This window comes from Mustelus asterias, chromosome 12 (assembly GCF_964213995.1).
Source record: "Mustelus asterias chromosome 12, sMusAst1.hap1.1, whole genome shotgun sequence".
Lineage (NCBI taxonomy): Eukaryota > Metazoa > Chordata > Chondrichthyes > Carcharhiniformes > Triakidae > Mustelus > Mustelus asterias.
The window spans coordinates 65,433,370-65,505,251 of NC_135812.1; the positions used below are offsets into that span (position 1 = coordinate 65,433,370).

At 46.7% G+C, this 71,882-nt stretch overlaps 2 protein-coding genes across 3 annotated transcripts; one reads left to right on the top strand and one right to left on the bottom strand.

Moving 5' to 3' along the window:
• Window positions 1-2,964: 2,964 nt before the first annotated feature.
• LOC144501946 (recoverin-like) lies at window positions 2,965-11,094 on the bottom strand. Its single transcript, XM_078225977.1, has 3 exons — window positions 10,714-11,094; window positions 4,282-4,393; window positions 2,965-3,062 (listed from the first exon to the last, which is right to left on the bottom strand). The coding sequence occupies exons 1-3, from the start codon at window positions 11,092-11,094 to the stop codon at window positions 2,965-2,967; spliced, it is 591 nt and encodes a 196-aa protein (XP_078082103.1).
• A 7,243-nt stretch (window positions 11,095-18,337) lies between these two features.
• Window positions 18,338-40,663, top strand: pts (6-pyruvoyltetrahydropterin synthase). 2 transcript variants are annotated; one of them, XR_013499130.1, is made up of 7 exons: window positions 18,362-18,563; window positions 27,588-27,667; window positions 32,356-32,378; window positions 35,543-35,599; window positions 35,859-35,929; window positions 38,431-39,112; window positions 39,182-40,663. XR_013499130.1 is itself a non-coding variant. In XM_078225351.1 (6 exons), the coding sequence occupies exons 1-6, from the start codon at window positions 18,478-18,480 to the stop codon at window positions 38,552-38,554; spliced, it is 441 nt and encodes a 146-aa protein (XP_078081477.1). In that variant the 5' UTR covers window positions 18,338-18,477; the 3' UTR covers window positions 38,555-40,662. The 2 variants fall into 2 exon arrangements, 1 of the variants encoding a protein (XP_078081477.1); XM_078225351.1 differs by having other exon boundaries at window positions 18,338-18,563; window positions 38,431-40,662.
• The last annotated feature ends 31,219 nt before the right edge of the window (window positions 40,664-71,882 follow it).

Sequence of the window (71,882 nt, forward strand, 5' to 3'; positions counted from 1 at the left end):
CTTCCTGGGTGAATGGTCATGGCTGACAAGGGGCGGCATGGTGGCACAGTAGTTAGCACTGCTGCCTCACAGCACCAGGGACCATGGTTCAATTCCGACCTTGGGTCACTGTCTGTGCAGATTTGCACATTCGCCCCATGTCTGCGTAGGTTTCCTCCAGGTGCTCCGGTTTCCTCCCACAGTCCAAAGATGGGCAGGTCAGGTGGATTGGTCATGCTAATTTGCCCCTTAGTGTCCCAAGATGTGTACGTTAGATGAATCGCGCCCATTTTTTGGATCCAGTTCACGCCTTTGGGAAGGGGCCAGGAGACTTGCAAACTGTGTGGCTTTGGGGGCAAAATGGAGTTTTAGGCTGCAGGCTATTGTTCAGGGCTAGAGCGATTCATTAACAGCATGGCGAGGTCAGAGAATCACCCACTGCGAATGTGTGTGAGAGAATGTGCTTGTGAGAGAGAGAGTTAGTGTGTGTGAGAGAGAATGTGTGTGTGTGAGAGGGTGTGTGAGACAGAGTGTGAGAGAGAGTGTGTGAGAGAGTGTGAGAGAGAGTGTGTGTGAGAGAGTGTGTGAGAGAGAGAGCATGAGAGAGAACGAGTGTGTGTGAGAGAGAGTGTGAGAGAGAATGAGTGTGTATGAGAGTGTGAGAGAGTGTGAGAGAGAATGAGTGTGTATGAGAGTGTGTGAGAGAGTGTGAGAGAGAATGAGTGTGTGTGAGTGTGTGTGTGTATGAGCAACAGTGTGTATGAGAGAGGCATGATTGGTGGGATCTGACGGCCTCTCTCAAGTGAGACCAGAAATTCCCACTCGAGGTCAACGGCCATTTTGATTTTTTTTCTAACATTGGCCCTCTTCAGCTTTTCTCATTCCATGTGCATGGCCAATCGTTTACTGTGGTCCCACGGGTAACAGGCTGCCAGTGCCAGCGGCCCACTGTGCAAACTGATACACTCGGTGAGGGGACAGCACTGTTGTGGTGCTCTCCAGGTGACACACAATCTACCTTGAAAACTAGAATGCAAATATGCTGCAGACATATGCTCCCATTTTAACCTGCCTGCCCGATGGGGAATGGGGTGGGAGAGGAGTGAAAACAGCTGCCAGCCATTACCCACTGTGTTTTCGCCATGTTTGTGCTACCCACCAAGACTCCTGGGTTTGTGGAGATATTGAAGCTGCCCACTATACGCAGGCCAGGGCTGCTTGACTACTCAAATGTCAAGGTCTGATGGCGTAACTTGGATCCTAACCCGAAAGGAACAAAGACATTCAAATTTCGCAAAGCATTGGAGACAACCTTGAAACCTGGACAGGGACCAGAAGAGACCCAAATAAAGTTGATTTTTTTTCATGTTTCCAGATGACTGCAAGTTGACCCCAGATGCCCAGTGTCACTGCTCAGAACATTTTCATTGACAACTGGTCAAAGGAACCCCGCCAATTGAATAGCCTCAGCCCTTCCATCAAATAACTTCTGGAGCTAGATTATAGTGATAAAGGATGAGGATCCACAGATGAACACCGATGCAGAGTGCACAGCCCTTACACACTGCCTCCCCTTCATGCCCCATTCTTCCCCTTAGGCCCTTGGCACTGCCTGGTGGCAGTGCCAGTGTGCCCAGTGGGCACTGCCAGGGTTCTGGGCTGGCACTGCCCAAGGAGCACGGCCTATTCCTGCCCCCAACCACCCAGGGGCCTCAGGTCCCATCAGCGAGGCCATCACGTCAGGTCGCCATTGGTGAGGACTGTCTGTGACCCTCACTGGTGAGGACCTCCATAGTCAAGACCATTAAGACAAGTGAGCCCAGACGATTGCATCCCGGGCTCACTAATAGTATTTAATTTATTGGGGAGGTGATGGTCTAGTGGTATTATCACTAGACTATTAATTCAGAAACTCAGCTAATGTTCTGGGGACCTGGGCTCAAATCCCGCCACGGCAGATGGCGGAATTTGAATTCAATAAACAAAATCTGGAATTAAGAATCTAGTGATGACCATGAAACCATTGTCGATTGTCAGAAAAACTAATCTGGTTCACTAATGTCCTTTAGGGAAGGAAATCTGCCATCCTTACCTGGTCTGACCGACATGTGACTCCAGAGCCACAGCAATGTTGTTGACTCTCAGCTGCCCTCTGAACAAGGGCAACTAGAGATAGGCAATAAATGCTGGCCAGCAACGCCCATGTCCCACGAATGAATTAAAAAAATTAACTTATAAATATTTATGCCAATAGATCAGGCTCAGTAAGATTGCAGGAGGCAAGAAACCAGGCGCAAACCCAGTTTTTCGCCTCTCTCGCGATCTTACCGGCTTGCCACACTAAATCGACTGGTGTGGCAAGCCAGTAAGATCGCCCCGTACAGCTGAAACCAAATTTTGGGTTTGAAATTCAACAAAACATGCAGTGCCAGATCCAAATCTATGTTCAAGCCATACTTATCTCAATATTTCTCAACTACAAATGGGTATCACCGTATGCTAGAATACCTTACACATCTAATTCAAATTTCTAACCTAAAAATCTCAGACAATGCTTGACGCAAACACATCTATCTCATCCCGTTAGATTGAGATCACTCCAAATTCTCCAAATGGATGATTGAAAAGGAAAATGCATGTAACTTCACCGGAGTTAAGTACTATAAGCGACCTGTAGGTTACACAGAATTAAATGTAATTTATTTGGGACCCAGACCTCCATAAAAGTTATTGTACAGATTTCAGTCAATGACCTTGAGGATTAAGAGGCTTTAACCATCACTCCAGATTAGGAAAACCTCGGTCACATTCACTGTGTTTGCACTAAGCTGTGTGAAATACATGTGTATATTCAAGTGAACAGTGGAATATTTTTAATTTAAGTGTACAGCTCTGACAGTGTATTATGTTGAAATAAGTAACATGTAAACAATCTTGAGACAGTCTTTGGAAAAATTACTCCCTCTTTGGAAAGTTATTGCTTCTTTAGCTTTCCTGTATTTTCTGAGGTTCAAACTGTATCAGTCGGAGTATATCCCGGTTTTCGAGGCTGCCTTGAATAAACTCGCCTTCCGATAGTTTATCTGTGGAAAAGGACATTGAATTAGGAAGTACATACATTGAAAGTAAAGATTTACTTCAATGCTCTTGGTAGAATGTTTTAACATTGGTTCCTGAGGAATGTAAATAGTGAAGTGGCAGTGTTTGCCTGAAGCGGTGATACTTTTTGAAATAATTTGACCTTTTTCTGTAAGTAAACTGGAAAGTTTTTGAACTAAATGAATCCTCTTTGAGTAAACATATTTCATCACAAACTTCATCCAGTAACCAAGATCAGAAGAAAGTGTTGTAAATTACATCAATTCACTTAGCATCAGCAAAGGTAAGATATGTATCTTCTGTTGGTAGAAACCTCACATTTGCTGAACAGTTAAAGCCATCATGCTAACTTTTCTTTCTCTTCAGATGTTGGTGGATCTGTGGTGCATTTACAGCATGTTTGATTTTCATTTTAGATTTCCCAACAAACTTACTGAACCCTCATCAGTAAGTAAGTCTATCTTGATCACCATGTCCTAGCAACGTTGTTCGTAGGCTGGTGGCAATATAAAACTGAGTTGATTCAGTCAGTTGTGGATGATTAATACAGTAATCACTGTTATAAATAACACCATGTATTTAAGGATTATTGATTATAAATGGCAACAGCCAGATTATTGCTCCTTGTTCTGTATTTCTCTAACACTTCCTTAGTGCGGATATGCACTCTTAAATACTATCTACTTAGACTGCTATTATTGGACAAAGGTAAAGTCCCAGATGACCATAGGCTGCTCTCCCCTTTGAGAGGGGGAGCTGACTGGTGGTGGTTTAATCTAAGGGTCACCACACTCAGGCGAGGGGCAAGGTTGAGGATGTGGAGCCTTGATGAATAACCTCAGCCAGTAGGGGAATTGAATCCGTGCTTCTGGTATTGCTTAGCATCACGAACCGTCCAGCCAGCCAACTGTGCTAAACCGACAGGTGAACTTAAGGGGAAACAACACTGACTTCACAAATCCATTGTGACCATCAATTAAAGATTTTCATTGCAGTTCATTTATTCTGTCACCACCATTAGAATTATGATAAGGACAATATCTAACTTACAAGTGCATAACAATCAAAATCAAACTAGGTGAGCCTCTAATGTCAGCTTAGAGCAACGTGTTCAGGATGGACATCAGGGGCCAGTGCATTGAGCAGTTTTCTCCTGCACCTCTTCCATCCCTCCTGACCCCCTCCCAAACGTCCCACACTCACCATTTTCTTTCTTGCCAAAATACTCCCAGATTTTGTCAGCCCTCTTCTCCGGGGTGTTCTCATCCTCTGGCAGGTTCTTCTGATCATCCTCATTGATCATTTTAAATATCGCCTGTGTAGGGAGTGAGAAACCAATTTTGCTAAAAGTGGCAATGAGTCCGACAGATAACGACAATAATTTTACACAGAACACAGTCATCCGTGCGCACCTTTTCACAGGTGCAGACATCTATTGACACCGTGATCAAATTAAAGCAAACTGTATTCACTTTAAAACAACTTAGCGAACTATCAATAAATGAAGGATAATATAATCCCGTTTTTGTTTTCAAATCATCCTTTCCTTTCCTCTCTCCTAAAGATAGTTCCAAGCACCTTCCAATATCTCAGAACAAGTGCCATTGCCATTCATAAGCCTGAACTGTGTGTGCCAATGTTCAGCAAAGCCTATCACCGTTGAAATTTGCCTTTGTTCTTGTCTAATGTTCTTATGTATTTTCCAACAGAACTCGCTGACCAGGACTAAGAACTGCTCCTGTTTTTTCATTCTCTGCTACCAACTGCACAATGGGGAAACTAAGAATTTAGGTTCAAAGTTTGGTGACCTATCACCCATATTTCTGGTGCTCCAAGTGTGCTTTGTGTCCAAAATGTTGTGTACGGTGCATTCACACACCTCTGCTACTGGCCACACTGGTTGCCATTTTGGTGAGGGCATTAGCACAGGCACTACAGTGGAGTATGCAAAGTAGGCAGGGAAGGGCTCTCTGGAAACAGGAGGCCATGTCCATACAGGGTCTTCAGAGAACAATTCTCTTACCTCAACCTCGGGGAGGAATTGTGTGTCAGACATCTCCATTTCATGAAAGAGGTTCGCACTGAAGTCTGCCACCTGTCATAGAATACCCTACAGTACAGAAGGAGGCCGTTCGGCCCATCGAGTCTGTACCAACCACAATCCCACCCAGGCCCTATTCCCATACCCATTTACCCTGCTAATCCCCCTGACACTAGGGTCAATTTAGCATGGCCAATCAACCTAACCCGCACATCTTTGGACTGTGGGAGGAAACCGGAGCACCCGGAGGAATCCTACGCAGACACGAGGAGAACGTGCAAACTCCACATAAACAGTGACCCAAGCCGGGAATCAAACCCGGGTCCCTGGCGCTGTGAGGCAGCAGTGCTCACCACTGTGCCACCGTGCCACCCCTGAATTGCAGCCACAGAGCAGGGCATGGATGGCATTGCCAGTTACCACAAATATGGCCATGCCCATGAACCTTGCTTCTTCCAGGCTGCGGCAAGATGTTTCTTCCAACATCTCCCAATTTTCTGTCCCGTGTTGCATGAAGGAAGTCACTGAGGTTCTGTGTACAAGGAGAGCTGAATATATTTCATTCTCTCCTACCAGAGACAAACAGATAGTGTGAGAATGTGTTTCCATGAGGATTGCAGGGGCCCCCGTGGTGCAAGGTGCAATTCGGTGCCGGTCTATGTATGGCATTATGGCAACAGTCACAATGTCTTCATTCTGCAGTGGTTGGTCTACCATGTGTACTTAAGCCACCACAACAAATCAGACCCTGACTATTGGATGGGATGACAAGGGCTATCTGTCTGACAGTACTCACCAGAACATGTCTCAAGATTCATCATAGATACCTGCAAGCTGCCCAATTTCACCATCATGAGGACACAGCCCTTGCCAATGGGAGTATGGTGACAGTGGAGGAAGAGAAGAATGAAGAAAGGAAGGATGAAGAGGAAAGGAGGTGGCAGCTAACACATACCCTTTCTGTCTAGGCTGTTGATAATTGACTCATCAATTGTGGAGGCAAAATCGATTCCCATTTAACACCATAGAATAAAATCCCTACAGTGCCAAAGGAGGCCATTCAGCCCATTGAGTCTGCACTACCTCTCCGAAAGAGCATCTTAGTCCCACTCCATTCCCGTAACCCTGCACATTTACCATGGCCAATATACCTAACCTGCATATCTTTGGATATTAAGGGGCAATTTAGCATGGTCAACCCACCCAATCTGCACATCTTTGGACTGTGGGAGGAAACTGGAAAACCCGGAGGAAACCCACGCAGACACAGGTAGAATGTGCAAACTCCACATAGACTATCACTCAAGCCGGGAATCGAACCCGGATCCCTGGCACTGTGAGGCAGCAGTGCTAACCACTGTGCCACCGTGCTGCAACATATTTCCACCTCTCTGTCACTGATATACAGAGCATCCTCGTGACCTCGATGCTAATATAAAAGGCATCAAATAACAAATGTTTCGAACAGCTTTATAAATGATGTATTCCAAAATTCCATACAGAAGTCAACAAACCAACCTTGTGCATTCCCTTAGTGTCTTCCATGTGTGTTTCTCTGTCCTGGTGCTCCTATGCAGTGCTACCCCAGGGACAACAGTGTGGCTGGTGGAAGGTAGCTGACTTTCAATGGGAGAGACTGCAGATGGCCTTGCAGGATGGCCCCGAGCAGCTCGAGCCCCAGAAGGCCCGGGAGTAGTGTGCACCACTCGGCATGGGTGGCGCTGGTCTGAGCTGGCTGGCTAAAAGACAGCGGCACTGGCAATGGTGAGGGGATGTATGTCATCACCCTGATAAAGGTCAGCAGGCCTGTGCACGACAGAGCGACTGTCATTCCGGGGGTGGTGGGGAGCGTTGTTCCAGGGGTTGGATGGGATGCTGGGGGTTATACGCAAGAGGGCTTGGCATCCTGTCAATGCTTTGGAAGATAAATTATCTGGACGGTTTGACACCCAGTAAACCCTTTGTACATTGACAATGCAGCCATGCTGGCAACAGTCTCAGTCATGAAGGCTTCAGCCTGAGGTTCCACTGCAGCTCCTAGATATTGTGCGATGCCGGATCCTTCCATATTGCCTGCCATTAACCACAGGCTTTCTGGTGGGCCTGCCAATGCACCAAGCAGTTCATTGTGCATGCCCATTGGCTTTCCCTTGGACTCTGTTTCATCTGAATCCCCTGCAGTAGAACGTGAGTGTGACCTCTCCCTCCTGCAAGCTGGCACCTGTGCCACCCTTTTCCGCTGCCCTGGCTCCTGGCCACTTCCTCAGATCTGTTCTCTAAGACAGCCCCGAAACTTTGCACGGTATGGGTATCTGAGCTGGTGATAGAGTGTCAGAGTGATGACAGTGTCCCTACTCCTTCATTGGACAGGATTTTCCAGCCGCGCTCACCCCAAAACCGGAAAATCCTGCCCAAGGTCAACAGACCTTTGCATGCCCCTATCCCTCCACCGCTCCCCCACCCCACTATGATCCCTGTGGCAGGCGGGATGGGAAAATTCTCCCCTTGTCTTCCTGTTCTTACACCACTCAGTCTTTTAGCATTGGCAAGCTCGGTGCGGGGGACTTGGGGAAAGCAAGATGTTCACGCTTCTACCATCACATCTTGTTAATCAGAAGAGATTGCGAAGTGAGGGAGAAGTAAGGGGTGAGAAAAAGGATGGGGTATGGCCACACCATTGGATCCTCCACATGGTTAAGTACATGTAAGTACAGCGACTCTGCACATCCACTCCATCTGACGAAGGAGCAGTGCTCCGAAAGCTTATGGTATTTGCTACCAAATAAACCTGTTGGACTTTAACCTGGTGTTGTGAGACTTCTTACTGTAAGTACATGTAGGCATGCTTGTTCCCCACTATGGCTTCTGCCGCTTCCTCTTATAGGCCACCGTTCTCTGTCAGAGAGATGGAAGTGTGTCAGTGGGTGTGTTGCAATGAGCTTGTATGATTTGCCTGCCATAGTTCAATAACTGTCAGTCCGTGCAAACAATGAGATATGTGTGTGTGTGAGGCCTGCAACAGTACTAAGTATGCACAGGTGAGGTGACTCAGTAGTTATGAGGTATAAGTCGTGATTAGTAGAGGTTGTTGGTAGGTGAGTGCAGGGGGTTGGTAAATGGAGCAGTGTGTGAGATTATTGAATGAGTTCAAAGTGATCTCCCTGATCTGGACCACACATATGATGCGAATGAACTTGCCGCACTGCATGCCAGTCCTTTGAGCTACACTGGATGCATTACCCATGAGAGCTATCTTCTCCCATTGCATTCTCAGGGTTAATCTGGAGTGCCTCAATCCTGTGATGGAGGGCATCCCTCGCCCTCTCCGCCTCCTGCACCAAAGTCTCCGGTGTTGCATTTGAGAAATTTGTAACGTGTTGCCTGCCTTGGTCCGCCATTATTTATGTGTTCCTCCTGGTGAGATGTCTTCCACCAACTACTTCCAAAACCTGCTCCAGCCAGAATGTACCTTCCTTAGAAGAGGTTGACTTTATAAAGTGGATGTTAGCTTTGAGTACTAGTAGCCTCACAGGAGCTTGGGTCCCAGCTGAGGCAAACAGTCACCCAACAGTGTGTTTAGCACTGGGCTGCATACAACTACCATGCAAATCAGTAGTTTGAATGAAATTTGCATCCTGCCTGCATTGGAGAGCACATGTGCATCATGATATCCGTGCTTGCTTCCAAGTGCGATCAAATTTTGCCCCCAGGTATTTAATTGTATCATTTCTGATCTGACAACATCTCAAAGAATTTTACAGCCCAAGAAATCCTTCCTTTGAAAGGAAAGACCAATTGTCACACCCTAATTGCCAGCCCACTGTATTTCTGCTGATGAACAGTCCAATGCAGAATTCAATGAAGGACAGAGAGAAAATGCACTTTCCGCTTTAACCTGTTTACAAATTCCTGTCACAGCATCAAACACACGGAAGTCTTCAAAACTATTAAGACTGAAGATGTGTAGGTTAGGTGGATTAACCATGGTAAATGCCCAGAGTTAGGGGGATAGGCGGAGGGGAGGGCCTGGGTGGGATGCTCTTTTGGAGAGTTGGTGCAGGCTCAATGGGACAAATGGCCTCCTTCTGCACTGTGGGGATTTTATGTTTCTAATGTTGAAATACAACTGAATGAATGACAACTAAGAACGCTTAATATTTCCATTATTTTTGTCTAGGACTTCTGCTGTGAATTTAGTCAGTCTCCTTCAATCTAATAATTGCAATATGAACATATTTAATCAGATTCAAAGATGAATAGATAATTTGATTACTATTGGATGCTATGCATTTAGATAGATAGTGATGCGTGTGTTTTTATCAATGTATGAGCTCCCATGTCACTATTTGAATAAGATCAGGAAATTGTCCCAGGACAGCACAGTGTCTCAGTGGTTAGCACTGCTGTCTCACAGCTCCAGGGACCCGGGTTCAATTCTGGTCTTGGGTTACTGTCTGTGTGAAGTTTGCACATTCTCCCCGTGTTTACGTGCGTTTCCTTCGGGTGCTCCGGTTTTCTCCCACAGTCCAAAGATGTGCGGGTTAGGTTGATTGGCCATGCTGAATTGACCCTAGTGTCAGGGGGATTAGCAGGGTAAATATGTGGGGCTGGGGGCATAGGGTCTGGATGAGATTGTGGTCGGTGCAGACTCAATGGGCTGACTGGCCTCCTTCTGCACTGTCGGGATTCTATGATTCTAACTGAGCTAATGTTTCTCCGATAAGCAACAAATCATCGTTGATCATTCATTTGCTGTTAGTCGAGCCTTGCTGTAAGCACATTTACTGCTAGGTCCAGCTACATAATCATGGCTGCACTTCAAAAGCAAAGTCCCTAAAGACACCTTGGGCTTGTGTTACAGTGCTATAAGAAATAAAAACACCTTCAGGATTTTTGTCTGTCAATAATGCACGACTTAAAGTTACTTCTAAGTTTAAATTAGGTTACATAATGGTAGAATTTACACGATGCCATTATTTATATTGGGAAGCTTATATAGAATTATCCTGACAGGGCAGAAGGAGGCCATTCAGCCCATCGGGCCTGCACCAGCAGCATTCCCACCCAGGTCCTATGCCCTTAACCCCATGTATTTAACCAGCTAGTCCCCCTGACGCTAAAGGGCAATTGAGCATGCCCAATCCACCCAACCTGCACATCTTTGGACTGTGGGAGGAAACCAGAGCACCCAGAGGACACCCACGGAGACACAGGGAGGATGTGCAAATTCCACACCCAAGGCTGGAATTGAACACAGATCCCTGGCGCCGAGAGGCAGCTGAGCTTACCATTATGCCACCGCGCCGCTATATCTTTGGGAAAGATGAAGATCTTCTTCACCAGAGGAGAAAATAAATAGAGTTAGCCCCATTCATCCCAGGCTTATTTACTGCAGTTTATGGACACTGGCTACCGAGCTGCCCTAGACTGGAAGTGCTGCCTGGAAAATATTCTCTGCAGATCAATGGTAAACAGTGAGGCGAAGCAGAGAGAAGAAAATAGCATCAAAATGCAAATTGAGGAACACAATCTTGTGCTGATTGTTAAAACTGACATTGTGCAGTCTTGTGCATTGATTTGAAGATCAAACGTACCTTGACGATTTCCAATATTTCCTCCTTGTTGATTGTGCCATTGCCATCCACGTCATAGAGAGAGAATGCCCACTCAAGCTTCTGAGACGTCCTGCCAGCGGAGGTGAGGTGAAGCGCAATGATGTATTCCTTAAAATCCAGCGTCCCATCACTGTTGGTGTCAAAGCTCCTGAAGACATGTTGGGCGTACGCCTTTGGATCCGTATCTGGGAAAAAGCTGCCATAGATCTTCTCAAATTGTTCCATGGTGATCAGGCCACTTGGGCACTCCTTCAAGAATGTCTGATACCATACCGAGAGCTCTTCCTCTGAGTACTTGGTATTCATCTTGAGGTCATCCAAGATGTCTTTGGAGAGGGCACCACTTTTGGTGTTTCCCATTTCCACCCCACACTGGCAAAAAGAAACAAAGAACTGGAAGTGGTTTCTTCTGGCTCTCCTGGCACTGTACAGACTGAAACCAGATCTGTATTTATCTGAACAGATTAAGCTTTATGGATTAAAGGGATTAGTCTGCATCTCCTTGCCTGACATTCACAAAGACAGCAATACTCTTACATATAGAGCAGGCCAATTAGCTAATGGAAATACCTGTGACCTAAGGCATGAGTTTTTAAAGTATTTGCAAACCACCTGCCCTTGCAGACAGATAACTTTCTGTTCAATGTTGAGAAAACAATATTCACTGCTTGCTTATTGTCCATAAGATGTGTGAATTCACAGAGAATGAAATAATGTGTTATTTTTATTATTTAGGCTCAGGATGTGGATGACTGGCAAGATCTGACTTATTGATAATTTACATTGGATTATATAATATAAACATTTGCCAAATGGCCTGTTTCAGTGTTTATGCCTCCTCCCATCTTTCCTCATTCAATGTACCATCGTAACCCTCAATTCCCTTCTCCTTTGCTGGCCTGTGTGGGATTACATGGGATATATGGATATACAGGAGGTTAGTTAGCTGTGTTGGCTGGACAGCTGGTTAGTGATGCAGAGCGATACCAACAGCGCGGGTTCAATTCATGTAGCACGGTAGCACAGTGGTTAGCACTGCTGTTTCACAGCTCCAGGAACCTGGGTTTGATTTCCGGCTTGGGTCACTGTCTGTGTGGAGTTTGCACATTCTCCTCGTGTCTGCGTGGGTTTCCTCCGGGTGCTCCGGTTTCCTCCCACAGTCCAAAGATGTGCGGGTTAGGTTCATTGGCCATGCTACAAATTGCCCTTAGTGTCCTGAGATGCGTAGGTTGGAGGGATTAGTGGGTAGATATGGGGGTAGGGCCTGGGTGGGATTGTGGTCGGTGCAGACTCGATGGGCCGAATGGCCTCTTTCTGTACTGTAGGGTTTCTATGATGTACTGGCTAAGGTTATTCTTGAAAGCCCTGCCTTCTCAACCTTGCCCCTTGCCTGAGATGTGGTGATCCTCAGGTTAAATCACCACCAGTCAGCTCTCCCCCTCAAAGGTCATCTGGGACTATGATGACTTTCCAGTTATACAGGAAATATACTTGCCCTGAGAACATGTGGGCCTTCTCCTTGAATCACAGTAATTCTTGTGGTAGTAGTCCTGTATTGATCCCTCAGTGGATTTTCACTCAGTGACAACAGTGGTACAGATCCAAGTAAGGGGATGGTGTGTAATGTAGAGGGGAAACTGGGAGGTGACAATCTTTCAAGATGTTGCTGTGTTTGCCTGTTTTAGCTATTCAATAAAGGGGCGTGGAAATCATTGGCAAGACCAGTGTATGTTGTCCATCTTTAATTGCCCTTGGGGAGGTGTTGGTGAGCAGCCTTCTTGAACCATGAGGTGTAGGTACATCCACAGTGCTGTTAGGGAGGGTGTTTCAGTGAAGGACAGTGGAGGAATGGGGACATGGTTCTAAGCCTTGATGGTGTGTGACTTGGAGAAAAATTTGCATGGAGCAGTGTTCCCATATGTCTACTGCCCTTGTTCTTCCTGGCAGTAGCAGTCACATGTTTAGAAGGAGATGTCAAGGGAACCTTGATGAGCTCCTGCAGTCCATTTGTAGATGATACGCACACTGACAACAGTGTTTTACTGGTGGAGGGAGTGATTATTTAAAGTGTTGGATGAGGTGCCAAGTTAAGTGGGCTGCTTTGTCTTGGATGGTTTCAAGCTTCCTGACTGTTGTGGGAGCTGTATCATCCAGTTATTTGGGGAATATTCCATCATGAACAGTCCTATCATATATTAAATTGATCTTTCTCTTCACCCTATCTGTAGCTGCAACACTATATTCTGCATCCTCTCCTTTCCTTCTCCCCTATGTACTCTATGAGTGGTATGATTTGTCTGTATGGTGCGCAAGAAACAATAATTTTCACTATATTCCAATATATGTGACAATAAATCAAATCAAATCAAAAATGTAGGTCAGTATGTTCTAGTGAAACACCTTGGGGTAATTTATTATATTTGAGGCACCTCATGAATACAAATTGTTGCTGTTTTATATATATATATATATATATATGACAAGGATCTCAAATTGGAAGCGTGCCAAATTTGCAGATGATATAAAAATGGAGATCCATGCAGATAGAGGATATGTATAGTTGACGATATAGAGAATGTCTTCAGATCTAACTCATTGAGGTATTCTTCTTCGCTTCACTGACTGAAGGCAGGCCTGACCCTCCGTGCCATGACCTCCACCAGGAGTTGGGAAAGGAGGTGTTCCGAATCTGTCCCAGGCCGACTAAGGCTCAAGCATCATGCTGTGGACCAATGTGATTCCCACTAGCCCATCAACCAACTGAGTCAACTGGCCGAGTTGAGGTATGTTAAACATTTGGTAGAATACATAGATCGGGTAAAGAGAGTATATCATTTTCAAGTAAGTCAGGCCAGTGCGACCAGAGGATACAAATTCAGAAGTAAATTTAGAACTAGTATTAGGATAAGCTTCATTACTCAAAGGCTACCCAGAAGGAACAAACAGTTCAGATCAGTGTTCTCATTTCCCTGTTTGACTGTTTTTTCCCTGTGGATCTTTAGTATAATCTAAGAGAACAAGACAGCATCATTGGAGCCATTCAAATCACAGGTTGAAGGTAGGGTGAAAGAGTTAAGATTCTGAAGAATAAGATACAACTTGCCTTTTTTCAATTTTATATATTCCATTGACAATTCTTCAGTGAGATCAGAACACAATTGGTTCTGTGGGAGTTCAAGCCCAGGTTTCCAGATTGCCTCCAGCTCAAATTAGCAATATGCTTTGAACTTCTCCAACCTTTTAATGATTGCTTATTATTGACTGGCTGCTAACAGGAAACACTGGCATTATGTGTACCTTAAAGCAGCATAAGCCTTGACTAAATCCAGGGAACAGTACCTTTAGCTTTAATAAGATTTGTCAAGACTCGACTGTATGCAATACATTAAGAGGCACAGTGGCAGCCAGGACTTGGACAATATCCTGCTTTGCGTGAGTCTTAAACCTCATTTCTGGGTCAGAAAGCTGATCAAAGAAACACTCTTTTGGTAGTGGCCATGAAACCATTGTTGTAAAACTCATCTGGCCCACTAATGTTCTTTACAGAATCACTACAGTGCAGAAGGAGGCCATTCAGTCCATCAAGTCTGCACTGAATCTCCGACAGAGCATCCCACCCAGGCCCTATCCCCATAGGCCCACGTATTTACCCCACTAATCTCGCTAATCTACACACCTTCAGGCACTAAGGGGAAATTTATCATGGCCAATCCACCTGATCCGCACATCTTTGGAGTGTGGGAGGAAACTGGAGCACCCAGAGGAAACCCACGCAGACACGGAGAGAGCATGCAAACTCCACGCAGACCAAGGTTGGAATCAAACCCAAGGTCCCTGGCACTGTGAGGCAGCAGTGCTAACCACTGTGCCACCATGCTGCTTTAGGGAAAGAAATCTGCCATCCTTACCTGATCTGGCTTACCTGTGCCTCCAGAGCAATGTGGTTGACTCTTAACTGCCCTCTGAAATGGCTTAGCAAACTATTCAGTTCACGGGCAATTTGGGGATGAGAAAAGAATGTTGACCTTGCCAAAAATTCCCACCTCCCCCTGAAAAAAGTCCTCAAATTTAAAAATCTAATCCTTGCATTCTCATCTTGTTATCTCCATAACCTCTATCAGCCCTGCAACCCACCTACTGGCCCCACCATTCCCCCATCCCCTCGCCTCCCTCTCCCGGTGACTACACACTCCATCCTTCTTACTCTGACATCTTATGCTTCCAGCATGCTCCTCACCACACCATTGGCTGCAATGCCCCCAGCTCTCTCGGCTCCATGCCTGGGAATGCCTGACTTAAACTTCACCATCTCCCTCACATCCTTCCATGCTGTCTGTAAAACTCATCTTTTTCACCAAGTTTTTGGTCCTCCTCTTCTACCCTCTCCAACCCTGACCCAACGTTTATTTATTGCTTATGCCTCTGTTAACTGTCTTTGTCATATCTCTCCACATTAACTTGCTGTGTATATGCAAGGTGGTGCTGTCGCCTCTTAGATCCCAGTAGCTGCTTTAAGAAGTGACGTCAATATCCCAGGGCATTGTCGGTGCTGAGGCTAATCTGGTGCCTCCAATCTGTCAATGTAATTAGATTCTTAAGTAAAGTGTGCTGAACTATTTATCATCCCCATGGTAGCACACAGATCGAAATGGCTACTACTCAAGAGTTAGGTTGATGTGCACTTTGCAAAGGAATAACTTTATTAACAGCAATGCTGCAGGTGGCACAGTGGTTAGCACTGCTGTCTGACAGCTCCAGGGACCCGGGTTCGATTCCAGCCTCGGGCGACTGTCTGTGCACGTTCTCCCCATGTCTGCGTGGGTTTCCTCCGGGTGCTCCAGTTTCCTCCCACAGTCCAAAAGATGTGCGGGTTAGGTTGATTGGCCATGATAAATTGCCCCTTAGTGTCAGTAGGATTAGCAGGGTAAATACGAGGGGTAAAATACAGGGCTAGGGCTTGGGTGGGATTGGTGCCCCCAGGGATAGGCAATAAATACTGGCCCAGCCAGCAACACCCACATTCCAATAAAGAATTAAAAATAAATAAATATGAGATAAATAAATCCAATAGGAAAGACCACTGTTAGAGTAGAATAACAAATATCCTGGAATATCTGTGTTTGCCTTACAGCAGCGATCTGCAGAAAACATGGTAGCAGTGGAGTGTGGGTAAGCTATGAGAGGGATGATGAGAAAGGATGTTGGGAAGTGGAGATTCAGCTCAAAGCAGTTTCATTTCTTGTCAACCAGCAGCAGGTTTTGTCTGCCACTTCCTGACACACCACTGTTCAGACGTGTGGAGGAAGCTGATCTCTCCTTCTGTAGTCCCTGTTGGATGTGGACTCCTGTGTGTTGCATCTCGCTGCCTCTGCCTTTTCTGTTGCTCCTCTTTCTGCACCTTCCCTCTCTCTCCATTGGAGATACTGTTCTGTGGCCAATTCTCTGTTGCCAATATGATGGCTGTTGGTCATCTCGGTCCTTATCTGAAATCCAAGGTCAGCAGAAGCAACATATACACCCATATCTGATCGATCAGAACTACGATGTAGATTAGGCATCTAAAGTGTCAATGAAATGTCCAAAGTAGATTAAACCATCAAAGTAAACTCTCAGCAGAAGCAAACACTTATGCACCTACAGTGCAGAAGGAGGCTATTAAGCCCATCGAGTCTGCACCAAGTCTCCGTAAGAGTATCTTACCCAGGCCCACCACCCGCCCCATCCCCATAATACCGTGCATTTACCATGGTCAATCCACCTATCCTACACATTTTTGGACACTAAGGGGCAATTATGACTGTGGCCAAATTCCGCTGCAACTCCATTTTCAAGTTTGCTGATGACAACACCATAGTGATCTCAAACAATGACGAGATGCAGTATAGGGAAGAGAGTGAAATGGTGCGATGACAATAATCTCTCCCTCAATGTCAACAAAACGAATGAGATAGTCATCGAATTCAGGAAACATAGTGGGGGACATGCCCCTGTCTGCATCACGGGGATGAAGTGGAGATGATCGAGAGCTTCAAGTTTCTTAGATGTCCAGATCCCCAACAATCTGTCCTGGTCTCTCCACGCTGACTCTATAGTTAAGAAAGTCCACCAGCGCCTCTACTTTCTCAGAAGTCTTAACGGTGGCACAGTGGCACAGGGGCAGAACGGTGGCACAATGGTTAACACTGCTACCTCACAGCGCCAGGGATCGGGGTTCAATTCCAGCCTCGGGTGACTGTCTATGTGGAGTTTGCTCATTCTCCCTGTGTCTGCATGGGTTTCCTCCAGATGCTCCAGCTTCCTTCCACAGTCTAAAGATGTGCAGGTAAGGTATATTAGCCATGCTAAATTGCCCCTGAGGTTAGATGGATTAGCCATGGGAAATATGTGGGATAGCGCAGTGGAGTGGGACTGGGTAAGATACTCTGTCAGAGAGTCGGTGCAGACTTGATGGGCTGAATGGCCTCTTCACATATAGGAATTCTATGATTCTAAATTCGGCATGTCCACTATGACTCTCATCAATTTTTCTAGATGCTCCACAGAAAGCATCCTTCCCGGATGTATCACAACTTAATGTGGCACCTGCTCTGACCAAGACTGCAAGAAACTACAAAGGGTTGTAATTGAACTCAGGTCCCTGGCACTGTGAGGCATCAGTGTTAATCACTGTGCCACCTAGGAATATATCAAACCAGATGAAAGCAAAATGCTGCGGATGCTGGGATCTGAAACAAAAACAGAAAATGCTGGAAAATCTCAGCAGGTCTGACAGCATCTGTGGGGAGAGAATAGAGCCAATGTTTTGAGTCTCGATGACCCTTCGTCAGAGTGTGATGAGGAGATGCTGGTGTTGGACTGGGGTGGGCACAGTAAGAAGTCTCAGAACACCAAGTTAAAGTCCAACAGGTTTATTTGGAATCACGAGCTTTCGGAGTGCTGCTCCTTCATCAGGTGAGCGATGAAGGAGTTCCTTTATCTGATGAAGGAGCAGGGCTTCAAAACCTTATGATTCCAAATAAACCTGGTGGACTTTAACCCGGTGTTGTGAAACTTCTTACTGTGCCCTTCATCAGAGCACAGAGTACATATCAAACCAGATTTGACAATCGTCTGAATTTTTTTCTGTTTTTTATTTGAATATTGCTGTGTTTTCTGGGGGTGGCACGGTGGTACAGTGGTTAGCACTGCTGCCTCACAGCGCCAGGGTCTTTGGTTCGATTCCCAGCTTGGGTCACTGTTTGTGTGGAGTTTGCACATTCTCCCCGTGTCTGTGTGGGTTTCCTTCAGGTGCTCCTGTTTCCTCCCACAGTCTGAAAGACGTGCTGATTAGGTGCATTGACCCAAACAAGTGCTGGAGTGTGGCGACGCGGGGAATGTCACAGTAACCTCATTGTAGTGTTAATGTAAGCCTTGTGGTTAATGAATACACTTTACTTTAAAAGAAGCATCTGTGTGTGTACATCTTCCTTATTTTGCTGCTATTTCCAAACCCTCTTTGGCAAAACTGAATACCAGCAATAATAACAGTATGCAGCATTGTACAAAGTCCAATCCCCAAACCCCCGGTGGATGTGAATGGCCAGGGGTTGGGAGAGAAGTCAGTGTGACAATAGGATGTGAATGCAGAGGTGGGCGGGTTTCGCTGAGCGGGCGTGTTCTTTCTCCGGTGTCCAACCTCCTAAATCCTCGCAGCTTCGGACAGCAAGTTGGAGAAAGGGAAGCCTGGGGTTTTAGTTGGTGCTAATGGAGCTGCAGGGGCCAGCGAAGGCGAGCAGGACGGTGCTGGTTACCCGGGTGGAAAGTTTCAGCGCCGCTCACCTCCTACACAGGTACATTCACAGCACCGCTGCCGGGGACAGCGGGGCTCGCAACAGCTGGGGATACTGCAGCCTCTTTTACATGGAATGGGGAGGACAGTAGGTGAATAATGACAGTTTTCTGAAGCTTGGTGTCTGCCCATTTTCCGTAACTTGCTTCTATTTTCAAATCCCCTTTGACAAAACAAAATACAAGCAGTAGCATTATACAGTGTCAAATCCCCTGTAATTAAACCCTGTGAAGAGCAGAACCTAGTCTCCCCATTCCAAGCTGCGTGGATTTATAGGATCTGTAGTTCTTATTTACCCATCTCTCCGCTGTGTGGTTCAACAGAGAGGATCAGGAAAGACTACAAGTCCCAGAGACTCTTCTCTGGACAGGCCCTTGCGGGGAGGCGTCGTCTTTGGCTCTCTGCTGCTTTCTGTTTCGTTTTAGCTGTAAACAGCTGTGAAATTGTCTTTTAAATCGTCTCAGTTCAGCCTCAGATCTCCACCTGGGCGAATCCCTCGGCTGATTTTCTTAACAGCTGCTGTTCCCAGACAGGTCCATTTAGTTGTAGCTTCTCATCATTAGTAATGAGGCACTGAGCTGACTGTGTGTCTATGGGAAGCAGGGATTATTAAAGGTTTGGATTCCCCGTGTGGGAGTGTTGGGCTTCCCCAGCACTAATAACAGAGGCTTGTAACAAAGTAAAGCTTATTCACTAGCTTAGCAGCGACTGCATGCTACTCTGCCCTTGCTCCCGGGGAGAACGCCTACCCTCCCGACATGTGACCTCCTTTGTAACCGACTCATCGCGTTCTCACGTGAGCACTTGGTCTGCATTCTCCCCGTTTAGTTGGAACATTCAGTGGCTTGAGGTGGGGCAGCACGGTGGCACAGTGGTTAGCACTGCTGCCTTACAGCACCAGGGATTCGGGTTCAATTCCAGCCTCGGGTCACTGTCTGTGTGGAGTCTGCACATTCTCCCTGTGTCTGTATGGGTTTCCTCTGGGTGCTCTGGTTTCCTCCCTCAGTCCAAAGATATGCAGGTTAGGTTGATTGGCCATGCTAAATTGCCCCTTAGTGTCAGGGGGATTAGCAAGGTAAATATGGGGGGTTGGGGGAATAGAGCCTAGGTGGGAATGGTGTCAGTGCAGACTTGATGGGCTGAATGGCCTCCTTCTGCACTGTAGGGATTCTATGTAAGAGTTTTAACAACACCAGGTTAAAGTCCAACAGGTTTATTTGGTAGCAAATACCATAAGCTTTCGGAGCGCTGCACCTTCGTCAGATAGGACGAAGGAGCAGCGCTCCGAAAGCTAATGGTATTTGCTACCAAATAAACCTGTTGGACTTTAACCTGGTGTTGTTAAAACTCTTACTGTGTTCATCCCAGTCCAACGCCGGCATCTCCACATCGGGATTCTATGTAACAGTGTGCCCAATGGGAAACTAAGTACAGACCATTGTGTGACATACAATTAAACAGGCTCACAATGCGTAACTATTTACAGATATGGTGGGGCAGGGATTAAGCTCTTGCAGCTGGGCATATGATGTGGAGATGCCGGCGTAACCCCAGTCCAACGCCAGCATCTCCACATCATGACTATACTCCCTACTGCAGCTGGGCTCATCAGGGGGATCCCGGAGCCCTCCCACCCCCACCCTGCTGTAGAAAGACAAGATTCAGAAGGCCAGTTCACAGCCAGCTGGTAATAAAGTCCTGGGACCTCGTGTTTGGTTTGCTCAGGAGCCCTGAGCCCATGGTTATGCTGGTTGGTGGTGTTGTAGCCTCAGTCCGGTATCCTTAGTCTGGACGACCTGGAGCATTCCATCCATGAGTTTGTTGGTTGGTTGCAGGCCTCACTGTGTTGGCCTCTGCAAGAATCTGTATGTGTGTGGTGTATGGGGCTTGTGCCATAGGCTGGCTGACTGGAATGTTGTGTTATCTGTCGGTGCTAGTTTTGAAGTGCATACAAATGAGGCCCCTAACAGATCGCTTAGATCGACTAGTTAGGTGGACGCACTTAGGAGCATGCATATGGCAGAGAGCGTCATAGACAGACGTTTCAGGCAGGTGACTGCACCTGAGGTTGAGGAAGATAGATAGGACGCGCAGTGGCACAGTGGTTAGCACTGCTGCCTCACAGCGCCAGGGGCCGGGTTCGATTCCCGGCCAGGGTCACTGTCTGTGCGGAGTCTGTACGTTCTCCCATGTCTGCATGGGTTTTCTCCGGGTGCTCAGGTTTCCTCCCACAGTCGAAAAGCGTGCTGTTAGGCGCATTGGCCATGCTAAATTCTCCCTCAGTGTACCTGAACAGGCGCCGGAGTGTGGCAACTCGGGGATTTTCACAGTAACTTCATTGCAGTGTTAATGTAAGCCTACTTGTGACACTAATAAATAAATTTTAAACTTCAAAACTTTAGATGGGTGACAGTCACTTACAGTAGGCAGTCAGTGCAGGAGCCCCTGAGGCTGCCCCTCTCCCTCTCTCAAACAGATACATTGTGTTAAATGCTGTGTGGGAGGACAGCGCATCAGAGGACAATGACAGCAGTGGACAGGACAGTGGCACCACTGCTGGCTCTGCTATACAGCAGGGAGAGTCAAAGTGCAGACATGCAGTGGTATTCAGAGATTCAATAGTAAAGGGCACAGTCAGGCACTTCTGTGACTATGATCAAGACTCCAGGATAGGCTGTTGCCTCCCTGGTGCCAGGATCAGGGATATCTCTCAGTGGGGACAGGGCATTCTGAAGTGTGAGGGTGAACAGCCAGTGGTCGTGGTCCATGTTGGAACTAACGACACGGGTAGGAAGGAAAATGTGGTCCTGCAAAATGAACTCAGGGAGTTAGGAAAGCCGCTGAAATGCAGGACCTCCAGGGTTGTATTCTCAGGAATACTCCCTGTGGCATGTGGTAGTGAGGCAAGAAATAGGAAGATAGCGCAGCTTAATAAGCGGCTTGAGAGTTGGTGCAGGAGGGAGCGCTTCAGACTTTTAGACCACTGGGATCTCTTCCACTGCAGATGGGACCCGTACAAAAAGGACAGGTTGCATCTTAACTGGAAGGGCACCAACATCCTAACGGGGAGATTTGATTGTGCAGTTCAGGTGGATTTAAACTGATAAGGTGGGATCCACAGCAGTGGGTCAGAGAGTAGAGAGACTGGAGAACTCAGTGAATAGGTCCAATAAGGCAATGAGAAATCAAACACAAGGAGAGAGTGTCAAAACATGACAGGACAGATGGTCTGAGATGTGTTTGCTTTAACGCAAGAAGTATGACAGGTAAGGCGGATGAACTTAAAGCTTGGATTACTACATGGCACTGTGAAGTTGTGGCAATTACGGAGACTTGGATGAAAGAAGGGCAGGACTGGCATTTTTGCATCCCAGGATATAGCTGCTTCAGGCGAGGTAAAGAGGGTGACAAAAGAGGTGAGAGTGTTGCTTTACTGATTAGGAGAATGTCACAGCTATACAGAGGGAGGACACCTTGGTGGGATCATGCAGTGAGGCCACATGGGTAGAACTCAGGAACAGGAGCGGTGCAATCACACTGTTGGGGTTGTACTAGAGACCTCCAACAGCAGGCGTGAAGTGGAGGAACTGATATGTCAGCAGATTATGGGAAGATGTAAAAACAACAGGGTTGTTTCCCAATATAGACTGGGATTCCTTTAGTGCCAGGGGCTTGAACAGGGCAGAGTTTGTTCAGTATGTCCAAGACTGCTTCTTGAGGCAATATGTGTGTAGTCCAACTGAAGGGGCTATCTTAGACCTGGTTCTGGGAAACAAGCACAGACAGGTGATTGATGTCCCAATGGGGGACCAATTTGGGAACAGTGATCACAATTCTATAAGCTTCAAGATACTTGTAGCAAAGATAGAAGTAATCCCAGAGTGAAAGTACTAAACTGGGGGAAGGTTAACTACGAAATGAATTAGTCAAAGGTAGGGAATATAGACTGGGGGCAGCTGTTTGAGGGTAAATCCACATCTGATATGTGGGAGGGAGTCTTTTAAAAGTCAGTTGTTAGCCATTCAGGACAAGTATGTCCGTGTAAAAATGAAGGATAAAGATGACAAGATTCGGGAAACCTGGATGACAAGAGAGATTGTGAGTTTAGTGAAAAAGGAGGCACACATAAATTTCAGGAAATTGAAAATGGATAAGGCTCGTGAGGAATTCAAAGAAAGCAGGAAAGAGCTTAAACAGGGACTTAGGAGGGCAAAAAAGGCCATGAAATGTCCTTGGCATGCAGGATTAAGGAGAATCCCAAGGCTTTTTACGTGTATCTAAGGAGGGAGAGGGTAGCTAAGGAAAGGGTGAGTCCATTGAAGGACAGTGGAGGGAATTTGTGTGTGGAGCCAGATGAGGTGGGTGAGGTCCTTAACGAGTACTTTGCATCAGTATTCACAAAGGAGAAGGAAGTGGTGGATGGTGAGTGCAGAAAGGAGGATGTTGACACTCTAGGACATGTTAAGATAACAAGGGAGGAGGTATTGGAGGTTTTGAAAAACATTGAGGTGGACAAGTCCCCAGGGCCAGATAGGGTCTATCCCAGAATTGCTGAGGCCTTGGCCAAAATCTTTGTATCCTCTTTAGCCACAGGCAAGGTACCAGAGGATTGGAGAGTAGCTAACATTGTTCCTCTGTTTAAGAAGGGCAGAAGAGACAATCCGGGAAATTACAGGCCTGTGAGCCTTACATCAGTGGTGGGGAAGTTATTGGAGAAGATTCTTACGGACAGGGTATACTCACAGCTGGAAGAGAAATGGTTATTAGCAATAGGCAGCATTGTTTTGTGAAGGGGACGTCATGTATCACAAACTTGATTGAGTTCTTTGAGGAAGTGACCAGAAAAATTGACCAGGACAGGGCAGTGGATGTTGTATATATGGACTTTAGTAAAGCCTTCGATAAGGTTCCTCATGGCAGGCTGAAACAGAAGGTGAAGTCATATGGGATCCGAGGTGAGCTGGTAAGATGGATACAAAACTGGTTTGGGCACAGAAAGCAGAGAGTAGCAGTGGAAGGGTATTTTTCTAACTGGAGTCTGTCTCAAGTGGTGTTCCACAAGGATCAGTGCTGGGACCTCTGTTGTTTGTAATATATATAAATGATTTGGAGGAAAATGTAGGTGGTCTGATTCGTAAATTTGCAGATGATACAAAAATTGGGGGAGTAGCGGATAGTGAAGAGGATTATCAGAGGATAGAGCAGGATATAAATCAACTGGGGACCTGAGCCGAAAGATGGAAGATGGAATTTAACCTGGACAAATGTGAGGTGATGCGATTTGGAAGGTCTACTGCAGAAGGAAAGTATCCTGTAAATGGTAGAGCCCTTGGAAATATTAGCATACAGAGGGATCTAGGCATGCAGGTCCACAGTTCCCTGAAGGTGGCAACTCAGGGAAGGTGGTCAGGAAGGCGTATGGCATGCTGGCCTTCATCAGTTGGGGTGTTGAGTATAGGAATTAGAAAATCATGTTGCAGCTGTAGAAGGCTTTGGTTAGGCCATATTTGAAGTATTGTGTACAATTCTGTTCACCACACTGCCCGAAGGATGTTGATGCATTGGAAAGGGTGCAGAAGAGATTTACCAGGATGTTGCCTGGTTTGGGGGAAATGGACTGTGAAGAAAGATTGAACAAACTTGGATTATTTTCATTGGAGTGTCGGAGGATGAGGGGGGACCTGATAGAGGTTTACAAGATTATGACAGATTTGGATAGAATGGATAGTCAAGGTCTTTTTCCCAGGGTTGAAGGATCAATTACTCGGGGGCATAGGTTGAAAGTGAGAGGGGGAAAGTTTAAAAGAGATGTAAGGGCATGATTTTCACACAGAGGGTGGTAAATGCCTGGAATGTGCTGCCGGAAGAGGTGGTGGAAGCAGATTCTATAACAACATTCAAGAGGCATCTGGATAGATACATGAGTAGGCAGGGAATAGAGGGATTATGGATCACATAATGGCAAGAAAATATTAGATTAGAGAGCCATTTGTGTCGGCCAGACTTTATGGGCTGAAGGGCCTGTTCTTGTGCTGTATTGTCCTTTGTTCTGTGGTACTTGTAGGAGGTGACAGCGATTACATACACAGTGGCCACTGTCTGAGGCTACCACATAACTGTTCGGTTGTGGGGCATGGCTGTGTACCACCACCACTGGTCATGGCCATGTGTTATCTGAATCCGGACCATTTGACCAGGTGTTAGAGGACCGAGTCTGTGAGCACCTTGATCATACTGCATTTTGCTTCTCAATCTGCGGTGCATGAGGGCAACATTCATGCTGGCTTCATGTTTAGGCTGCAGCAGAATCTTAGCAGCAGGAATCATTGTCCTGGTGCGCCTGAAAAAGAGGCATTGTGCTGACGAGGGCAGGTCCTGCCATGGTAGATTTCACAGGCTGAGGAGTGCAGCATTGTAATCCGTATGATCCTGGGCCCATTTCTCTAGAAGATGCTTAGCTGAGAGTACTGCCTGTTCCACCAGGCCATTGCTTGTGGGTATAGGAGGCTGCTCGTGATAGGCTCAAAGTCCCATGTCTGTGCAAAGGTTTCTAAATTTGCTGGAAATTAATTGGCGAGTGTTGTCTGCCATGAGTCTCTGTGGGATGCCGTGTGTGGTGAAGTGTCTCTTGAGCTTGATGCTGACTGTGTTACTTGGCATGTTTGGCAGGTAGTTGAGTTTAAATCAACCAGAATATGAATCAACTAAGACTAAATGTTGTTTTCCATTCTATTTGAAGATATCAGCTGCTGTGAATGACCTCCTCTAACAGGACTAGACAGAGTAGATACAGGAAGGATGTTCCCGATGGTGGGGGTGCCCAGAACCAGGGGTCACAGACTGAGGATACAGGGTAGACCATTTAGGACAGAGATGAGGAGACATTTCTTCACCCTAAGAGTGGCGAGCCTGCGGAGTTCATTACCACAGGAAGTGGTTGATGCCAAAACATTGAATGTATTCAAGAGGTGGCTGGATATAGCACTTGGGGCGAATGGGATCAAAGGTTATGGGGAGAAAGCAGGATTAGGCCATTGAGTTGGACGATCAGCCATGATCGTGATGAATGGCGGAGCAGGCTCGAAGGGCCAAATGGCCTCTTCTTGCTCCTGTCTTCTATGTTTCTATATTTTACCTTCCATGGCCATCAAGTCCTGAAATGGGACTTGAACCCAGATCTTCTGGCCCAAAGGTGTGCCACTGGACCGCAATGTTTTTTCTTTCCTGAAATGAATGCATGGATTCAAGCAGGGAGGGCTACAGTTCAATCTGCCCTTCTGGGAGATTCATATCATTTCTAACAGGAGCCAGTAGACAACAGGTGGGAAAGGGGCATTGTCTGAAACTGAGACAATCTCTCCAATCTAAATTTGCATCCTGGTAAATCCAGTTCTTACATACAATTACATCTTAGTTACTTCCTAAGACACATTCTGACCTATTTGCATTTAAACTCTTCACACTGACTGTGCAGTATTTAGATAGCACCTTTAACACAGTAAAATATCCCAAGGCACTTCACAGGAGCATTACTAAACAAATATCTAACACCAAACCGTGTAAGAAGATGTGAGGACAGATAAAAAAAAGCTTGCACAAACAGGTTTATTTTAAGGAGTGAATTAAACCAGGAAACTGAGGTAGTGAAATTGAGAGGTTTGGGGAATTCCAGTGCTTGGGGCTTAGACCAGAAGTCATTGGCTTGAACAACAAGATAGGCCATTTACAAAACTAGTTAAAAACACAATGAGTGAAATCTCTTGCTTTCCTCATGGTGAGTTTGCCGATGGTGGGGGGAGCGGGGAGGGGGGACCCCACCACCTTCCCACTTCCAACTTGATTAAGTCCATGGCAAAGAAGACCGATGGACGGCCTTCCTTCCCCACCACCAATTAGTGGGATTAGTGGGTAAATATGTAGGGATATGGGGGTAGGGCCTGGGTGGGATTGTGGTCGGTGCAGACTCGATGGGCCGAATGGCGGCCTCCTGTACTGTAGGGTTTCTATTTCTATTTCTATTTCAATTGCGATCCTTGCCTGGCAATAATGTCCATATAAGGGTCTCATCTGGCCACCGCTGGTATTACCACAGCGATGGGAGTGGGGAGCATGAGAAGCAAATCCTGGCTGTGTAATTTTTCCGAAGGTAAATTGAGATTGAGCCAAGTCAGTGTAGTTTACTCTCATTGATGATCTGCAGGCTCAGTTACTGGCTGTGAAATAAAGCAACTTAATGATTTATAAACTCTTCGTCTCACTCAGTGTTTTTGTCCAGTTTCAAAAAGAAAAGGTTCACAGGAGGACAAATGGAAAAGACATCAATTCCTGCTTCAGGACAAAGGCGAAATACTGTGGATGCTGGAATCTGAAACAAAAACAGAAAATGCTGGAGAAACTCAGCAGGTCTGGCAGCATCTGTGGAGAGAGAATAGAGACAATATTTTGAGTCAGGTTGACCAGGTAGAGCGATGAAGGGTCATCCAGACTCAAAATGTTGGCTCTATTCTCTCTCTCCACAGATGCTGTCAGACCTGCTGAGTTTCTCCAGTATTTACTGTTCCTGTTTCAGGACACATTGTTACACCCGGGGTTAGACTTCCCTGCAGTTTGATATTGAGTAGTGTGCGTACAGTCCTGAACAGAAGAATCTCAGACCACTTAAAGGAGTTCCATAATTGTTATAGTAATGGACATCTCAAAGACAACCCCTGATCTTAAAGCATTGCGTTAATATATGAAGCCTTATTCTATAAATGAATGCAATGGTGATACAAAGGTCTCCAGACATTAATGTGGATTAACTTGGAGCCTTCTTGAACAAATGCATTTTTCCAACCTCGCCTGCGGCTGGGATTCTCCCGTCCCGCTGCTCTGAATGGAGTTTTGGCTGAGCGCCAAATTCTCCATTTATTGGCGGTGGTAGTGGGGCAAGCGAGGCCAGAGAATTTCAGCAAATGTGTACAATGTGATGTTTAGAATAAGTGCTTTTGAAAATCTGATTACCCGTTTGATTTTTGTTTTCTAGTAACTGCTTAAGTGCTGAAGAAAACAAGAGAACTTTTGGAAAATGCAACAACCCTAACGGCCATGGCCACAACTACAAAGGTCAGTAATGGACGTATTGTTTGTTGCTGTAAAAATGTGACCACAGGCAATGCGATGCAGAGTAACACCAGTGCCTCGCAAACTCTGATTAGTCAACTTGCTTACTGTGTCCAGGACAGCGGATTTTCCCCAAACTCAAGAGCTGCAAAGTCAGACAAACTCCATTTCTGCAGCTTAGTGTAGCTAAGCTTAGTTGCTCCTCCACTACACGTAATGAAGGACCTGGCTGGTGCATTACCTGCAAACCAGATTTGGGGTCTGTTTCATGTGCCGCCATTGCTTTGTTAATGGCACTTTCATCATTCCTACACTCAGAAGGGACAGAGTTGATAAATGTATGACTTCATAGTGCAGAAGGAGGCCATTCTGTGCAAAAAGGCCATTCGGCCCATCGAGTCTGCACCGACCACAATCCCACCCAGGCCCTACTCCCATAACCACACATATTTACCCTGTGAATACCCTGACACTAGGGTCAATTTAGCATGGCCAATCAATCTAACCCACACATTTTTGGACTCTGGGCAGAAACCGGAGCACCCGGAGGAAACTCACACAGACACAGGGAGAAAGTGCAAACTCCACATAGACAGTGACCCGAGGCTGGAATTGAACCCGGGTCCCTGGCACTGTGAGGCAGCAATGCTAACCACTGTGCCACCGTGCTGCTGGAAGTGCTGATGGCAGCACTTTTCCCACAAGGGGTGGGGTGGGTGTGGAAGGAGACAAGGAAACAAACAGCTGTTGAAACAGAGATTTAAATAGACCTTCAAGTCTATAGTTTTCAAAAGGCTCTTTAATTAGGTCTTTGGAGAGTGAGATTTTCTTTTTCCATTCTGTGGAATGAAAGCAGAAAGGAAACAATATTAAATTCTATTGATGGTGAAAGCCCGTAGCTTGGAAAGTCCATTATTAATTCTAAAGTAAAGTTTATTTATTAGTCACAAAGTAGGCTTACATTAACATTGCAATGAAGTTACTGTGAAAATCCCCTAGTTGCCACGCTCCGGTCCCCGTTCGGGTACACTGAGGGAGAATTTAGAACGGCCAATGCACCTAACCATCCCGTCTTTTGGACTGTGGGAGGAAACAGGAGCACCCGGGGGAAATCCACGCAGACAGGGGAGAACGTGAGACTCCACACAGACAGTGACCCAAGCCGGGAATCGAACCCTAATTCCCCGAGGTGGATGGTGCAGAAGTGTTACTATAAGCCTATGTGAGGGGAAAGATCGGCTGACTTCATACAGGCCTTCCTGAACCATATGATGAGTAAAGCTCAATGCTTTATCATCAGGTGGGTATCAGAAATGTCTACATCAGATGAGACAATTTGTTGTTTTGTTTTGGTTTTGTGGAGAAACTGTGTGAATAAAACCAACTGAATATGACAACGTGGACTGTACCCATGACATAGAGGCCCACGGTTAGTTTGTACAGCACTGCATCCACCACACCACCTGTTAAATGGACCAGCATCCCATTGTCCACCTGGATAATCTCCTACTTTTCCACTCTTATTAACCTTATTGGCCACTCGCCTGCGGGCTGCAGTGCTGAGGGTTCACTGTGAAAGCTGCTGAAGGAACCCGCAGGCTCCACACTCCCAGGCCCGTGTGGCAATTGACTCTGCCATGCACCAGGGGAATATTGACTTTGTGCCAGCGATTCCTGATGGTGGCAAGCTCCATTCTTGGCTGTGTCATCAGGAGAGATGCTGAGCAAACATTGAGCACTTCTCCAGAAAAGCAGGAGGGCAGAAAATCAGACACCAGCTAGTGATTGTCACAGAAGATATATCGGCTTACCAACCTCTGTCCCAAGGAACAGAGCGTGATTGTCACCAGCGGGAACTGGAATCTAACAACAACGATTAAAATTGCGCTTATTATTTACCTCACCTAATGTCCATCCACAATCTGAGCTCTGGAACCCCAGTCCCTGAAACACCATTAATTTCTATCCAGTGTGCCCATCGGTTTAACCTGCGTGAAGACGTTTTCGTGCCTGAAAGTTTGGAAAAGGCTACTCTTGCGAAGATCTCTCACTATGTAGAGTAGCACCTGTGGAAAAAATTAACAGTTAATGTTTGAAGCAATGGAACAGATTTTAAGCAAGAAGAGAGGCAGGGAACAAAAGGGAAGGTGTCTGACAGGATGGAAGGCAAAAAAACTAATCACAAAGGTATGATGATGCAAGATAAGAGCAGATGGCGACCGTTCAAGAAATAAAAATGGATTATAGGAGATGCAAAAGGGTATACCAGAACCATTACCAACAACTGCGACAGTTGTAAGGGGCAGCATGGTGGCACAGTGGTTACCACTGCTGCCTCACAGAACCAGGGACCCTGGTTCAATTCCAGCCTCGGGTCACTGTCTGTGTGGAGTCTGCGCATTCTCTCCATGTCTGCGTGGGTTTCCTCCGGGTGCTTCGGTTTCCTCCCACAGTCCAAATATGTGCGCGTTAGGTTGACTGGCCATGATAAATTGCCCCTGTCAGGGGATTAGGAAGGTAAATATGGGGTTATGGGAATAGGACAGGACCTGGGTGGGATTGTTGTTGGCACAGGCTTGATGAGCCAACTGGCCTCTTGCACTGTAGATTCTATGATTCTAGTTGGTGAATCCTAACTGTGACACCAAAGCCAGTTCATACTGTGTTTTTTTTTTACATGTATAATGGACATAGAGAGAACTTGATGTGTGCAGCTAAAGGCCCTGTGACACACTAAGATAAAGGAAAATTACTGTGGATGCTATAATCTGAAACAAAAACAGAAAATGCTGGAAAATCTCAGCAGGTCTGACAGCATCTGTGGAGAAAGTAGAGCCAACGTTTTGAGTCTGGGTGATCCTTGGTCAGTAGTTATTGGCCCTGCTACATATCTAGGTGACCTACGAAAACTAAAAACTTGAGATATGCTCGCCAGACTGTGTACAGGATGACGATTTCACACTTTTAAACTGCCCACATGATTTTGGACCAGAGCAATAGGTAGTATTTGATTTTCTGTCTCTGCTTTCCAATTGGCAGAGGTGAACGCTAAAGGATGGGGATTATTTTGCACTGCTGCTTAGCAATATTTAGGGCGCAGATAATATCTATGTGGAGCTGTCCCTCAGTCAGGGATTAACTGAGCAGAGTAAAGTCTATGGGGTTGTGTAGATTGGATAAAGTCTGAGGGAGGAACGTGATGGATGGAATATGTGAACCTTCTTTCTTCCCATTATTTCTTGCTGAAATGAGGGACTGGATTTTCCCTGCGGCCTTCTGAACCATCAAATTCCACTGTGTGACAGGAGACTGTCATTCAGCCTGATGTTCGCCAGAATCAGCAGTTAATTGCCAGAGGGCAGACTCTTTGTCCTTTCAAGGACAACTAGAGATGAGCAGCAAATGTTGGGCTTGCTTGCATCCCATGAGAAAAAGATATGGAAGGCAGGCTCTCCGGGGTAGAAGACAAATCAAAAGCCTTATAAATTGAAGGCAACATCAAGATGCCATGTCAGGTATGTGACGGAGAAGGTGGTTCTAAATGAAGGCTCTTTCTCTCTCTCCTATTTTCTGACATTTTGAAGTAGAAAATCGGGTTTTGTAGCTGTGCCAACAGTGTGTGGGAGCACACCCTCAACAGGTTTGCCTGCAGACCCTGCCACACCACTGCACGCATGTAAGGCCTTTAAGTCTACAAGGAGCACTATGTGGTCTTCAATCTGGGGCCACCTCCAGACAACTCAACTGGCCACCTCTGCTGGCAAGGACCCAGAGGCCAACTGGAAAATCCCAGTCAGCCTCCTTCAGTGGTCCTTAACAGAGCCAGGAGGCTCCCGCACACCTTGCCCTGGGAAGGGGCTGGATGAAGCCAGGAAACCAGCAAGCCACTCGACAGTGTGAAATTCTGCACCTATCCACTTCCTTACCCAGACCCGCCCCGGACTGAAAATCCGGCCCCCGGAATTTGACCGTCCAGCATTGTGGTGGACAATATCCATGCCACATGAGAATCACGTAGAGGTGAGGTGTATAAAGGTTATATATTAATAGAGGTGTATAAAATTATGAAAGGCATAGATAGGGTGAACGGTGGGAAGCTTTTCCCCAGGTCGGTGGTGACGTTCACGAGGGGTCAGAGGTTCAAGGTGAAGGGGGGGAGGTTTAACACAGATATCAGAAGGACATATTTTACACAGAGGGTGGTGGGGGCCTGGAATGCGCTGCCAGGCAAGGTGGTGGAGGCGGACACACTGGGAACGTTTAAGACTTATCTAGATAGCTATATGAACGGAGTGGGAATGGAGGGATACAAAAGAATGGTCTAGTTTGGACCAGGGAGCGGCACGGGCTTGGAGGGCCGATGGGCCTGTTCCTGTGCTGTATTGTTCTTTGTTCTTTGTTCACGTCAGGGCATGACCTCCTTCTGGAACTGAACTGTGTGGAGTTCCTCATTCTCTTTGTTTATTGCTGACTGATCTATTTTAAGGCGTTCCTCTCATAAAAGAGTTGTAGCTGCTTCTATGTTTGAAAAAAAAACAATACCGGTGTTTCAAAAACCTAAAAATATTGCTTTCCCTATGAAATAAACTTTGCCTCTTTGATTAATACAAACAGTTTTCTGTTTATGCCTCAGCAACACAGGACAAATTTTGTGTGCGATGCTTCTAACCAGGTGTGTTTGTGTTTTTCAGTGGAGGTGACGGTACGGGGAGAGGTGAGTGACAAGTTGGATTCCTTTTGGTGGCTGCCACTATGACATGAGAAACATTGCCATCTGCTTGTGTGACAACCTGTCATCAGGCCAGTAACTTGCATTGGCGAGGGTTTAGAGGAAGGCGACATGAGCAGGGATCACCCAACTATTTTTATTTTGAGCACAGAATTATTGGGATTGACTTGGTCACTCCAACAGACTGGATTTTCCATCGCCTTGGGTGGTGCGGCCTTTGAAATGCTCCCCCAAGATGTGTCCATCTTTTGACTCCTCCGGGGCAAGCTGCAATTTTCAAAGCCATAGCCTGAGGAAGGGGTGGGGAAAACTTGGCAACCCGCTTGCCCCCAGTTAGCTGACTGGGGGATGGGTTAGTTCAGTTGGCTAGATGGCTAGAGTGTAGGACTAACCGACACCAATAATGCAGGTTCAATTCCTGTACCTGCTGAGATAGTTCATGGAGAATTTCTCTGCATTTGATGTGGAGTGCTGCCATTTGTGCTATATATAATCAGTTACGGCGATGTGTGCATTGAGCACATGAACTAAAATTGACTCCGACGTTACTGCAATGACTTTGGTTTGGATTTTTCAATCTGGGTTGGGAAGCCGACCCCCAGATGTTGTCCCAAGCCAAGCGGCACTATTTTAATATGCAAAGCCCCTAATTGGGTGGGATTAGTGCCTAATTAGCCACCCCTCCCCCACCCCCTGTCCCATATCGCTGCCTAGTTTCAGGAACTGTCACCTGAAAGGCGGCGCGGTGGCACAATGGTTGGCACTGCTGCCTCACAGCGCCAGGGACCTGGGTTCAATTCCAGCCTCGGGTCACACCTCAGGTCACGGTCTGTGTGGAGTTTGCATGTCTGCATGGGTTTCCACCAGGTGCTCCGGTTTCCTCCCACAGTCCAAAAATGTGCAGTTTAGGGGGATTGCCTTGCGCTTGATCAGTTAGGTTACTGCACTGAGGTAACTGGTCTTCTGTTTCCTCACCTGCCCTATTCTGTAAGGCAACAGCAAGTCTAATGCCACCTGCCTTTCAGGTGTCAGTTCCCGAATCTAGGCAGAGGTGTGGGGCAGGGGGTGGGGGAGGGGTGGTTGATTGGGCACTAATCCCATCCAATTAGGGGCTTTGCATATTGAAATATCACCGCTTCAGAGATGTGGCCTGGGACAACATCTGGGTGTCAGCTTCCCAACCCAGATTGAAACATCCAGCCCAAAGTCACTGTTATAACATAGGAGTCAAATTTTAGTCCATGTGCTCAGTACACACATTGCCACAACTGGTTATATATAGCACGATTGTCAGCACTCCACATCAAACACAGAGAAATTCTCCATGAACTATCTCAGCCGGTACAGGAATTAAACCTGCACTGTTGGTGTCAGTCAACCCTACACTCCAGCCACCTACCCAACTGAGCTAACCCATCCCCCAGCCCAAAGCCTTCACACCTAGGAGATTTTCACAGTAACTTTATTGCAGTATTAATGTAAACCTACTTGTGACACTAATAAATAAATATAAACTCCTATCTTTCAATTAGGACAACAATCAGTCTGCATTCAGCTAATCAAAACCCATTTGTCTTAAGGTTTTCCCCGTTACAAAATTAACGCTTAAACCTTGGCATTAGCTGGGAAGAAGAAAAGATTTCAATGTGTCTTTTTAAAAAAAAGAAAATTATACTTAGAAAAGGTAATTACGTTTGAATAGATAGGAAACAGTAACAATTAAATAGAAGTAGAATTGTGAGAAAATGAGAATGAGGAAAGCCATGACGCAGTGCAAAAATATTTAAGTGATTAAACTAAATTATTTCAATATATGGTTTAGAATCACTTCAGCAATATAGCTATTCTGGATTTTTTGTAGATTTATTACTGTGGTATTATTTATATTAATCTCAGTGACTGACCATTATAAATGGTAGACCAAGGGAGAGTTATTTCCTGTTACCTTTTTGATTTGATTGAATTTATTATTGTCACATGTATTAGTATACAGTGAAAAGTATTGTTTCTTACGCGTTATACAGATAAAGCATACCGTTCATAGAGAAGGAAAGGAGACAGTGCAGAATGTTGTGTTATAGTCATAGCTAGGGTGTAGAGAAAGATCAACTTAGTGCGAGGTAAGTCCATTCAAAAATCTGATAGCAGCAGGGGAGAAACTGTTCTTGAGTCGGTTGTATGTGACCTCAGACTTTTGTATCTTTTTCCTGACAGAAGAAGGTGGAAGAGAGAATGTCCGGGGCGCGTGGGGTCCTTAATTATGCTGGCTGCTTTTCCAAGGCAATGGGAAGTGTAGACAGAGTCAATGAATGAGAGGCTGGTTTGCGTGATGGCTCGGCTTCGTTCATGGCCCTTTGTAGTGTCTTGTGGTCTTGGGCAGAGCAGGAGCCATACCAAGCTGTGATACAACCAGAAAGAATGCTTTCTATGGTGCATCTGGTTTCGTTCTAGGATCAATTTTTTCACTTTCATAGAATCCCTACAGTGCAGATCGAGGCCATTCAGCCTATTGAGTCCACACCAACTCTCCGATAGAGTGTCTTACCCAGGCCCTACCTCCCTACCTCCATAACCCCAAGTGTTTACCCCGCTAATCCCCCTAACCTATACATCTTGGGACATCAAGAGGCAATTTAGCATGGCCAATCCACCTAACTTGCATATCTTTGGACACCTTTGATACAAGTAAATTAATTTAAATGCAACTGTCCCCTTTCAAAACATCTCTGGATTGGGAATTAGCCTAACCAAGGTAAATAATAGTTAAAATGGCGAAGACTGTTGAGTCAAAGGAATGATGTGGAGATGCCGGCGTTGGACTGGGGTAAACACAGTAAGAAGTTTAACAACACCAGGTTAAAGTCCAACAGGTTTATTTGGTAGCAAAAGCCACACAAGCTTTCGAAGCTCTAAGCCCCTTCTTCAGGTGAGTGACTCACCTGAAGAAGGGGCTTAGAGCTTCGAAAGCTTGTGTGGCTTTTGCTACCAAATAAACCTGTTGGACTTTAACCTGGTGTTGTTAAACTTCTTACTGAGTCAAAGGAAACCATCATAGGATGAAAGTGATTCTGTCCAATCCTTTTACAGTTCTTTGTTGTTGAGAGGTGAATATAACTTCATCTCTGTTCTGCCATTTCACTGTATTTCAGGTCAATCCGCAGACTGGGATGGTGATCAACATCACAGACCTGAAGGAGCATATGCAGGTGATGACTGAATGAAGAATTCTCATTGCTACAACAAGTAGGCAGTTCACTTTGCCACATTACGAGTCATGGGAGAGGAGTGGGGGGGGGGGGGGTGGAATTGTATCTGACGCTGCCATCCCCTGCCCCGCCCTGCCCCAAGGTTATCAAAAGACCCCAACATAACTGCTGAGTATTTGCTCAATAACCCGTTCGGGAATCGAAGGACAGATATTTTGTAGATATTGACTGTGGCTACTGTCTAATTTTTCTTTAACAGGAAGCCATCATGCAGCCACTTGACCACAAGAATCTGGACAAAGATGTTCCATACTTTGCAGATGTGGTGAGGTGGGTCTTGTGTAAAGAATCTAGTGTGTCTTTAGCTTTATGTACAAATATGATAACAGCAGGGTGAGAGGAAGTGACTATGGGGTCTGTAAAGGGGATGTGGATTTTGGTTGGGGGAGGGGAACGGGCATGGAGTGGGGGTGGGGGGGATGTTAGAACTAGTGAATAGACCATTTTTCTGATTCCCATATTACATGTCTGAATCAAGGACTGCAGTTACACTCCGGATTTACACCTTCAAACTGGTAACCGTGCAGAGCCACCTTATTCTCAGGTCCGTGACAACGGATGTTTATATCTACCTGCTTGGATTCAGACCTCTGACCCCCGAAGCAGCTAATGTTTAATGTTCAGGGTGTGGAGGGCAGTACATGTGTTCAAACCAATGAGGAGTAAGTGTCCCCAAGGTCCAGCAAGCTGTTCAAAAAGGCCCTCTACACCAAGCTGGAGTTATACAGCAGACTATAAACTCAAGCCAGAGTGACTTAGTCCCATGCACAGTGCCCTCACACTATTTCATTTCATTTCAGTCTGCTTGAGGTTTGGGGGGGGGGGGGGGAGGGGGGGCTGTCAAAATGGATTCCATTTTCGTGTTGCATTGCCACCACATGTTGTTGCATATCTGCATCTGTTTGAAATACATATAAAAATGACTCCAACATATTCCCAGGACAGGTTCAGCATGGGATAGCTGCAGAGTCAAGGTTGCCTCAGCAGCTTCTGCTGACCTGCGTAACAGGGAATTGCCTCTTTATGCCAACACGGATGTTTCTTTTCATGTTGAGTTGGGGTTGAATGTTGGCCAGAATTACAAGGGGATTCCAGTAACAATTCCAGCAGCAATTAAGTGGTGCCTTTTACATCCAATTAAATAAGCAGGTGACTCTCCAGTTTCAAGTCTAATCTCAAGGAGTAAAGATAAAGTCACCATCGTCCCAGATGACCATAGGTTGCTCCCTCCTTTGAGGGGGAGAGCTGACTGGTGGTGATTTAATCTGAAGCTCACCACACCTCAGGCGAGGGTCAAGTTTGAGAAGGTGGGGCTTTCATGAATAACCTCAGCCGGTACAGGAAGTGAACCCTCACTGTTGATGTCGCTCTTCATCACTAACCAGTCATCCAACCAACTGAACTCCTCACATTATGTTCCATAACATTTTATTTTGTAAATAAATCCTATGTGCCAACTTCCCTCCTTCACTTGACTACTTACTTCAATTCTGGGTCGTGAGGAGTCTGTGCCTATCCCAACAGGCACTGGGCATTGGGCAGGGTACATCTAGGATGGGACACCAGTCCATCCTTATGTGCAACCCTTGGAGAAAAATAATTCTACCTTGTGTTGGATTTGGCTGGAAATTCTTTATTTGAAAGAAAATAAACTTAACCCTGCCAGTTCGTGTCTTGAGACCATTGATTAAATCATTGGATGCCATTTTTGTTAGCGTGGTCGTAACTGATGGAGAGGAGTCTGGCAGAGCTGTGGGTAATGTCCCTGCCTCTGAGCCAGAAGCTCTGGATTTTAGTCCCACTACCGGGGTATGGACATAATACAGCCAAACTGGTCGAATATCCATAGTCGGCTTTAAGTCTTCCCGGTGTCTTACATTCTCCTGGGTCATGAGTTATAAGGAGAAGCCATGCTCATTTTGGATATTGTTTCTGAAAACAACTTGCATTTGTCTAGCACCTTTACTGGACACCGCAGGCCCCAAAGTGTCTTGCAGCCACTAAAATACTTTTGAAGTGTAGCCACTATTGTAGGAAATATAATGGCCAGTTTCCACACAACAGTGTATTAACAGCCAGGGCACCCGAGATAACTTCATTGATGTAGTACCATGGGATCTTTTGCACACAGCTGAGGGAGAAGGTTGGGCCTCGCTTTAATGTATCACCTGAAAGACAACATCCTGAGTAGTGGAACATCTCTCAAATTACTGCCCTGGACTGCCAGCCTTGATTACCGTGCTGACGTCCCAGAGTGGGACGGGAACCCCTTGACGTCAAGGTGGGACTGTGACTAACTGAGTCATGACTGACACACAAAACTCTTGGTTTGATTTGAACAGTATCCTAATTTTTATTTCTATCACAGAACCACAGAATTATTATGGAGCAGAAGGAGGCCATTTTGCCCATCGGGTCTGCACTGGCAGCTTTCTTTCTTGAGCAAATGTGTTTTCATGTTGTATCGGCGGGGGGTAACTGGCAACTTCACTATCTCAGCAATAAGTTTTCAAAACCACATTTACTTTAATTTTTCCTGCTACACAATGCAATAATAAGGTGCACTTACACTTCAAGCTAAGTGTAGGTGCAAGATGGGTCTCAAATTCCAGCAACCCTGAATTGATGCAGTGTGGGGATTGGGGCCACACTGAACTTGCTTTGCACAAATGCTACAGCAGTGGTGCAAACATGCCCTTAAAAATAATCAACTTTGCAGAATGAATTGGTGAGCAAGGACTAGACCTGATCTTCTTATCTTTTATGCCTAGTACTACTGAAAATGTGGCCGTCTTCATCTGGGACAACCTTCAGAAACGTCTCTCACCAAGCCTACTGTATGAAGTAAAGGTGTATGAAACGGATAAGAACATTGTCGTTTATCGTGGAGAATAGAAGATTCCTTTCACATTCTGGCAATGCTGTGGTCTTCTCCCACTGACATCATGTTGACTCAATTTCAGTTGACCTCAGCAAAGTCCAAAGTAGCTTAGGTGAAATGCCGCCACAGTACGGTGTTAAATTCTTTTGATCTGCCAAATAAGTTCCCACTGTAGTCACTAATGAGGAAGGCCATTCAGCCCATCTTAGTTCAGCATCCAGCAAAATCTAAAAATGCTTCATTTTGACATCCCAGTGTTCCTGTGAGGATTCCACTAATCTTCCAATAAGTTCATTCCACGTGATTCTGTTGTGTGTGAAGGAGAATTTTCCTGATACCAATCCCAGGTTTATAACTGCTAATTTGAATTCATGTCCCCTTGGCCTACTTTTGTGACTTAACTTAAAGTGTCAATGCCATGGGTGGCCATTATCTAATCTAGGGGCCAGTACTTTTGCTGTGACTGTACCAAGGGATCACTTTGATTTTTGGCCCTCTGAAATCTTGATATTGCGAAAGCGAATTGGGGTGGCACAGTGGTTAGCACTGCTGCCTCAGTGCCAGGGACCCGAGTTTGATACCGGCCTCGGGTCACTGTCTGTGTGGAGTTTGCACATTCTCCACACAGACAGTGACCCGAGGCCATTCTGTATGGGCTTCCTTTGGGTGTTTCGGTTTCTTCCCACTCTTCAAAAATTTGCAGGTTAGGTTGATTAGCCCTTAGTGTCAGGGGAACTAGCAAGGTAAATACGTGGGATCAAGGGGATAGGACCTGGGTGGGATTGTTGCTGGTGCAGGCTCGATGGACTGAATAGTCTCCTTCTGCACTGTCAGGATTCTATTCTATGAAAGGATGAGAAAGGCTTGGAAATTGGGGGCAGGATTTTCCAGTCGCACATACCCCAAGACTGGAAAATCCCGCCTGAGGTCAATGGATCTTTGCATGGTCCGTGCCCCAGCCTGCTATGATTCCCGTGATGGGCAGGATGGGAAAATTCCACCCTGGATTTTTGAAACGAATATTTTGAATTTCATCGCAAACAAGGTTTATGTGCCAGAACTGGAAACGGGGCAAAATTGGGACAAGGATATCAGGAAATTTTGAAATCAATTTCACACTTTTAGCCCCAAAACTCACTGGGATAAATTTGATGACCCCTGTGCTTTGCGGAAATCTATATTTTATTTTTGGGTGGCATTCCTTTAATTCCAAAGTTGAACTGGAGAGAATTCTGAGAGGAGTGTAATTTGGACTTCCGAGCAAGCATTTTAGTTCCAAGAAATGCCCCTGTGACCTGAGTAAAAAATCTCACAACACCAGGTTAAAGTCCAACAGGTTTATTTGGAATCATGAGCTTTTGGAGTGCAGTTCCTTCATCAGGTGAGTGGAAGTTAGTTCACAACCTCCACTCACCCGATGAAGGAGCAGCGCTGCGAAAGTTCATGATTCCAAATAAACCTGTTGGACTTTAACCTGGTGTTGTGAGACTTCTTACTGAGTCCACCCCAGTCCAAAGCTGGCATCTCCACCTCATGTGACCTGAGGTTGCTACGAAGATGAAAGCTAAAAAGCATAGGGTGAATGGAAAGCAAACTATAGCTGCTCTCAGAACCTGCGGTTCAGAACACAAAAAGAGTGTGTGTTGAACAGAACTTGCAGTTGAGGGGACCAGAGGAGACACTTTTACAGGAGCTGTCAGTTTAAGTGACAGAACGCTAAAGATAGGCAGATCAAGGATTGCGAATTGGAAAAGACCATTGTGGCTATTCCAGTTTTGCCAGAGCCAACCGGGCTGTTGTAAAGGAATCAGAGAAAGGATTCTTTGGGGATTCTGCACCTCAAGACTGTTATGAGCCTAGCTGGAGAGCAGTTCTGCAGAGGTGTGCTGTTTGAGTGTTAATTGCATCAGGGAACTTCGGATAGGATACAGATGCTGGTGAGAATGACATGAGGCCAAATCCACCGGGTGGGAAGTGAGAGATGTTACATACCAGAGGCCAAGTTGGAAAGACTGAGATTGCACATAGTGCTACATTTCTGGGAGAAAGTAATGCGAGTGCTTGTAACTACGTGAGGCATACCTTTGATGTATCAACTAATTAAAGTGAAATTTACCTTTTTACTTGTGATGTAAATTAATTTTTGAATTACATTAATTTTGCTTGGCTTGTTACAGTAAGAGTTTTTAAAAGTGAAATCCTGTTCATCGGTTTCCTTTCCGTTGGCGTGGTAGAAATTCCTTTCTTTGAAAACGTTTTCGGTCTCTGCTTATAACACAAATTGTTCAAGGAACCAGGATTCCACTATGAATGAAAAGCAATGTGAAGAAATCCAGGAATGCACCATCACGGAGAAGGTACCAACACCAAAGAAAAGAAAATGGATTTACAAAGTCTTAATAGTTTGTAGAAAGTAAAGCATTAGGGATAACATAATATAAGCATCTTTTAAAACATTGATTGAAAGTGTATCTCTTTGTCACTTTGTATCAATTGTTATTTTGCTTTTAATTTTTTAAAATTCATTTATGGGATGTGGGTGTCGCTGGCTAGACCAGCATTTATTGCCCATCCCAGTTGCCCTTGGGAAGGTGGAGGTGAGCTGCCTTCTTGAAATGCTGCAATCCCTGAGGTGTAGGTACATCCACAGTGATGTTAGGAAGGGAGTTCCAGGATTTTGACCAGCGACAATGAAGGAACGGCGATATATTTCAAAGCAGGATGGTGAGTGACTTGGAAGGGAAGCTCCAGGTGGTGGTGTTCCCAGTTACTTGCTGGGTTTTCCTTCTAAGGGGTGGAGGGCTCTGGTTTGGAAGGTGCCGTTGAGGGAGCCTTGTTGAGTTGCTGCAGTACATCTTGTAGATGATACACACTGCTGTCACTGTTCATCAGTTGTGGAGGGAGTGAATGTTGAAGATGGTGGATGGGGTGGCAGCCAAACAGGCTGCTTTGCACCAGATGGCGTCAAGCTTCTCGAGTGTTTTTGGAGCTGTACTTACTGAGGTGAATGGAGAGTATTCAATCACACTTCTGACTTGTGCCTTGCCAATGGAGGACAGTCCTTCACTGTCAACAAGCAACCTTTCTATATATTTTGATGGAAGAATGGAAGGTTGAGAATTATATATGAAGTGGATACACTTCAATCGAGCGATGGATGACAGTTCCAAATTTGTCTTTCTGCTTCATTCATTCACATATTCTGAGGCAACTCCACAGTGGCACTATAGAATAATATAGCCCTTTAACAACCAGTGGATCAGTTTCTCTGGGAGAACGTAATTCCTAGCACTGTTAAGTCTGGAGGTAGCTCAGTGAGTTGAGTGTCCACCTAAGTCTTAGCCTGTCCTTCATACTGGAACATATGGTTAGTAATCAGGACCAGCATTCCTAACTGTTCAAAGGTCAACTGCAGTGCTCTAACAGCCATCCTGGCTGAGGTTGGTGAACTCAGCACAGACGCTAGTTCAAACCTGGGAGCTTCCTGCTCTGTACTTCACTGTACCTAATCCACTGAGTAATCGTAGGGAGTTACTAAGTGTTTTCCTAATAAGGACTTTTAGTCCTTGAAATTAGCCACTCTATATAGGTGTCAACCTATTTATAATACGGTAAGCCTCCATTAAAACCTCATGCCTCTCTTAGAGTCCATGCTATAATAATCAAAGAGCCCCAATTTTATGACATTTAATATAAAATTTGATTAAACACAGATAATTTTACCAAAAATAAAAATTCCTGTTACTGCCAGACTGTCCACTTTCTATTTAAACCAGTCAATTCTGACTTAAGACAGAAAATTGCAGATGCTGGAAATCTGAAACACAGACAGAACATTCTGGAAATCCTCAGCCTGCCCAGAAGCATTTGCAGACAGAAGAAAACAGGATTACCGTTGCAAGTCAATGACCTTGCTTCAGAACCAAACTGATAAAAGGTCATCGACCTGACAAATTAACTATGCCTTCCTCCCTCTGCTGACGCCACCTGATCTGCTGAGTGTTTCCAACATTTTGTCTTTCTAATGATGTCTTAAAATGAACACTGGAGGAGATTCAGAGGAGATTCACCAGGCTAATTGCTGGGATGAGAGGGTTGTCCTATCAAGAGAGACTGAATAGTCTGGGTCTCTCTATTCCTTCAAGTTTAGAAGAATGAGGGGTGACCTTATTCAAACATATAAGATTTTGAGGGGGCTTGACAGGGGAGATGGTGAGATATTTTCATCAGTAGGAGAGTCTCAAACAAGGTTACACGATAACTACAAGATAAAGGGCCAGTCACTTAAAGGTGCGTAGACATTTCTTCTCACAGAGGATGGTGAATCTCTGGAACTCTCTATCCCAGAGAGTGGCCAAGACTGGCTCATTAAAAGTGGAGGTGGATAAATATTTGATAGATCAAGGAATAGAGGGCAATGGGGAAATGGCACAGAAAAGGAGTTGAGGCTGGCATAGATCAGCCATGATGGTATTGAATGGCAGGGCAGACTTGAAGGGCCTAGTGGCCTCCCCCTGCTTCTATTTCTTGGGATCCCAGAATGAGTTAAGTATTTGCACAGTTACTCATTTGAGCTGAGGTTAGTGATGTAGCATCATGTGTCCACATTTAGAAAGTAGAGAATCACACAAAACACCTGCCTAAAATATCAAAGGCATTTCCTATCCCTCAAATAAACTGCAGCTTGTGTGTTTACAGAATAAAAAGTGAGATTTCCATTCCTCTTCCTAATGTGCATGGTTTAAACCCATTCGATAAAAGAGTATTAGCAAGAGAAAAATAATCGTTAATTCCCAGCTAATTGAACATGGGTGTAAATTAGTAATTGTACTGGGACTATTATTGTCAAAATCCTTTTGCGTTGATGGTGGTGTCTTACCTGTCTAGACAAACTAACAAGTATCTCTCTGAAAAGGTCATAATTTTAAAATGCCAGTTGTGATTTTGGTGCAGTGCCCAAAGTGATTCAGATTAAATTTTCACAGTTGCTTATTTTGGATCATAGAATCCCAACAGTGCAGAAGGAAGCCATTCGGCCCAACGAGTCTGCACCAACTCTCTTTAACAGGGGATCTTACCCAGGCCTTTCCCTGAACCGCACATTAGGGAATGTCTGGGACATTAAGGAATAATTTAGCGTGGCCAATCCATCTAGCCCTCACATCTTTGGACTTTGTGAGGAAACCCATGATGTGGAGATGCCGGCGTTGGACTGGGGTAAACACAGCAAGAGTTTTAACAACACCAGGTTAAAGAGAGGAAACCCATGCAGACAAGGGGAGAACGTGCTGACTCCACACAGACAGTGACCCGAGGCCAGAATTCAACCCGGGTCCCTGGCGCTGCGAGACAGCAGTTTTGACCACTGTGCCACCGTGCCAACCATTGTGCCAGAATGCCGTCCCATTATAGATGGTTCTGAGGGGCGCTTGGGACCCCTCGGTAAGTAAAATTATTTGATATTTATCATTTATATCAACTTTAAATAATTGAAATAACTGTTGCACAAAGTCTTCCTCAATGTTCCTGCAATCACACAATAACTTAAACAAACGTTCTAACTTGCTCTCTGTTTATCCACTTCTTTATATCTTTTATATTTTCAGCATTAAGACTGCAAATCCTTCCAATTGTGAAGGGGCTCAGGACCCACCATCTATTATTTTTTCTTTCCCCCCTTCTACTCACAGCTTTTCCACGATGATATTGCTCGAATCTGCCCTGTAGTCATCAAGGGTCATTTTCAATTTCACTCTCTCAGGGAACAGTCCACCTGGACTTCATTCTACCCACCCAATCTGCTCCACCAAGTTACCTCATTGGCAGCGAGGTTGGATTTACCCCATTGTCTCTTTCCCGCCAATTTCCGTGGATGCTGGTTATCTCCTTATACAAAATGGATATGATCCATGTGTGAACCTTGACCTTGTTTAAAGTTTAAAGTTTTTATTTATTAGTCACAAGTAAGGCTTACATTAACACTGCAATGAAGTTACTGTGAAATTCCCATAGTCGCCAAACTCTGGCGCCTGTTCAGCTCAATGCATCTAACCAGCACGTCTTTCAGATGTTGCCCCACAGTTTTCACTAAAGGGCAGTTAAGGATCCAGGATCTTAGTTAATTTTCCCTCCCTCTGTCCCTCATCCAAGAGTGCTGACACCTAACACAGAACTTGGTACAGACCAAGGACTTAATCTGGAATGTTCATCACCTCTAAAGCTCAGCCGATCAATGACTCATCTCACTGTGTTTTCATAGGACCTCAAAGCCCACTCCCTTTAATCAAATTTCAATTAACAAATAGGCATTGAAGTTAATCCTAACTTTCAAGAAGCGATAACCAAAAGAGAAAATGCTGGAAAATCTCAGCAGGTCTTGCTGCATCTGTAAGGAGAGAAAAAAGCTGACGTTTTGAGTCCAGATGACCCTTTGTCAAAGCTCAAAGGTATAGAAAGTGGGAGATATTCATACTGTGAGGTGAGGGAATGAAAGATGAGTCATAGCCACAAAAACAAGAGGAAAGGATGCTAATGGCAGTCCATAGAGAGATTAGAAGGTGTGAGTGGCCAAACGGCAGAGAAGCTGAAATCAGAGGGTAAGCTGTGACAGATGAAGGTGTGGGGGGAGGGGGGAGATGGGTGGGAGAGAGGTAAAAGTGAGAAAAAGAGGGAAAAGGGAAGCAAAGGGGAAGAAAAGGTAAGAAAAGGGGAATAAAATAGGAGGAAAGAGTGGGGAGGAAAGAAAAATAAAGAGAGACAATAAAGAAATAAAAGGTAGAGAACAGTTAAAAATTAAATAAAATGAAAACAAAGGGGTCAAAGTGGGGTAGAGCTAATCATCTGAAGTTGTTGAATTCGATGTTGAGACCGGAAGGCTGTAACGAGCCTAGCCGGAAGATGAGATGCTGTTCCTCCGGTTTGCGTTGAGCTTCACTGGAACATTGCAGCAGTCCTAAGCACCGTGCCACTGTGCCACCCCATTTGTGGCAGGTGGGACCAGCAAATCTGGTGGGAGCCAGAAACCCATTGGCGTAAAGTCACATTGCAATTCTCCAGATTAATGGCGGGTCGTTCTTCCTGCCAGTTGGTGGCATGAATCCCAACTTGCATTCATTTGCATGTGAATACTCATTAAAACAACAGCCTGCCAGTATCCCATCAGGCCTCCCAATCTTGGATCGCGCCAGGGAGAAATGACATTGGTCTAGAACCCTATTGCTAAAGAGTGGTGTACACAAGGTGGTCCTCTGTTCACAAGAGACCTTGAGGTGAGTACAACAAAACCTTTCTGCCAGAGTGCTGCGCTGCTCCTGATGCGCTGTTCACCACTCTGCCGGGGCAGACCACATTCTGCTCTCCAACTCCATGTCGAGCTGGTCTTCATGGACAGCACCATGCTGCTGGACCCGTGGACCTTCCTGTCTCAGATCAGTACTGTGTCTGGGGTTGGGGAGTAGAGGGATCTCCTTCCTCCCAGTTCCACACACTGGTGTCTATCTGGACAGCACTGTGCTGTGGGACTCAGTCTGCCACACCAACAAAGGTGTAAAGTTCGACCAAGGGTGCAGTGCGAGGTGAGGCCTGAGGGCATTGGGGGAGATGGGGTGGGAGGGCTGACGAAAACAAGGGAGCAATGTGGAAGGCGGGCTGTGCAAAGAGGAAGGTGGGGAAGGCAGGGGCTCATGGTGGCAGGCAGAGGGAGAAAGATGTGGATGAAGGAGATGAACAATGGAAATCAGAGGGAAGGAAAACTGGACCCTGACAAGCCTACGTGAAAAGCTCACAAACAAGGGGGTCAAAGGGATACCATATTGTTTACTGGAAGGGGCTGCACAAGGACTCCAGGTGTGGTGGGTAGAGGTACAGGTTTGGCTTGCAGGTGATGAACCCGGGAGGGGGAAGGTGTTTGAATCGAGCATCAGGCTTCCTCTTGAAACTGCTAGCCTTTTCCTTCCGGGTTGCTGACCTCCTGCACAGACAACTGGGTGGAGGAGAGTAATATGAATGTGCTGGACTGGTGTGTAAATATGGTGCTGGGAGCTTTGAACCCATCAGCTAACAGCAGGTGGAAGAATCAGCTGCTGGCCAGCCAGGAGATTCAGAGGGGAACTTGTCTCTGCATAATTAATGAGGTTCCAAGTGTGGAATCTGATGCAGGATCCACCATTCTGGCCAGCAGGAAAGCACTGCCAGAGCCACCCACCACCGCACTTCGTCTCAAAAATGGTGGATTCTGCCAAAGAGTTCCTGTGTCCTGTACATGTTTCCTTCATTTGGTGAAAGGCTTTAAGTTCTACCACCTCTTAACTTTTGCAAATAGAGAAGAAATGGAAACAAATTTCCCTTTCAGATTAGATAACTTAGTTGTAGTGGCAACTTTTGGTGAAGTCAAATGGACTGTCGAACAATTCCATCAGAAAGTTGGTATATCTGAGAACGATTAGATGTGTGGCTGTCTACGGACACGTGTAGCTTCCATATAACTGCAGTTGGCTTCTTCAGATGCCAGTTCAACAACAATAACAGTAAATTAAACAATGATTATGTATGTATGTTACATGTGTTACATGCATCAGAATGTGAGTGGGGATCAAGTTAACATGTCAGGGCCATGCATTATTTTAAGCATCAAAGCCCATTTAATACTTTCTATGTTTCTATATGGTCTAGAAGGTAGGGATGTGTTCGGCACAACTTGTGGGCCGAAGGGCCTGTTTGTGCTGTAGTTTTTCTATGTTTCTATAAGTACTCAGTGTGCCTTTGGCTCAGAGGCCTCAGACTAATGCTGCATGTACTTGGCTTACTACAAAGTGGAGCAAGGCCCCAGGGCCACCCACCTTGTGTGAATAGTTCAGGTACTATAGCCACGCAAACCAATTTCTTATTTGGCCTTGGGTGCTGCACCAACATCAAGAAGGTATAAGGAGATAAACCTGGGACATCTGTGGATCCATTCGAATTAAGCATAGTCACTAGATATCAGGACATGACAGACATCTCCTGAGCATCTTCTTATTGAAGCCCTGAACTCATGTCAAAGGTTAACCTTCGGTTTGGGAGACCAACCATCCCTTAGACCTCTGAGAAGATTGTCAAAGATGGATGACACTTGTGCTGTGTGCCGTAGTCCTACGGGAAGTAAATTGAGACCAGTTGTGGCAGTCGCTTAGATCTGATGTTTGTCTAACCATGTCCAATTTTATTCTGTCCTGAGTTTTGCCATTTTGGAATAGAGTCACTTATGGTACAAACATGTCACTATTCACACCATGACGCATTAGTACAATAGAATAGCATCTGATTGCATCAAGTGATATGTTTCATTTGAAAAGATACATGTAAACAGTATGAATTTCAATGACATTTGTGTTAAATTTCTTCTCATTCTAAAACACTGAAGCAGCAAATTAATGTGTCTGGTAAATTTTTGGTAACATTTACTAGTGATTACTTTTTCATTATTGTTCAGAGCACTGTAAAAAATGTCTAAGTATATTCTATTAAAAGACAGAAGAAAATGCCATAGATAATCTCTCCCATTACAGTGCATTTCCAAACCTATATCGATAAAAATCTTCAGACCCAAACATTGTTATTCATCTTAGAGTCCACTAGGAGTCAGTATTTCTTGTCATTGCATAACTGAAAATGGTATCTCTGGGAGTGGGTATGAATTCCTGGTAACCATTATTCAGCAAGCAATGATGCTGCTGCAATGGTGATCCTCCAGGCTTGAGGTCTATGGTCAGGTAGTGTCCTAATTATTTGTTGTCCACTTGACATCACTGGGAAGGATAATAAGGAACATAAATAGAATAAAAGCACCACCTAAGATTCTGTTGTGTGTTTTGGTAGTTTGAGCGTTGGTTGTCGATTCAGCACATTTGCCCTGCTGGTGTTGACCAACTTCACCCCCAGGGTTCTCTGGGTTCTTAGTTCATCTTCCATACTATTAGTATTATGAGTATTTGGGCAGCAGTGTAGGGCGGCATGGTGGCACAGTGGTTAGCACTGCTGCCTCACAGTGCCAGGGACCCGGGTTTGAGTCCTGGCTTGGGTCACTGTCTGTGTGGAGTTTGCATATTCTCCCCGTGTCTGTGTGGGTTTCCTCCAAGTGCTCCGGTTTCCTCCCACAATCCAAAGATGTGCTGGTTAGGTTGATTGGCCATGTCTTTTAGTGCCAGGGGGAGTAGCAGGATAAATACGAGAGGTTATGGAGATAGGCTCTGGGTGGGATTGTTGTCAGTACAGGCTTGGTGGGCCGAATATCATCCTTCTGCACTATAGAGATTCTATGATTACAGACGAGAGCATACTGGGGCTCGCTGAGGTTGTACAATACAATGGGAATGAGGAAAAGAGTGTAAAAAGGGCTGTGGATGTGTCAGTAGATGCTGTTATTGCTGTGGGAATAGGATGGAAGGTCAAAACCTGATGGTTCAGAAAGGAGCAAGAGCAATATGTCTCCTGGCTCCCTCAACCATAATGATACCATAGACCCGGCTTCCTGTTCTGCTGGTTTTCAGACAATATCCAGTTTTGCCGGGGTCCACACGCCCAACCTTCAAATCCATCCAAATCCATGACAGCCAATTATTTATGAAGCTCAGTGTAATGACTTTAATCAGGCAATTGAGGCGGGCCTGTTAGAATATGGACTCCCTGATTAAGGGCCAAATTGATGGGCCAATCAGGGAGCCTCTTGCTTTGTACTTAACCAGGCGTGTCAGTTCCTCTGGGACTCCTAGTGTAGACTGCTAATTGAAAGCACTTGGTATGCTGTTGTCAGGCTTGTAAATAAAGGGCTTTAGGTGAAGGGACTTCTGCTTCTGAAGACTTATTACACTCAGACTACCCCCTCATCCCAGATACCTTTATTAAACTTTTGAATACACCCTATCGGTAACTGAAGCACTATATTCTGCACCTTCTCCTTTCCTTCTCCCCTATGTACTCTATGAACAGTATGCTTTGCCTGTATAGCACATAAGAAACAATACTTTTCACTGTATCCCAATACATATGACAATGATAAATCAAATCAAATCAAAATCCTGCTTCCAGATACCAAGATCCCATCTCCGTTCTGAATGTACACGAGTTACTTAAAGACTGCCAATCCCAACTTCAATCATAAATGATTTAAGTTTCATTCATATATTCTGTCTCAGTCTAACAGTGAAGTTATTGCCTTGTGATCACTCCCAGTCATTCTTTTTTTAATCATTCGTGGGACATGGGTGTTGTTGGCTGGCTAGCATTTATTGCCCATCCCTAGTTGCTGTTGAACCGAGTGACTTGTTAGGCCATTTCGGAGGGCAGTTGAGAGTCAACCACATTGTTGTGGCTCTGAAGTCACACGTAGACCAGACCAGGTAAGGACGGCAGATTTCCTTCCCGAAAGGACATTAGTGAACCAGATGGGTTTTCCCCAACAATCGGTTTCATGGTCATCAGTAGATTCTTAATTCCAGATTTTTTTGTTGAATTCAAAGTCCACCATTTGCCGTGGGGGGATTCGAACCCAGGTCCCCAGAACATTAGTTGAATTTCTGGATTAATAGTCTAGTGATAAGACCACTAAAAAGTAAAAGTTTATTTATTATTTACAAGTAAGGCTCACATTAACACTGCAATGAAGTTACACTGCGAAATTCCCCTAGTCGCCACACTCTGGCGCCTGTTCAGATCAGTGCACTCGGCCATCGCCTCCCCTAACATTAACTTTTATCTAGCAATGTCATTCAATTGATGGAAGAAAACATGATAACCTTTATAAATAGAAAATGTAAATAATTCTGAAAGTAGAGCAAAGTGGATCATTTGACAGAATCACAGAATTGTTACAGAGCAGAAGGAGGCCACTTGGCCCATCGTGTCTCCACTGGCTCACCAAACGAGCATCATGGTTTAGTTCCATTTCCCTGCCTTTTCCCTGTACCCTTGTACATTGTTTCTATTTAAGTCATCGCCTAATGTCCTCTTCAATGGCTAGATTGAACCTGTCATTTAATGATTCGTCATTTCTCTGGCAAAGACTTGTTTTGCTATTCTAACACGTTTCCGATTTAATCGATGAAATCAAGATCCTGGATTTTCCTGAGGGTTTTTCCTGCTGTAGCAGTGTCTGGTAGCCGTGTTGGGAAATACTCGCATAATTGCCAGGGAAACTGTCGCACAGTTCAGTTATCAACATTGTGACACAGGAGCTGTCACACTAGCCTCCTGCCACAAGAGGGAGGCAGACTCTGAATACAGCAAATCAGTTGAATATATTCAGACAAGATTTAAATTTATAACACAACATATATTGCCTCTGTAAAGAATCTCAACATGTTTGAATGGGATAACATGCAGTGATGGTGTGTCATATCTTCTGATTAACAAAAGTTAGAAATATGGAACATTTAGTGGGGCCATGTGGGGGATTGGGGTGTGAGGAGTGGGTGAGGGTAGTTGGGTGATCGACTCTTAGACTCACAATGGTAGGCTTTGAATGTATTTCTTGCACCTCCCCATGTGGCTGGTGGACTGCTATATTGGGCCAAATCTTCCAATTTCCATACCATTGGACACTGGATGTACAATATAAATGTGTGACGAGATGGGCAGCACAGTAGTACAGTGGTTAGCACTGCTGCCTCACAGCGCTAGGGACCAGGGTTCGATTCCCGGCTTGGGTCACTGTCTGTGTGGAGTTTTCACGTTCTCCCTGTGATTGCGTGGGAAGGGTGCTCCGGTTTCCTCCCACAGTCCAAAGATGTGCGGGTTAGGTGCAATGGCCATGCTAAATTGCCCTTAGTGGGCAAAAGATGCACAGGTTAGATGGATTATCCATGGTAAATGCACGGGTTTGAGTGGACAGGGCAGATTCCTGTGTTGAGCAAGTTCTTCATGATACTACATCAGAAGTTTAAATCTAACCAGATCATGTTTAAAACTAACCAGTTAAGTGTGCAGTTTTTTGATGGGTCAGCATTGGACAAAGTGTTTCTGATGTAACCAGATCATTTGGGCCAAAGTTACTCATTACAAGATGCAGTGTGACAATGAATGTGGGACCGCAGGATGTATGTTTGTAGTATTCGAGGCAACTCGATGTCCCAAGTAACAAAAAAAAAGATTTATTGACTGAGAAGAACTATATTGTGGTGAACCACTGTTACTACATGTATGTGCCTGGACACACCCATGCTGCACCTGGCCTGAGACTCCTCCCTTTCCACCAGAGACCCCTCCCTTTCCACCCAGAGTGGGGTATAAAGGTGATGGTCCCTCCTCCTCGCCTCAGTCTAGACCAGGTCAGCTGCAAGGGTGTGCTCCTGTTCTCTGTGAATAAAAGCCTATTCGTTTCCCTCACTCACAGGAGTCTTCGTGTCGTAATTGATAGTGCATCAATTTTACTCACAGAGAGAAAAAAAATGGAATGGAGCAACTTTTAAAGCTCGATACCCTAAACCTGGATCCACAAGCGCCGAGGGCCGCCAACAGCGGGTAAATATGTGGGGGTGGGGCCTGGGTGGGATTGTGGTTGGTGCAGACTCGATGGGCCGAATGGCCTCCTTCTGCACTGTAGGGTTTCTATGATTCTATGAACAGCTTTAATCACTGGCTGAAGTGCTTCGAAGCCTTCCTCGGAGCCTCCACTGCCGTCCGGTCTGATGCAGACAAGCTGCACGTGCTCAACGCCCAGGTAAGCGACGCAGTTTTCGCCACCATCTGTGACGCAGAAATGTACGTAGATGCGCTAGCGCTCCTAAAGAGCCAATACAGCCAATAGACGAACAAAGTCTACGCCAGGCATCTGCTAGCTACCCGTAAACAGCGGCCGGGAGAATCAAACGCACAGTTTCTCCGTGAACTATGTGCGCTCGGCAGGGCCTGTAACTGCAAGGCTGTATCCGCTGCGCAGTATACAGGGGACTTAATCCACGATGCCTATGTTACGGGCATCGCAACCAACTATATTCAACAGCATCTGCTAGAATAAGGTGGGCTAGATCTTCCAAAAACTGTAACACTCGCGGAATCTCTAGAAGTGGCATCCCGTAACTTCGAGGCGTACGCGCCCGATCACGCGACATCGTGGGCATCACGGTCACTATCATCCCGGTACTTAGGAGGGCCTCAGACTTATGCCACACAGCGCCCCACCAATGACTCGACGGCTGCGGCTGCGGCCGTGGCAGCACCAAAGTGTTATTTTTGCGGCCGAGCGAAGCACCCCCGACAACGCTGCCTGGCAAGGGAAGTGTTCTGCTCAGGGTGTGGAAAGAAAGGCCACTACGCGAAAGTCTGCAGGGCGAAGTCTGCCTCGAAACCAAATAGCGCAGCATGCGACCCGAGGGAACAGAAAACCCGAACGCCATCAGCCGCGTGTGACTCAAGGGAGCCACCATATTGGACACCAGCGACCACTTGTGAGCCCAGGGAGGCGCTATTTTGGACGCCGTCGGCCATGTGGGAGTCAAGGGGGCCGCCATCTTGGACGCCGTCGGCCACATGCAAGACAAGGGAGCTGCCATTTTGGATGCCGGCCGATGATTCTCCGGGACCCACGGTGGCAGCGATCCAGCTGGACCAGTCTCGTCCACATCAGCTCGCCAGGTCCATGATGGACTTACAGGTAAACGGCTGTGCGGGAAATTGTTTGTTTGACAGCGGGAGTAGGGAAAGCTTTATCCATCCCGATACTGTGCGCCGCTATGCCCTTTCAGTGCGGTCAGTCAAACAAACCATTTCCTTGGCCTCAATGTCCCGCTCCGTGGATGTCCTCGGGTACTGGGTGGTGACTCTTACGGTTCAGGGGACCGATTACGCAAATTTTAAGCTCCTGGTGCTCCCACACCTCTGCGCTCCCGTACTCTTAGGGCTCGATTTCATGACCCATCTTAAGAGTGTCACGCTACAGTACAACGGACCTCTTTCCCCGATCTCTGTCTGCAACCCACAGTTCCTAGGTTATCCACCGCGCACCACCTGCGGCCTTTCAACCCTCCAAGTCACCCCTCCACCGCTATTCGAACACCTCACCCCCGAGTGTAAGCCCATTGCCACTAAGAGCAGATGGTACAGTGCGGGGGACAGGACCTTCGAGGTCCAGCGGCTCCTGAAGGAAGGGATCATTGAGGCTAGGACCAGCCCCTGGAGAGCGCAGGTGGTAGTGGTCAAAACTGGGGAGAAACACCGGATGGTCATTGATTATAGTCAGACCATCAACCGGTACACGCAGCTGGATGCGTATCCCCTTCCGCGCACATCCGACATGGTCAATTGGATTGCGCAATACCGGGTGTTCTCCACGATCGACCTCAAATCGGCCTACCACCAGCTCCCCATCCGCCCGGAGGACCGCAAATATACGGCTTTCGAGGCGGATGGCCGCCTCTGCCACTTTCTTAGGGTTCCCTTCGGTGTCACCAATGGGGTCTTGGTCTTCCAGCACGAAATGGACCGAATGGTGGACCAGAACGGGCTGCGGGCCACCTTCCCATACCTGGATAACGTCACCATCTGCGACCATGATCAGCAGGAACACGACGCCAACCTTAATAAATTCCTTCGTACGGCCGCTCTCCTAAATATGACCTATAATAAGAAGTGTGTTTTCCACACTCACTGCCTCACCATCCTGGGATATGTGGTGGAAAACGGGGTCATCGGCCCCGATCCCGACCACATGCGCCCCCTCATAGAACTTCCCCTCCCCACCACTCTTAAAGCACTGAGGAGATGCCTGGGCTTCTTCTCATACTACGCCCAGTGGGTCCCTAATTACGTGGATAAAGCCCGTCCGCTTATCAAATCCACCCTTTTTCCCCTGTCGGGAGAGGCCCACTCGGCCTTCAACCACATCAAAGCGGACATCGCAAAGGCCACGATGCACTCTGTGGACGAGTCAATCCCCTTTCAGGTGGAGAGTGATGCGTCTCACTTCGCCCTGGCCGCCACCCTCAAACAGGCGGGCAGACCCGTAGCCTTCTTCTCATAAACCCTTCAGGGCTCGGAAATCCGACACTCCTCGGTCGAGAAGGAGGCTCAGGCCATCGTCGAAGCAGTGCGACACTGGCGCCACTACCTAGCTGGCCGACGGTTCACCTTGCTCACAGACCAACGTTCAGTGGCTTTCATGTTCAACAACGCGCAGAGGGGCAAGATTAAGAATGATAAGATACTGAGGTGGAGGATTGAGCTCTCCACCTACAATTACGATATCTTATACCGGCCCGGGAAGCTCAATGAGCCCCGGACGCCCTGTCTCACGGAACATGTGCTAGCGTGCAGGTGAACCAACTCCAGACACTCCACAGTGACCTCTGTCACCCGGGGGTCACCAGGCTCTACCACATTATTAAGGCCCGTAATCTGCCCTATTCTGTTGAGGACGTCCGGTCTATAACCAGACACTGTCCGGTCTGCGCAGAATGTAAGCCACACTTCTATCGGCCGGACCGGGCACACCTCATAAAAGCCACCCGCCCCTTTGAACGCCTCAGCGTCGATTTCAAAGGGCCCCTTCCTTCTTCTGACCGCAACATCTATTTCCTCAACGTGATAGATGAGTACTCCCGATTCCCTTTTGCCATCCCCTGCTCGGACATGACATCAACCACGGTCGTCAAGGCTCTGCACGGCCTCTTCACCCTGTTCGATTACCCTAACTACATCCACAGCAACCGGGGATCCTCATTCATGAGCGATGAGCTGCACCAGTACCTGCTCTCCAAGGGCATAGCCTTGAGTAGGGCTACCAGCTACAACCCCAGGGGTAACGGACAGGTAGAGAGGGAGAACGCGACAGACTGGAAGGCTGTTTTACTAGCGCTATGGTCTAAAGGCCTTCCAGTCTCCCGCTGGCAAGAAGTCCTCCCCGATGCAATTTGGTCCCTCCTGTGTACGGCCACCAACGCCACCCCCCATGAGCAGATGTTTGCTTTCCCGAGGAAGTCCTCCTCTGGAATCGCACTACCGTCGTGGCTGGCGTACCCAGGCCCCGTTCTGCTCCGGAGGCATGTACGACCCCATAAGTCGGACCCACTAGTTGAAAAAGTCCAGCTCCTCCACGCCAACCCCCAATATGCCTATGTGGCATACCATGATGGGCAGGAGGACACGGTCTCTATCCGGGACCTGGCGCCTGCGGGTGCCCCGGAGCCCACTATGACCCCCCACCCCACATCCCTAAACCCCTCTGTTCAGGTAGCACCAGGTCCGCTTACATCTTTGCCCATTGTACGCAGCTCGCCTGAGCCCCCGGAGTCACCACACAGGACCAGACCAGAAGGGACGACGGCGGATTCGAGCAGCTCCACCCTGCCATCGGAAGCAACACCCTAACCGGTACTGCGGCGGTCACAACGACTGGTCAAGCCACCCAACAGGCTGAACCTGTGAAGGGACGACACTTTACCTCAGCATGTGACTTTCTATGTATATATACCCCTGTACATATGGTTCCACCCTCCCCGCCAGACTCTTTTTTAAAGGAGGGGTGAATGTGGTGAACCACTGTTACTACATGTATGTGCCTGGACACACCCATGCTGCACCTGGCCCGAGACTCCTCCCTTTCCATCTGAGACCCCTCCCTTTCCACCCAGAGTGGGGTATAAAGGTGATGGTCCCTCCTCCTCGCCTCAGTCTAGACCAGGTCAGCTACAAGGGTGTGCTCCTGTTCTCTGTGAATAAAAGCCTATTAGTTTCCCTCACTCACAGGAGTCTTCGTGTCGTAATTGATAGTGCATCAAATATACACAAAGGGTTTAACAGCAAAATGATACAGATCTACTCTTGACAACGCCCTGACTCCAACTGCGGCCTTCCAGCCCTGGGAAAGCTCACATTCCCTCCTGATTGGCCCAGCTCCGTGTGCTCGCGCTCCATTGGTTCCAGCCCAGTCACGTGGCCCACGAAGGACCACCCATTAAAGGGACCATGTTACCACACTCCTTCCCCTCCTAACCCCTTGGACTACCTACAATAAGACAAAAAGAAAAGCAGTTAACACATAGGCAGAGAAACAACAATATTACCAAAGATACAACAGGGAAAACAGCTCATACTTTCAGCAGATCTGGAGGCTTCCAGGCCCTTGCAGAATGCCGTAACTCTGTCAGGGATCTTTAGAAGCTGAGGATCGCTGATGGAGTGGACGTGCTAACCACCTCTGGAACTAGGCCCTTGCCAGCCCCTTCCTCGGCCTCAGCCTCTGAAAGCAGAGGCAGCCTTGGCCCCACTGTGGGCATTGAAATCTCTGGTTCAGAGCCTGGTTCATACGAACTGGATGCGGGGCCCACATGCTCGTCACCTGGAGCTGGCTCTACTCTCTTGCATAATGGTCAACATGCTTCTTAACTCACGGCTCTGTGCCGCCACCACATGTGAAACCAGCCCAATCTTCTCTGCATCTCTCCCTGGCACCCAGGCAGATCCGACACCAAACTTCCTCCTCTAAACGAGGTCGTCCACATTAAGCGATCTGTCCCCTTTCTAAGTGTCATGTTACCCCTTTCTGAGATGCTTGCCTAGCCTCCACCCTCGGCGACAAATTTGGGAACACCAAGTCCAAACAGGTACGCAGGCACCGACCCATTAGCAACTCTGCAGGTGTGACCCCAGTAGTGGCGTGAGGTGCAGTGTTGTAGGACAGCATAAAACCTGCCAATCACAATGGCAATGGCCTATGAGCGTGCTTCTTCATGGAAGCCTTGACCATCTGTATGCTCGCTTCGCCAACCCATTTGAGGTTGGATAGTAGGGGGCTGACCTGACATGACTATGCCCGTGACTTGACAGAAGTCTGAAAGTCACCAGCCATGAGTGCCGTTCCATTGTCTGAGACCAACACTTCAGGAAGACCATGGATTGCGAAGATCTGCCTCAGAACTACGAGGAGCCAGAAGGTCTGCAGGGGTGGTTGCTGGGGGATAAGAGTTTCTTAAACAATGACTCATGACGCTGGTGTGTCACCCTCAGACTGCAGCAGAAGAAAGGTACAATGATGTTCACACCACCACACACTCCCTCATACAGCAGGCCATAGGACTGCTGAAGATGCGATTCAGATTCCTGCACTGCTCAACTAGCTCTCTGCAATATGCACCAGGGAGGGTTTCCCACATGATCGCAGTTTGCTGTGTCCTTCGCAATCTGGCAATGCAGAAATGTGAGACCCTGCCAGAGGGTGTACTGGAGGAGGAGGAGCTCTCCTCGGAAGATGAAGCTAAGGAGGTGCAGGATGCCTGGGGGCTGCTGAGGGACAACATGAAAACCCTGATGCCATGGAGGAGGGCGAGGTGGGAGGTATGCCCATGATACCCTCATAGCTGGCAGGTTCCAAGAGGAGTCAAACTAATCCGATCATCAGGAGATATCTCCTCCAACCCTCCAAGCAGTTTCCTGACTTCTTTGGGAATAGCCAAACCATTGCTGAGAGGACGGGTCCTGTGTTCACATTTGGGCCTTAAGAACTAACAACTCACTGGGATCAGATCTTGACTGTATCATCAGTGTCTTGTTAATGTGCTCCCTCCATCAGCTTGAAGTGCAAGAAGGAAGACCAACGACGTGAGTCGAGGCTAGACACTCCCTACATGTAAGGATGCAAACACTGCCGGGAAGGAAATGTGGACCAGTGTAGGTCTCTCACCCTGAACAACGTGTCTTGGTTTGGGACAGGAAACCGAGATCGCAGAGTCAAATATCTGATGAGTCCTCCTCAGCCATTGCTATCCATTGAGGACTAAAAGTTGAGAATTCACCCATCATACACACCGAACGAAGAATTACACACTTCTCCCTGACAACACACAAGATCCCGGTAACAAGTTGCACTGAGTTTAGCATCACATGAATAGTAATTTTAAAAAGGAGACACTCTGAATGTGAGGAAGGCTGAACCTCGGGAAAAGAGGATCGCAAAGATCCAAACCAAAATGCTTTCTCCTGCCCATGACATTCACAAACACCTGGAATGGTTTTCAGAAAGTGTAATTTATTTACGGTGATGGAGCAGCCATGACCCTGAGGTGACATTAAAACATTTTAACTTTCCTAACCCGACCACTACATCTTGCTGCAGCCCCGACATCCACAACAGGGGCAGAGGCAGCCTGCTGACTGATACGTCCAGACATCTGTGATGACCTTGGCGGACGTCCTCTGGAGGTCCGAGTCCTGGAGGGGCCCAGACCCATAACAGTCTCCTGCTCAAGAGGCAGAAGCAGCCTCAGCAGTTGCGCTGCTGGTGTTGGTGAGATCACAGGAAGAGGGGACTTTGAACTGCTGCACACTCTTGGAGCATTCTGGGTGGAGGCCCCTGGCCGACACTCATCCTCCCTGAGGGTGCCAGAGGGCCCCAGCCTGGGCCCTGCAGGAGATGGAGCACCTGGAGGGAGGTCAAGGTGCCTTGTCTGTGTGTGGCCTACATCCTGATGGTGTCCACCAGAGTGTGTGGCCATGGAGGGCAGGGCTGAGTGCAAATCCAGCAGGATTTGCTGGACCAAGGCCTCCCTGGTGACCTCAAGGCACATGTCGGAGCCACAACATCAGACAGAACGCAGGCAGATTCCCCCACCGTGACTCTAGTCTGCTGAGAAACTCTCGAAGCTCTGCCCAATGTTCCACTGCCTGCTTTTACAGCTGACAGCCACTTCCAGGACCTCATCATCTGACTGGGACTGAGTGGGTGGCTGGTCTCCAGCAGCCCTCCGAGTGCCGGGTAGCTGGGCTGTTCCTGCCTCTGACTGCTGTGGAGTGGTGTCTGTGAGTGTTCTCCTGAAAGTGAGCCCGAGTCTAGCCTTGAACTACATCCCACCAAAGTGTGTGTCTCTGCTCTGGTGGAGGGTGGAGGTGAACAATGTGACGGTTCTTCCTGAGCTCCCTCAGTCTCGGACATGCTTCCGGGGGCTTGGAAAGCTGCTGGGCTGGCTATCTGGTATTGGTCTGCTGAAAAATACAAAGGGAGAGTTTTTGTGACTTCTGTCTTTTGAACCTTCCCAGCTCCGTGATAGTTCCGACTTTTTCAGGACTCACTTGACTCTGTCAAGTGTGAATACCATTCTGATCTTCTCATACTCAGTCACTTTCACAATACATTTATCCGCATTTAACTTGACCCCAGTTTTCCTGCTCCTCCCCATGGCTTCATGTAAATGATGATCATGACTTTTTAAAATCTACACCATAGATCCAGATGTCATTTGCCATGCCGACACTCCTTTACATCCTCGCTGTGTCTGCGGCAACAAATCCTGGTTCACTTTAAGATCAGAAGGTAAACACAGGAATTTGTACCAGCCAGAGGGTGATTTTAGTGCGAAAATCCTCACCAACCTTCACATTTCAGTAGCCATCTCTGGGCATCCAGCCAACTGCCCCTGTCAGTGTTTGTGTGACCTCTTCCAGTGTTGGAGCAAAGTTGTGATTTCTCCTTCTTGCTTGATAAAATCTTTGGGATCCTTGCAAATTCCTCACCGTCCATTTGACTTCTCTCTCACCTCAATGGAATTTGACCCAATCTGTAGGCTCTGTGGCTCTGGTGGTCACCTTCTTTTCTTCCATCTCTTAGATCTCCCCTTTAAGCTTTGCATTCAGGTGGAGGCAATGGTCTAGTAGTATTATTGTTAGACTAGTAATTCAGAAACTCAGCTAATGTTCGCGGGACCTGGTTTAAATCCCGCCACGGCAGATGGTAGAATTTGAATTCAATAAAAAATATCTAGGATTAAGAGTCTACTGATGACGATGAAACCATTGTCGATTGTCAGAAAAACCAATCTGGTTCATTAATGTCCGTTAGGGAAGGAAATCTGCCATCCTTACCTGGTCTGGCCTACATGTGACTCCAGAGCCACAGCAATGTGGTTGGCTCTCAACTACCTTCAGGCAACTAGGGATGGGCAATAAATGCTGGCCAACCAGTGACACCCGTGTCCCACAAATGAATTAAAAATTCAGTTCTATTGGTACTTTTTCTGGGGGATGGATCATTGGATTCATGGCTGGATTAATAGTGGTGTCATACTCAAAGTCTTCAAAGGGAGAGATTTAAGAGCTCTGTATCTGATAACTCATTTACCATCTTCTTTCTTGATTTGCATGTCTTTTTCCAGTGATTTGGCTTTCCATAAGCTGCAGTTTGATCCATTTGTGGGACATTTCCTTCTGTCTGTGAATATGTGCAGTCATCCACAGCTCTTGAACATATTTCCCTCTGTCTAACATGCTTTCTCTCATCGCTGTGCCACTGCATCAAATCTTCTGCCTTTTTCTTGACTTAATTGAAAGCTAGCTGTGTGGGTAGTTAGCATCTTCATCTGTTTACATCCATCTTTTCCAGTTAAATCTTTTCTTACTTCAGAGTAGCACAGAGCGCCAAACGGGCTGACATAGCAACCTTTTGTCTGCATCCTTCAATTTACATTTTCTGGCTGCATTTTTGTAATTGTGTTGTAAAATTGTCAACAGGCTCACCCAATTCCTCAGGCCTTGAAATTCATATTAGGATCATTGATTTGATTTTGGCTGGAGGTGTGTGCTGAATTTTTCAAAGAAGTCTTGCCTGGGTTTTTGCTGTCATCTTTACTCAACTCCCAGCTATTAAACAAAAAATTAAACCTTTCTCTCCTGCCGACAGCAGGATAGAGCTCACCTTTTCTTCTTTATGAGTGCTTTCTAACAATATCAGTCTACACTTTTGCCTAAACTTCTTCAATGCTTCTATGGCATCAGCTTCCTAATTCTTCATGCGTTGCAGCTGTATGTTGTTTAGTACTGCGGTGGTGGCCATTTTGGTTTTGCACGATGCACTCAGTTTTTTCCTCTGGTGAATTGGGTTGATTCTTCAATCTAATTCAAAGTTAAATTTGTTTTTACTCACAGACACCTGCTGCCACCATGTTCTGGTTCCCATAAATTGTAAATAATCACTTTAGCCTTATCAAGCGTATTTCCTGCATCTCTGCTTTTGGCCTGTGGGCTGATAATTATCACTCAGCACATGATTGCAGAGCGATTATGAATGCGGCATTCTGTGATTTGTAATCACCTGGCAATTAGTTCCTCGCTCTTTACGAATAATCTGGCAATATAACACTGTGCTGATTGAGGTTAATGTGGCAACCAGTTTGCTTGCAATGCCACCTCACAAACAGCAATGAGATGCTTGACAATACAATCCCTTCTTTTCCAAAACAATCCTAATTTTTCAATTTTTTCTTCTTATTTCTTTATTCCAAGAAGCATTTTAGTGAATTTTTGCTGCGCTCTCTCTGTCACCTCAATGTCCTTCCGATAGTGTGGATCTCAGTACTACAATATTCCAACTCTTGTCTTAGTCAGGGTGATGCGCGTTATCACACACGAGGCTTGAGATGCTCAGGAAATAAAGGCTTTTATTTGCTGTTACAACGAAGCTACTAATTATATACACGATCCCAGACTGAGGGGTCCCAGACAGAGCAGTGACCTTTATAACTCTCCCAGGAGGCGGAGCCCGACTGGGATGTACCACAATAACTATAATACAAGGTGTAACAGCCCAACCCTAACCCCAACAGCAACAAGTAGAACAACCCATCCCTAACCCCAACAGCAACATATATACATACTTGTAGTACTGGCCAGACCCTGGCTCAGTACTATCTAGTGGGAACCAACGATGGTTCACCACATTCACCCCTCCTTTGAAGACAAAGGCCGGCGGGGTACAAAAAAACAGAATAATTTGTCATCAGTCTATAAGTTCAGACGGTCAGGGGGACCGCACCGTCGTTGTGACCTCCTCAATACCGACGATGACACCGGAGTAGGCACTCACGGTGGCGTTCTCCCCAAGGCGATGTCCAACAGTTCCTCCACAGTCTCACAGGCCGGTTGACCCTGAGGTGATGGTAATCCATTGAGTAGTTCCGACATGCCCTGAAGTAGCGACCATCCTCTGGACTCAGGCAAGCTGTACACGGGAGTAAAAGGGTTAAGTAATGGTCCCGATGCTGCCCACGCCGTGTCCGGAGGGGAAACAATAGTTATGGGGTTTGTAACAGGGGGTATGGGAGCGACAGGGGTTTCTACGTCCCCTGCTGGCGCCAGGTCTCAGATCGAGACCGTGTCCTCTCGCCCGTCAGGGTATGCCACATAGGCATACTGAGAGTTGGCGTGAGGAGATGGACCTGTTCGACCAACGGGTCGGACTTGCGGGCCCTAACATGTCGCCGCAGGAGGACAGGTTCTGAGTACGTCAACCAAGACGGTAATGAGGTCCCAGCGGAAGACTTCCGAGGGAATGAAAACAGCCTCTCATGGGGAGTAGCGTTGGTTGCCGTACACAGGAGTGAGCGTATGGAATGGAGCGCATCAGGGAGCACCTCTTGCCAACGGGAGACTGGAAGGCTTTTTGACTTCAACGCCAGTAAGACAGCCTTCCAGACTGTAGCATTCTCACGTTCCACCTGTCCGTTACCCCTAGGGTTGTACCTCGTGGTTCTACTAGAGGCAATCCCGTATGAGAGCAGGTATTGCCTCAAGTCATCGCTCATGAACGACGAGCCCCTGTCGCTGTGAATGTAGCTGGGGTACCCGAACAGGGTAAAAAGATCACGGAATGCCTTGATAACCGTGGCAGCAGATGTATCAGAGCAGGGAATAACAAAAGGGAATCTCGAGTACTCATCAATGATGTTGAGGAAGTACACATTCCGATCTGTTGAGGGAAGGGGGCCCTTAAAGTCGACACTCAGTCTTTCGAAGGGACGAGTGGCCTTGACTAATTGTGCCCGGTCAGGTCGGTAAAAGTGCGGTTTGCATTCCGCGCATACCCGACAGCTTCTTTTTATGGACCTGACATCCTCCACCGAGTAGGGCAGATTGCGGGCTTTTATAAAGTGGTAGAGCCGAGTGACCCCAGGATGGCATAGGTCATTATGGAGAGCCTGCAAATGGTCCTCCTGTATACTGGCGCATGTTCCACGTGAGAGGGCATCCGAGGGCTCATTGAGTTTCCCTGGACGATACATGATGTCATAGTTATAGGTGGAGAGTTCAATTCTCCACCGCAAGATCTTGTCGTTCTTGATCTTGCCCCTCAGCGTGTTATTAAACATGAACGCCACGGACCGCTGGTCCGTGATCAGGGTGAACCGTTTTCCCGCCAAGTAATGGCGCCAGTGCCTGACGGCCTCCACAATGGCCTGGGCCTCCTTTTCCACCGCTGAATGCCGAATTTCGGGGCCTTGGAGGGTGCGGGAAAAAATGCTACGGGCCTGCCCGCCTGGTTAAGTGTGGTGGCCAGGGCGAAATCAGATGCATCGCTCTCCACCTGAAAGGGGATGGACTCATCAACAGCGTGCATCGTAGCTTTCGCGATGTCGGCTTTTAGTTTATCAAAGGCCAATCGAGCCTCTGGTGTTAGGGGAAAAGAAGTGGACTTGATGAGCGGACGGGCTTTGTCCGCGTAATTGGGAACCCACTGTGCATAATAAGAGAAGAAGCCTAAGCATCTTCTCAGTGCTTTTGCACTAGTGGGCAGGGGAAGTTCAAAGCATACGGTCTGGATCAGGGCCAATGACCCCGTTTTCCACCACGTATCCGAGGATGGCTAAACGGCGCGTACGAAACACACACTTCTCCCTGTTGTAGGTCAGGTTCAGGCGAGATGCAGTGTGTAGGAAATTCAGGAGATTTGTGTCGTGGTCCTGCTGGTCATGGCCGCAGATGGTGACGTTATCCAGGTACGGGAAGGTAGCCCGTAGCCCGTTCTGGTCCACCATTCGGTCCATAGCACGCTGGAAGACCGAGACCCCATTGGTGACACCAAAGGGAACCCTGAGAAAGTGATACAAGCGACCATCCGCCTCAAAAGCCGTGTATTGTCGGTCCTCTGGGCGAATGGGGAGTTGGTGGTAGGCAGACTTGAGGTCTATGGTGGAGAACACCTGGTACTGCGCAATCTGATTGACCATGTCAGATATGCGCGGGAGGGGATACGCATCCAGCTGCGTGTATCTATTAATGGTCTGACTATAGTCAATGACCATCCGGGGTTTGTTCCCACTCTTGACCACCACGACCTGCGCTCTCCACAGACTAGCACTAGGTTGTATGATCCTTTCCTTGAGGAGACGCTGAACTTCAGATTGAATGAAGATCCGATCCTCAGCACTGTAACGCCTCCTCTTGGTCGCTATGGGCTTGCAGCCTGGCACAAGATTCTGGAACAGGGAGGGTGTGGTAACCTTCAGCGTCGAAAGGCTACAGGCGGGGCGCGTTGGGCAATTTGGAGGCTGCTGTTCTCCCACTGAAAGCGAAGGGAGTGGCCCACCGTACTGTAGGGTTACACTCCTCAAGTGGACCATGAATTTTAGTCCGAGAAGTATTGGCGCGCAAAGGTGCGGCAACACCAGGAGCTTGAAACGCTCGTAAACCGTGCCTTGCACCGTTAAAGTTACCACGCAACTCCCTAGCACGGTGACAGACCGGGACCTTGATGCCATAGAAATTGTCTGTTTGACAGGTTGAATCCGGAGTCCACACCGCTTCACAGTGTCTGGGTGGATAAAACTCTCAGTGCTCCCGCTGTCAAACAGACAATAAATCAAGTGGTCGTTGACCTGAATGTCCATCATAGACTTGCCACCGTTGGTTCATGAGCGCCACTGCAGGCAGCTGAGATTGACGAGGATGACCCCTGCTGGTTGTTCGCGGTCGGTGCCGACCAACATGGCCGCTCCCATAGGTCGCACGTGGGTGATGGCACCAAACTCAGCGACCCCTGGTGGTCACACATCTCCGACTCCGTCGACCATAATGGCATCGTCCTGGCCTCGCACGTGGACGAAACCCTCGACGATGCCGACGAGGAAGAACCGGGCTCCGAGGAATCGCAGGCCGCACTGCTGTTCCGAGAAGCAGGTTTAGATCGGCACACTTTCGAATAGTGCCCCTTCTTACTGCAGGCGGAGCACAACACAGCTTTAGCGGGACACCGTTGCCGAGTATGCTTCGCTCCCCCACAGAAGTAACACCGCGGGCCGCCCGGAGCTGCTGCCGTCATCTGGCCTGAGTGTGGGCACGCCATCACGCAGCATTTCGAACCCGAGGGACGAGGAGGGATTGGCGACTGCTCCTGCCACGTTGTCTCCACGTGGTCTTCAGGATACAATACTAGGCTTTTGGAGGCCGTCTCCAACATATCCGCTAGTTCTATTGCCTTAGTGAGGTCAAGATTACCTTTCTCCAGTAGTCTGAGTCGGATATAAGATGATCCGATTCCCGCCACAAACGCATCTCGAGCGAGGTCGTTCATATTCTGATCTGCCGACACTGCTTTGCAGTTACAGCCCCTGGCTAGCTGTAGGAGCTCGTTCGCGTATTCTTCCGTCGTTTCGCCGGGCTGCCGTCGTCAAGTGGCTAAGAGGTATCGAGCATGCATTTCGTTTGGCGGTTTAATGTAACGCTTCTTAAGAAGCTCGAGGGCCTTTGTGTAGTCGGTGGCCGCACGGATCGCGAGGTAGACGGTGTCGCTTATCCTCGCATGGAGGACCCGGAGTCTGTCATCATCTGTGGTGACCGCTGCGGAGGCTGCCAGGTAGTCCTCAAAACATTTCAACCAGTGGTCGAAGGTGTTAGAGGCGCCCGCCGCACGTGGATCCAGTGTAAGACGTTCAGGTTTCAATATCTGCTCCATACTCTCTGTATCGGTTTTTTTTTCTTTCGACGAGAGTTTACTTCACAGCAAATAAAATTGATGTGCGTTATCACACACGAGGCTTGAAATGCTCAGGAAATAAAGGCTTTTATTTGCTGTTACAACAAAGCTACTACTTATATACACGATCCCAGACTGAGGGGTCCCAGACAGAGTAGTGACCTTTATACCTCTCCCAGGAGGCGGAGCCCGACTGGGATGTACCACAATAACTATAATACAAGGTGTAACAGCCCAACCCTAACCCCAACAGCAACAAGTAGAACAACCCATCCCTAACCCCAACAGCAACATATATACATACTTGTAGTACTGGCCAGACCCTGGCTCAGTACTATCTAGTGGGAACCAACGATGGTTCACCACACAGGGTTTATATGGATTCTCTTTATATCCTGCATCTCTCTAGCATGGAACCAAGTATTCCATTAGTTTTTGTTTAGTAGCATTATCCATTTATGGAGCTGCTTTCAGTTTCTTGTAAACCTGATCATCCAAATCCCTTTGCTCTTCCACATTAAAATAAAGTTTATTTATTAGTGTCACAAGTAGGCTTACATTAACACTGCAGTGAAGTTACTGTGACGATCCCACACTATAGCGCTAGTTCGAATACACTGAGGGAGAATTTAGCATAGCCAATGCATCTAACCCGCACGTCTTTCGGACTGTGGGAGGAAACCAGAGCACCCGGAGTAGACACGGGGAGAATGTGCAGGCTCCGCACAAACAGTGACCCAAACCAGGAATCTAACCCAGGTCTCTGGAGCTGTGAGGCAACAGTGCTGACCACTGTGCCACCGTGCCGCCCCATTTATACATTACCCAACTTTCCCAGCATGCTCACTGAACAAACTGGAGCTGGGGAGGAGGTTATTGAGAGGAAAATTGGCAACTTATTAATGTGAATATAATAAAATGCAGCATGGATTACAATCAGAAAGGAAGATGATGGGTGGGGTTTTACAGCCTCGCTCGTCCCCGAAACCGTGAAATCCCACCCAAGGTCAACAGACCTTTCCATTTTCTACCCGTCGCCTGCTCCGATTCCCATGTTGTGCAGGGCGGTAGAATTCTGATCAGATGGCAGTTACTTACCTTCCATCTCGAACACCAGCTGGTCTCATTCGCCCTGCCACTGCTGCCAGCGAGAATAGAGAATTTGGCGCTCAGCCAAAACTCCACTCATTGCAGCGGGGCTGGAGAATCCCCGCCGCAGGCGAGGTCAAAGAATTCTGGCCACTGTCTCAGGGCTCCTCTGGCACGAGAGATCCAACATTAGTATGCAGCAGTAATGCCTCCAAGACATCCATTCTGCTTCACTCCTGATCAAGACAATAAGATATAGGAGTAGAATTAGGCCATTTGGCCTAACGAGCCTGCTCCACCATTCAATCATGGCTGATAAGTTTCTCAACCCCATTTTCCCGCCTTTTCTCCGTAACCTTTGATCCCCTGACCAACCAAGAACCTATCTATCTCTGTCAAAGCCTGGACCTGACTCTAGATTTACAACACATCTGACTGGTACTACAATCGATGCCAAGAAAAAGCACTTCACACTGCCCCAATGTTTGTAGTGTAAGAACCATTTTAATGATGGAAGCCTCGAGCCAGGTTCGTACCTTTGTTGCTGAGAAACATTTGGAGTAAAACATCTTGGAACACGGAATACAAATGCACTCAACATGCTCCAATCTCCAGAAACTATGGCCAGATCGATTATTGCAACCCAACTGCTTGCTTATTAGGAATACAAATTATACAGTGAGGTCATGGAAGTCAGTTTTGTTTGAAGATTAGAAAGGATACTAAAGATGGATGCTGTCTGTAATTTCAAGAGGATCAATGTTTGATAATTGAAGGATGTAGAGTAGATGTAATAATTCTTCTTTCTCAGTGTTTTGAAACTTTTGGTGCACCTTTACATTCCATGACAAGGGTGGCACAATGGTTAGCACTGCTGCCTCACAGTGCCAGGGACCCAGGTTCAATTCCAGCCTTGGGTGATTGTCTGTGCAGAATCTGCACGTTTTCCCTGAGTCTGTATGGGTTTCCTCGGGGTGCTCCAGTTCCCTCCCACAGTCCAAAGATGTGCACGTTAGGTGGATTGGCCATGCTAAGTTGCCCTTTAGTGCCAGGGGGATTAGTAGGGTAAATACGTGGGGTTATGGGGATAGGGCCTGGATGGAATTGTTGTCGGTGTAGGCTCGATGGGCCTAATGACCTCCTTCTCCACTGTAGGGATTCGATGATTCCACATTTGGACCTGGAAAATATTTATTCCAAGTTATAAGGAAGAAGGGACATTAACTTGAGTGTATTTACTTAAAGAACAATAAAGTTGTAGAGTAAATTACTAAGAAAGTCCATCGGGGCTGACTGTATCAATGAGGCCAGGGAGCACTTAGATGCATTTCTGATCTATGGAGTTGACTTATTGCCAAATTCAGATCCAATGGGTGTGATGCATCCATACCCAATCAAAACTGGATGGAACAGACTCATCCTCCCAGTCAATCAACATTTTGATCCAGTTCCCAGAGATGAATTGTCAGGCAATTATGTATCAGAGGCGATGGCCTAGTGGTTTTATCGCTAGACAATTAATCCAGAAACTCAGCTGATGTTCTGGGGACCCAGATTCGAATCCCACCACGGCAGATGGTGAAATTTGAATTCAATAAAAAAGATATCTGGAATTAAGAGTCGACTGATGACTCTGAAACTATTGTCAACTGTCAGAAAACCCCATCTGGTTCACTAATGTCCTATAGGGAAGGAAATCTGCCGTCCTTACCTGTGGCTTACATATGACTCCAGAGTCACTGCAATGTGGTTGACTCTAAACTGCCCTCAGGCAACTAGGGATGGGCAAGAAATGCTGGCCCAGCCAGCGACGCCCATGTCCCACGAGTGAATTTTTAAAAATCCTGGAGTGCCAAACTCACATGCTTCTGTCTGATCATAGCTTTTCCCTCCCCACCCTGTTAGAATGTAACCAACAATAACATTGGATCTGTTGTAGAGTGACCAATGATAACAAGCTGTAAGGGTCAGCTGACCCAGTAAACTATATAACCAATGACAAAATAGAGTTGTGGTCAGCTGACCAGCTGATTCAGCATAAATCAGAATCTGTTGGGAATGGGGGGAGCTTGGAATGACCCAGGGTGAAGCCTCGAGTGTTGGAGTAATGAAGTTCCTTATCAAATCTTTCCCTTTGATTTATAAGTTGGAGTAAGTTTTGTTTTATTTTATTGCCTAAAACTGAAGAGTTCCTTCTGGAGGATCAACAACCCCCACCTCTGCCAACACTTCCCCAACCCCGTTCATCATTCTTAAAATGGCCAGGTGCATAATGCCTCCCATCTGGAGTGTTGGCTAAACAAGGTGGAAAGGAATATCCATACCACCCTCGCCCAGAGCCTAATAGCATCAAAACACTTGGGGACTGACAAAAGCAGCAAGCGAGAGGAATCTGGGAGGCACACAGCTCTGGTTTCAGGTAGCCTGTTCTAAAATTTCAGCACCCTCGGGGAGTTCCAGCTCCATAATTTCCCAAACTAGCAGTTACATAAAAACACAAACAAATGCCGTGCATTCATTCTGCACGTCCCTTTCGAGCAGACCTCATGATCCGGGTAAAACTCTTGAAAGCTGGCGTGGGTATGAATTTGGAGCCCCGCAAAAACCTCCCTTATGATGGAGGTCAGTGAAGCAGCAGGTCTCACACTAATAAACCTCACTTTCCAGCAGCTGCTTGACCTCCGTTCTGCTGATCCAGAAATCTGGAATTTGATTGATTAGAAGATTTAGGTCGAACTTGCGCTGTCCCTCATGACAAGTTTGTGAGAAAGATGATAATGTTTGCGATAAAGCCATCTGTTTTCTTTTGTGTAAGGTTGATAGGTTTCAACTAAGAAGTGGACTCACAGGAAGATTTGTTCAATGCCCCCAACTAGACTTTAAAGAATTTATCACCATTTGAGTCACTAACATCTCAGCACTGAAATTAGTCTGTGTATCATTAATGCAATTGTTAGTTTGGTTCTATAGTTACACTCTGATCCTTGAGTCAAAAGTCTGTGGCTTCCTGAAGCTTGGCACATAATATGTGTTGATACTTCAGTGCAATATGGTGCTGCTGGCAGTTCTTTCCTTTCATAGAATCCCATAGAATCTCTACAGTGCAGAAGCAGGCCATTCGGCCCATCACGTCTGCACCAACTCTCCAATAGAGCATCTTACCCAGGCCCTATCCCCATAACCCCATGTATTTACCACAATAATCTCCCCTAACCCACACATCTTGGGACACTAAGGAGCAATTTAGCATGGCCAATCCACCTAACCTGCACATCTTTGGACTGTGACACTCAACTGTGGGCCCATTTGTCTGTACAGATGCACGCAAAACATTCTGCACCACCTTTTGAAGAGTGGTGCCCTGGTCAACATTCATCCCTCAACCGACACGACCAAAACAGACAATCTGCTTATCCTTCACATTGCTGTTTGTGAGACTTTGCCATGCAACAAATAGCTGCCTTATCTGCCGACTGAATAATTCATTGACTGTAAACCAATTTCAGATAGACCAAAGAACAAAGAAAAGTACAATGCAGGAACAGGCCCTATAGCCCTCCAAGCCTGTACCGATCATGCCCGCCTAAACTAAAGCCGTATGCACTTATGGAGTCCGTATCCTTCCATTCCCATCCTATTCATGTATTCGTCTAGATGTCCCTTAAATGCTGCTATCGTACCTGCTCCCACCACCTCCCCAGGCAGTGTGTTCCAGAATTCACCACCCTCTGTGTAAAAAAAACTTGTCTCTCTCATCTCCTCTAAACTTTTCCCCATGCATCTTAAACCTATGTCCCCTTGTATTTGACTTTTCTATCCTAGGAAAGAGCATCTGACTATCCACTCTGTCCATGCCACTCATAATCTTGTAAACATCTATCAGGTCACCCCTCAACCTCCAGTGAGAACAAACCAAGTTTCTCCAACCTCTCCTCATAGTTAAAACCCTTCAGACCAGGCAACATCCTGGTAAACCTCTTCTGTACTCTCTCCAAAGCATCCATATCCTCCTGGTAGAGTTCTATATCAATGCAACTTCATTCTTACTGAATGTTCAACTCAGATTTCTCTCTTAATTCCAGGAGGTTGCTGCCTCTGTCAGAGGAGCCGATCGAGCAACAGTTCTCAAACGCTGGTGCACAACCCCATTTGTGGGGTCGCAGGAACAGCGCATGGGGTCATGAGAAATAAAATCAATTCATCTCCTCCTCTCTCATATCGTCTTGGTAATAGGAAGTAATCGATCATGAGACAAACTCCCAGCGTTGGACACTTTGATGGGCTGCAGCAGCTCTGATTGAGTGGGCTGCAACACAACTATGGGAAGGATTCTACGTCCTCCACTGAAAGTCAATGGACTTTTGATTGGCCACTCTATCTCCTATGGCAGGTGGGCCAGAAAATCCTGGCCTACGTGTCAATGGAAGTATGTTAGAGGTCTTTTTGGAATGGCTTCTCAGAACGGAGCAATGGAAGCCAACTCGGATTTAATGACTAGCACCATTTAAACTAGTAACACAGAACATAGAGTCATAGAGTCGTACAGCACA

Bases quoted from the DNA above. Each gene is read 5' to 3' on its own strand.
- LOC144501946 (XM_078225977.1), bottom strand. From the start codon at position 11,094: ATGGGAAACACCAAAAGTGGTGCCCTCTCCAAAGACATCTTGGATGAC. The intron at 4,394-10,713 runs GTACGTTTGATC...CTCCCTACACAG, and splicing joins AAATATTGGAAATCGTCAAG to GCGATATTTAAAATGATCAA. The intron at 3,063-4,281 runs GTGAGTGTGGGA...CCTTTTCCACAG, and splicing joins TTTTGGCAAGAAAGAAAATG to ATAAACTATCGGAAGGCGAG.
- pts (XM_078225351.1), top strand. From the start codon at position 18,478: ATGGAGCTGCAGGGGCCAGCGAAGGCGAGCAGGACGGTGCTGGTTACC. The intron at 18,564-27,587 runs GTACATTCACAG...TTTGTTTTCTAG, and splicing joins GCCGCTCACCTCCTACACAG to TAACTGCTTAAGTGCTGAAG. The intron at 32,379-35,542 runs GTGAGTGACAAG...ACTGTATTTCAG, and splicing joins AGGTGACGGTACGGGGAGAG to GTCAATCCGCAGACTGGGAT.